The sequence below is a fragment of the Lissotriton helveticus genome, chromosome 7 (genome assembly GCF_964261635.1).
Source record: "Lissotriton helveticus chromosome 7, aLisHel1.1, whole genome shotgun sequence".
NCBI lineage: Eukaryota > Metazoa > Chordata > Amphibia > Caudata > Salamandridae > Lissotriton > Lissotriton helveticus.
In genome coordinates this window covers 1,487,178,773-1,487,250,861 of record NC_136068.1, presented here as the reverse complement: position 1 = coordinate 1,487,250,861, position 72,089 = coordinate 1,487,178,773, and the positions used below count along the sequence as shown (strand labels likewise).

Below are 72,089 nucleotides of genomic sequence, written 5' to 3'. Positions count from 1 at the left end.
TCTATTGCCACATCCTTCATTCAGATGTAAGTCTATTGTCCACCTACATAGACAAGTACCATGTACTTAAACATCCGGTTTCAAACCAGGTCCTTCGATATGTTAAATCCCAATTCATGTTGTTACAATATAAATTCCATTTCATGTTGTTACACTATAGATTGGTGTCATGGATATTATTCTCAGAACTCATGTGTAGTGGATATAATTGTTATAATACTGATATAATTGTATCCTTAGTTATGCACTCGCAATTGACATACTATGTACCTTTAATTGTTCCTGTCACTACGGCGTGCGCTACCTTGCCTCTCCCCCTGACCCGAGCATACGTCCGCCCATCACGCCTGCTTCGCGTCATGCATGCTGTATCTGGCCTGACGTCTGTTTTTGACCCAGCCACTTCCTGTTAGTCTAGGTTACCTCGGTAACCGTGCTACACGCCCCCCACTCTGCCTCCATTGATGGCCGCACTCCGCCCCTAGCCTTCCCGTAGCCAATGTCACCCTGTGTATCATGCCACACGCCTCCTGCCCCGCATCTCGCGGTGACCGGACTCCGCCCCCAGCCCTGCACTTCCTGATTTATATGGAGATACCACACGCGCCTAGTTAGCTCCCGTATTCACTGCCGGCAGCCTACCCTTCAGAAGAGCCCCGCTTGCCTTCTGCCGCCCTGCTTAAATCAGGTAAATTCAGGACTTTTTCTACACGTCTGGTGCTTTAAAAAACCTGAGATCTTTATGTTCTCTCACACCACCGGCGCGATCTTACTCCCAGTACTTTTCCTCCCCGCAGGCGCAGCAAGTCCCGCCCGCTGTTCAAGTCAAAGCATCTATCAGGTAATACCACCACCCGTGGTTTTAGTCTGAGTGACAGGTCGACTCTTGTCGCTTTTTCTTAATTCCTTATCCTTTACTCCCCCGCAGCGATCGATCATTGAGTGACTAATCGGACTTCAAGTACCCTCGCTCGCCCGCCTGGGTATAACTGTAAGTTCCTCCTGTCCATTTCTTGCCCGGCATGCCCTCACTATTCACGTACCAAATCTCCCAAAACCGACTGACGCCGTGATTTACTTCACTGGACACAATTAGATATACCAATCATCTCCTAATGTCTCAACATTAGTCACCCCCTATAAACACTACCGTGACCCCCCCGTTCCGGCCCGCACCCCAACCACACCCTATGCACATTAAACCTTTAATGTAAACCTGATCTCCAAACCGTTCACCACCTCACCCCCTGCCCTGTCCTAACCCTTACCCTCCCCGCTCAAAATTGCCCTTTCTGCCCACAGCACTGTTTCCATCGACAACCCTGTCCTGATAACGATCCCGACTAAAGGGGATCGAAACGCCGTCGACTGTACAGCTTGAATTATACGACGCATATCACGTCTTGTGCTCCTGTATAAATAACTGTGTTTCAAGTGATTATAACTTGTCTTTCGGAGCCACTATTTGATGTAAATACTTCGGTTAATGCGTCGTCAATGCTGTTGTTTTTAGCACTTGCACATTCACTATCACCAAATTGTATAATAGCACCTTGCACCAAGTGTCACTGGGTTGTCACAAGATCCGCTCTGTACAGTGCTGTTTTAAACTGTATTGACATATGAAAGATCTTTTCCCATGCCTCTTGGTAAATTATACCACCTCCTCTAAAAATCAATTGACTCCTTGTTTCTTTCTCCTTTGTAATGCATGTTGCATACATTTTTGAAATTGTCTTTACATAAATCCTGTTGGGAATTGTTCTTGCTTACACGATACACCCATCCCAACGAGGTCTATGGGTTTTCTCCTGTTATTCCTATGCAACTTGGGTTGCTGCACTGTGGAAGGACCTTCCCAAAGGCTGACTGGTCACCTTTCAGGAGTTTATTGCTGTATTTAAATGTTAAAGACTTACGCATAGTGTGAAATATTTGATATAACAGTATTAACATGGGTGAAAATGACAACATAATGTAGTAATGATGTTACAAAATATGCTGCATAATTTACCTTTTCTTGCTGTATAATATTATTAACTCTGCCACATAATTTGGTCATCTCCTCTCAGATAATTTCAGTGGTCCTTGATATAACTAAATGCCACTGCAACCATAAGAATATGCTTCTGCAGTGTTTTCTATATAATAATGGATTAACCACACTTGCCACATAGCACCTGCTTTATCATTTGAGGTACCCAGCAAAGCACGTTTCATTTCTAATCGAAAGGGATCAAAAGTAACCACAATAAAACGTGTGACAGGCAGATGCTCCGTCAATTTCTGTACTTGTGTGTTCAATGCTACTTATTACGGGAAACTTTTGACCAGACAACATTAATGTGCGTTGAAATTACAAATTAGTGGCACATCATGCACCATATGTTTGTTTTCTAACCACAAAGTTTGTCAAAGCACACATATATTTGGTCGTCCGCTGCCACATAATTCCATTGACACTGGCAAAGAGAATGTTTTGTAGCCCGAAGCCATCATGGTCAGAAATAGGCGTGGAGCCCATGGCAAACAGCACAACAGTTAGGGTTCAGTCATGGACTTTAATGCGCAAGGCAGGCTTTTAATGTAAGCAATAACAAAGGTTTCACCAAGGACGTTCTGCAAGACGAGCACCCACTACAGATATGCGTATAGAACGCACCTCAAACCCTCAGGGTGCCCCCCCCCCCACCTCAGCGCAGTATCTGTCAGTAGGAACAAACGGATTGGTAATCAGCTGCTGCTTGAGCACCTCCAAGTCTAAATTGTATTTATAATGTCATTTACATAGCGCTTACTACACCTGACGAGGGATCAGGATAAAAACTAACTCACCAGCACCAGGTGCACAACGCATGTTAGAGCACGTGTTTATTTGTTGGTTGTTCTAGTTTAAAACCCATGACCTGAAAGCACAGAATATGCAAGTAGCAGAAGTTTGATTCGCTACGCCCACATAGCCACTGCATTATTATTTATTTGCAAAACACCTTGCACCAAAATAGTATCTCTGTCATGAGCAAACAAATGTCTCTTGTACGCCATTAAAGTGCACTACAGGGAGTTGAGCGGACGCAGGCCAGCCTGGGACAGACAGATGCCACTGGCGTATCATCTCAAACTGCTCCAAAATGTCTCATCTCCAGAGACGCTATCAAGTGAAGCATCGGACCCCCCCCCCCCCCCGTTACTGCCCTCCACCCCTCAGGTTCTTCTCATCAACGCCTGGGAGTAATGACAGATCGTTTTCCCTAGGAGGCCCGTCACAGCACAGAACGCAGCCTTAATCTCACACTTAGAGATACATCTCGATGGCGACCAGCACATGCCTCACCACCAAATTAATGACCCCGGTAGCTCTGGCGCTGCTCCGTCACCACTTCCAAAATGCTAATAAGGTGACAGGGAACAGAGCTTGAAAAATGAGTGTGATATGGAGAAGTAGTGGGGCAGAGAGAACGGAAGGAAATACGGGCAGATAGTGAAAGAGGCACCTGCAGAGACGCTGTGGTATAATAATAATAAGCAGGAGTGGTAGAGAGTGCAAAGCTTAGAAGTGGAGAGACGGACAATTAGTACATTCTGTGTGAGGCACAAAATTGCGTGATTTTTAATAAAATTTAATAAAAACATTGCAGAATTATCCACAGACACTTTTAAGATGAAATGCGGTTTGCTGTGTCTTCATGACTTTCTGCCATGCGAGCACACCCTTTACAAAACAAGCACGCGAGCGGTGCGCGCCAACAGTTTTGTATTATCGCGCACGATAATTATAGATGGCGGTCGTGCAGGTAACCTCGTGGGTGTAGCAAAGGTGGGACATGCACTCGCCTTCGCCCAATTGTGTGCTGTCTTTCCTAGAAAGACGCACGCAAAGGCCAATAGCCTGTGATGAAAACAAAAAAACACGCACAAGCGTTTGGTCAGATTTTTGAAGCCCCTTACAAAAAGTCTCTCAGAGCAGCACATGCATGCTGGCTCCGCACAAGACCTAAAAAGGACTGTGCATTTTGTAGGGTTTTCGTTTCTTCGCACCTTTTACCAGTTCACACTGTCTGCTGACCACATGTGGGGAAACAGGATTGCAAGGGTAAAAGATCATATTTATTAGAAGAAATAGCCTCAAGGAATAACTATCACTGTATGAGAAAACCGTTTCTAATGTTCCAGTTGCTTTTAACTTTATTGAAGTGAAGAGATGTGCTGATGGGGGTGATGAGAACCAGAAAATAAAGAAGAGATTTAAAAAACGGAAACACTTTTCAATTTAAATGGGCGAAAGGAGGTTAGCTAATAGCAGTAAAGTATTTTTCCATATCAATTTCACATAGTTGCTGCATTGTCTCTGCAGAATCCATTTTTGTTTAAAATATAAAAATCTATTTGAGCCACAACAGATGGATTTCCGAATAAAATCAACTTTCACAAACGTTTGTTATGGCAAAGGGGTCTGTGTACTTTTTCTGCTTAAATTGTGCAAGGATGTTTTTTTTCTTTATTTATTCAAAGCTCGAGTCCCATGCCCACACACAACAAAGTGAGTTTTCAGGAGTGGTGATCACGTGGCCTACTGACTGCAGCTGCCCACCATGAATCAGAGGGAACCCGGTAGGAATGCCTTGGCTCAACACATTGTGAATCCTTTACAAGAAAACAAGTATAATGCACTCTCAATTGTTGAGCAGTGCTTTCCTGCCCTCATTCTGGGATCTCATCACACCATGCAAAGCTGACAGAAATAAAATACGGGTTCTGCTGGTCACCTCTACTCTAATCTTATCAAATATGAACTAAGGAAAAAGCATTAACACTTGATGTCAGAAAGAGATATAAATCTAATCATTCTGACTCAATGGCACAGTGTGAAACCTGAGAGTCACGGGAGGTCAAACAAAGCTACCTTGCTTGCCCAAATCACGTGATCATAGATTAGCTTTGTTTCACCACACAACCTTTTTTGCCAAAATAGTACTATAAATGCACCTTTTGCTTTAATTTTTCCCCAAAATGTAATCAGAGTGAGAACCTCCGTTACTTTAGGAAGGATCACTAATAGAAATTCCGATCAGGTATTACACTTGGTGTTCAGCTTTGCCAGTGGCAGATGTGGGTGGAGCCACTTGAGAAAATGAGTGGAGCTGGGAGAAGTGGATGTGGCCTGCTAAGAAAAATTGTGAGCACCTGGACCTATTATTTTACAAATTAAGCACAGGTTCACCCCCTGTGTCTACGTCCATCCTGAAAAGGTTTGGTCTGCTCAAACTGCACTACGACTGACATTCAACTGCTGATGGGGTTCTAGGCCACGTTGCTCAGGAATCACAACAGGTTGGGCCCTGGGACAACCATATTAAAGGGTCTCAACCACCACAGTTGAATCCAGTAGCTCCTGCTTGCCCCTGTGGGCCTCTGAATGAGGTTCTTACGAATGGCATGAAGTGGTGCGGCACTTAACATTCAGGAGCCTTGGCTACAGGTGTTGCATTGACCATTTCCAATTTACACCAGTGGTACAATAAATCCAGTTTTTATGCACAAAGTCGGCACACATAGACAATGGAAAACAAATGGTTGCGAATAGACCTCGCATGTTCGTAGACCAGATGAAGAATTTATGTAAGGACAGGGATTGGAGGGTTTGCAGGAGCTGAGACAGAGGTCCTTGCTAATTTTATTAGGGCCCAGTTTGAAAAACTGGATAAAAGGCTATAGTTTACTCTCGGAAGGAACCATGTTAGGAACAGAGGAAGAAAGAACTGTGGATTCAGTTTCTAGGATCCCCTTAAGACAGATCTAGCCAAGAGACACGGAAAGTGTCCCTCCCCTAATGCATTATCAATATTTCCCCAAAGAAACTTGCCACCTTTTGCTTTCTAGAATGCCACAGGCATATACGCCACCATGAATTTCTAGGGCACCAGTGTTACCAATTTCAGAAGTAAATACCTTGGGTGGGTTGTGTCTAACAGAGACTCTGAGCTTGCAGTTGGCTCTTCAGAAAGTTGAGGAAGAGGAGAAGGCCGGAGAGCGATAGAGGGAGTACCTAAGACTAGCTCACTGGGAACAAGAGGAGAGGTGACAGAATAGACAGGGGGAATGGGCACGGGAAGAGAAATTGCAAGAAAGGGAAGAAAAGGAGGAGAAACAGAAAATGGGAGGAGAAACCGAAGAAAAGGAAACAAAGCTGGACAGGGAAAAGATAGTCCTTGAGAAAGAGAAACTTAGGATAGTAGCAATTGTAAAAACCTGAGTCGGGTCGGGGACAATCGATATTTGCCCGGCGGTATTGCCTCTGTGACCCTCTAGTTATTTAATCAATGAAGAGGCAGGCGCTGGAGACTGGAAAGCAGGAAACAAGGATTTTATTCTCTCCGGAGGAGAACACAACGAAACGGACAGAAGGTATCGTTCTGAGGTGCTCTAACTGCATCTCTGAGGCCTGGCCTCTTGTACACACATTTATGACTTTATTGTAGATTACACATTCATGTTAAAGCTTTGATGTATGGAAAAGACATTCCCGGAACTTCCCTTTGGGCCCGTTCCCACACACATTTACAGTAGAAGTCCCCACCCTAGTCACAACAGGTGATGAGTATCGCGCAGCTGGATATTCTGCCGATTCACGGAATGTGGGGGGTTTGATCGGATCTCATGGAGTGGGGGCTTTGATCAATCCGGGGATCCTTTGCTGGGGGAAGCTTTCTATTGTACGGGGAGGGGCAAGGAATGGTATCGGCAGAGCTGGGTGTCGGCCTGGGAACGGGGAAGACAAAACGGGCACACGGGGAAAAGGGGGTTTGCATCTAAGGGCCGGAGATCATGAAAGGGAAGCAGGGAGGTGTCGCGCTGGGAACAGGATGAGGGCCTGGGGCAGAGCAGCGCCGAAGAGGGGTTTATGACTCAAGGCAGGTGCAAGCAGGGGGGTTGGTCAGCGTGCGGGCTTAGCGAAGGCGAAGGGCTATGTCAGGGGCCAGCGGCATGCAAAAAGGGTTCGTTCTGATCGGGGCATCTTAAAATGGCGGGTGCGCACGACAAAAAGTGTGGCATCAGGGGAAGAGGCAAGATGGCGCAGATAATGTTCACCAAACCGTACTAATTTTCAACAGTCCTCCCTTTTAACATATTCAAGACATCTTGCTGGTTCATTTTCTATTCGGTTCTACTGTGGTGGGCATGAGAAAGAAAACGGTAGGAACCCTAGATGAAAAGAGTTGTAAACAATACATTTTGTGATTTCTAGTTTTTAGGAGGTGGACCTATTTGATAAACTTTGATAAACTTGTTCAGCAGGAAAGTCATAGAAATGCAATACAAAAACGATTCTGTAGCGAAAGCAGCAAGTACATTTCATAACGTGGACTGGTAGGTTATTACATATATCAGATTCGGATTGGAGCATGATCAATACAATGGCGGCCAGGAGAGAAATGAGGCGCAGCAGAAACGGTGATTGAGGATGTCAAAATGTTCGTAGTTAACGAGTTCTCAGTATTCTTTGTTGTCTTTCGTTGGCGCTGTTGAGCACCGGCGGTGGAGCTACAAGTCCGGCTCTGTTCTAAGTTCTGCGTTGCAGGGCACGACCCTTTCCTCGCGTTTCTGGTCGGAAAGGTCCTTTTCGCCCTGTGTCCTTTGAGGTGATTGTCAGAAAGTTCAGATGGAAGAAGAGCGTACAAAACAGTCCATAGGGTAGATCAGAGGAAAAAGGGGGATGGAGCAAGGCCAAATTAGGAACAAACTAGAGGAACGAGAGACTTCAAATAGGCGGGCGTGTGACCGAATTCAGAGAGCGGGGACTTGTCGACGAGCACTGGACATCGAGCAGGGGCATCAGGTCGACCCTTTCTTCTCATGTTGTCGAAAACAGTGCCTCGTCCTGCAGCTCTTTTCTGTCGTGGTCTCGCCTTGGCTGATGTCGCAGGTGTTCCTTAGTCTGCAGTCAGGCCTCGTGCTCCCACATCCGGTCCTTCTCTCCTCCAACAGCCGTACCCTTAAACAAGTTTGAAAAGACAGTCTTTAGAGAATTTGCAGATGAAGATAAAAAGTCTATTTCTCTCCCAGCTCCAGGCAAAGAATGAAAATGTCCGTTATATTTAATGTTATGAATGACCGGTGACGGGCCTGTTGGATTTACTATGACTTTCCTTTACAATTATTTATTACAGTCACGACAGTTCATCTGATGGCGACCCACCTTCGTGAGACGAACCTGGCAAAGATATGCCGATCTCTAGAGTTTTACATTTACAAAGGGTACTGTGAGTCGTCAACATGGTACTACGCAGGTATTTTGCTGATAGACGAACATGGCTAAACATTTATTTTGCTGAGAGACGAACATGGTTAAACATTTCCTTTCCATCGGTGCATCCTGCTTTTCAACTACTACGGGGTTCATTTCGATGCTTTCTTTACCTTGGACTAGTCTGTTAACCTTGTAAAACATCATTCTGGGTCCTACGTACTTAATTAGGAAGGACAGGGGTTTTATGGGAAACAACCAGGGACATAGGAAACTTGTGGCAAGGGCATAGATCGACCCATCTCTCACAACTGGAAATGAGGGGTAGTTTCATAATTCCAGTTTTTGGGCGGCTGATACAGGGGAGGTAACAGGGGTGATCATTTTTCTGGTTTGGGTATTTCGACGATTTGGGGCGGGGAGGGTCGCGTATTCTGAGGTCCTTGTTTTATACCATATGAGCCGTTGACATGTAGTTCCCTTATTTCGGGCCAGATTAGGGAACCTCTGTCGTCTTACCTGTCCTTTCCCTTACGGCCCAACCTCGGTTCATTGATTTCTAGCGGAAAAGGAGAGGTAATGACACGGTCTCAGGGTGATTGTATTAAAGACAAGTTTTTGTGCAAATACCGACGGTATTTGAAGCCAATTAGGGGGTGTGCTAGGGGTGGCAGTCTGCCAATTTCGGGGCTAATCACTCGGAGGAGTGGAAGTGCAAAAAAAATAGAGGGGGAGAGAGAGAGAGAGAGAGAGAGAGAGAGAGAGAGAGAGTGAGAGAGAGAGAGAGAGTGCAACGGCAGGCTAAATAGTACACGTGCAACAGAGAGGGTGGCAGTGTGTTCAAGAAAGGCTATTTAGTGCATTACACAGCAAAGGGCATTCACGGGTCTGCGTTAGAATTTTGTAATCATGCAGTTTGAGCATTAGACAGGGTAGAGGGGATGTGCCTTGAGAAAAAAAGGGAAGAAGAAAGGAGGTACCATTTCGTCACACTTTCTCGCATTCTCGGTCCTTCGACCAGTTGGGTCAACGTCTCAGTCACACACACACACACATTCCATCATAGTTTCGCATCATACGTGACATGGGTTCATTCGTCCGGTCAGGTTTAAGGGTGATCACTTTTTATCAGGTTGTGCTAATTTTACGGGTTTGTTCGATACGTGAGTAGGTTGCAGGCGTGCTTAGACACCACCTTGCGGCGCTAGTTCGCTTCGTGTATTAGACATGGCAAGGCTTTAGATCTTCGCCACACCTCGGCTGTAATTTCTGATGTAACCTGCAGAGGGAGGAAAAAAAGGGGGGGTGGGGGAGATAGCATTCGCGCACATTCAAATACATGGATTCATAAGTCCTTTACTTACCTCTTACTCGTCTTTCCTCCTCGGGGCGGGGTCCCCGGGGATATGGTTTCTGGAGTCGGGGGGGGTAGTGTATTCATATAGGTCGTGTGCGGGGAAACGTAAAAAGGAAACCAGAGGTGCCTAGTGCGAGGTATCTAGTCAAAGGATGTATCTCACTGTCGGGATCCTAAAATCTCTTTCAACGCTGTGGCGTTCTAAGGTTCTTCGGTTCTTGGGTCAGCTCCGTTCCCTGATACTTTGGAACGTTGTACTTTATAACATTTACATTATTTCATTTCACCCTCCTTTTACATTCCCTCATTTACACCGTTCGTTTTACCCATCCTTGGAAGTCGAGGCCTTCCTCTACGCGAGAGTTCATGGGTCAGTCGCGTACTTTGAAGGCGGAGTGTCGTGTTGTCGATCCGATCCGTCCTCCAGGGCTGGGCAACCATCTTCTTTTAACCTTAAAGAGAGAGAGAGTAGGGTGCACAGAAAAGAACTTTCCCACCGATCCCACATTTTTAAAATAAAACATGCAATACCCGTCCATAGTTTCAAAAACTTTATTTTACAAAATCATTTCAGCATGTGGATTATGAGGGTGCGGTCGTATTTGGCCGGTCGTGGCAATGACTAAAGTGCGTACAGTGGGGGGTGTCGTTTGCAGCAAAAACATCGGAAAGTTTTTACTCATTCATTTGTAAGAAACTAAAACGTCTATTAATTGGCCGGGGGTTCGAGGGCATTTAATTTCATAATTTAGAAGCATAAGCATAATAGTTGTAATCAGATTTCCTATATGCATACCGTACGCGTGCGTCGTAAATGAGGTTTACATCAGTTATAAAAATATAATACATTGTACATTTGTAATCAACATTTGTAACGGGGATCTTTTCATACTGTTCGTCGAGTGAGTTCTCTTTGTCTTTTCTAGCCAAGTGTACAAAGGATCATATAAAATCTCAGAACATCAAGTTTATATTAGTGCGAAGGAACACCACGAGGTGTTCGAAAGTTCCGATTGATACCAGCGCCATTTTGGGCGGGCCGGCTCAGTCCGGAAGCAGCATCAGGGGAAATGTTTCCCATTACTGGCAGTTTGGACCAGAGTCCTTTTCGGCAGTTCTAGAATTCATGCTAACAGAAGGAGTGGCAATGTCATGTTTGTTTCGTTGGCGATCAAGGCAGCCGTCCCTTACCGGAAGCCTGCAGAGGCCGAAGGTTCCGCCGGGGACCTTTGTAGGATCTTCAAGGCTGCGGAGATGCTGTCGGAGATGGGGGCTCGTGCTCCAGGGGGCAAATGTTCAAGTTATATTACTGGACAAAGTTACTCTAGTGGCCGGGGCCCGCCTTCCAGCGGACCCAGACGCCATTTTGAGGCCCTGCAGGGGCCACTCTCGTCGAGTTTGCAAGAGTGGGAGAGATCCTTCGGAGTGAAAGGAAGAGGTCCCTGTTTTGAGAAAGCGGGACGTTCAGCTGGGGTGCAGCTGTGATGCCCTCACCTGGGGGGGCGCGAGGGAGACTCGTTCGCATCGTCTCCTTCTCCCGGTGCACCCCATGCCGCTCCTTTTCATCGCCCTGCATGAAGGTCTCTCCACATCCGGTGTTCCCCAAGTCCTGTGCTCGGTGCTGTGGGAGTATGGCCACCATTGCACGTTCGGTGCTGCGCAAGTACTGGGGTGCCACCATTGTGTGTTCGGTGCTGCGCAAGTACTGGGGTGCCACCATTGTGTGTTCGGTGCTGTGGAAGTATTGGCGCCATCGCCTGACCGGGGGTGTTCGGCGTCGGGCCGGGGGCTGGGAAACCTCCTATCGGTGGAGGTGGGAGAGGCTCGTCCGCGTCGCCTCTCCCTCCCAGCCCAACTTGGACAAATCGTTGTGGAGGTACGTGTAGGACATCCCGCCGTCCAGAGCTGCTGCGGCTGTAACGGAGGAGAAAAGGAAGAGGTGCCTCGTTCTTCTCCGGACATGTGGCGGGACCACTTAAGTCTATCCAGGCCCGTTGCGGCTGGCCAAGGAGACATGTGGCGGGACTACCTACAATTGCCCGGGCTGCGGGCTCCTGCCTCTCCTCCGGCTCCCCCATACGTTAAGATTTCCTGACCAAGAGTTGGCGGCCGGGGCCGCCTTATATGGGTTGCCGTTGGTTGGGCGTAGCCGTAACCCTGCCCTATTTTGGAAGGTTCCAGAATGGGGGGGGCGAATGTTCTGTTTGACTTTCATTTTCTACAGTTTTACCGTTATTATTCCTAGTTTGTTGTGTTAAATTAAAAGTTCAAGTTCATTAATGGTCTACGGATTTTGTTTTACCATTTCTTTCTTTCCAGGTTGCTTTTATGCTAAGTTTCTGCTAACAGAGGTTGAGTAACACGGAAACACGTGACGCAGATTTGTACCTTACATACACACAAACTCAGACGGGGGACAGTACAAGTACGACATACAAAGACTCAAGACGAATATAAAAACAGTTATTGGTCATAATTATCTCTTTCTGTCTGTGAATTTGAAACGAGGCTGGGTTCCCGTCTTGTCGTTGCCCGACCTAGGAGAATTTAAGCATGCCGCTTAAATTGTCCTGGCGAAATCTGTGCCATCGGGCATAATCAAACGTGGTGGTTCTGTCTGGTCTGTCTATGTAAGTCGGGTTTTTCTTTGTCTCGCGCTTTTTCTCGTACTGCCGGTCAGTCGTTCCTGTCGGCCCTTTGCCTTTACTCACGCTCAGTAGAGTCGGGCATTGGGCTTTCCAGTGTCCGACATACCTACAAAAAGCGCATTGGTTTGACCCTAAGTCTGGTCGTCCTTTGCATAGTGTCGGGGGATAAGTTGTGGGTAGCGGTGTCCTGGGGTTGTTCTGTCGGTATATTTCTCTACTAGGTTTGTCCTCGTCTTTTCTCTGTCGTTGCATAGCCTCTCTGCGCCACATACCGAGACTGTCGAGCATAATTGGCGTTGTCTTATTATTTCGAAGGGCTATTTCTAGCGTTTCTATTTTATCAAGGTCAAAGGATCCTGTCAGTGGCCACTGTTTGTCTTGACTCTCTTCGGTATACCTGTGCCACAATTTATTATAGGCTATGGTGACTAATCCATAGCTTATGAACATGTCCTTATTAGGGGTGCCTTCTAGCGGAGCTATATGATCCACTTCTAACACCCGGTCCGGGCTAAACAGGCTATTAATCAGTGGGGAGAAGACAGACATGACGGCTCGTAACGAGGGACTAAAAAGTCAGCACTGCCTATCTTATCACTAGGTGCAAAGACTGGACAGAATATTTCTATTCTGCGTTGTTTGCAGGCATTGAATACCTCATGGAACAAAGATAACAAAAGACCAATAAATAACAATGGGGAGAATGAGTAGGTCCGCAAAAATTTGCGTTACCTACCCTTTTCGCTATCTGCAAAAAGGGTGGTCTCTTCCCTGTTTGCAGACAGGGAATCTCCAGGAAACAATAGTTTGCGAACAACAGTTCAGTTTCAAGTGATTATTGAGTGGGGGAGAGAAAATAAGCACGGCTGCTGCCCTACCTATCCTTCACTGTTTGCAAAGAGAGAGCCCGTTGTTTCTCCGTTTGTAGACAGTGTCTCCAAATAAATAAAGAGCAATACTAATATTTTTTGAACCATCAAACAAACAAGCAATTATTTCGCAACTTGTCGTGGTTACACGACCTTACCCGGACCATGTGGACAGTTTCTTGTCTTCCGAATCCAGCGCCCGATCATCCTCTTTTTCTCGTATTTCTCACGGCACTCCTGATGGTCCCCAGTCAGGACCGTAGATCACTCGAGAGAGGTCTGTTCGGAACTAGTGAAGTTCGGATGATCGGCTGCCAGACGAGGGTCTATTGGGCAAGAGCTCTCCCGATCGTTGCAGTCGTTCACTCTGTCGTCGGGACCTCTCCCACTGGATCCACGAGTCGCTGATGGGCCCCACGCTTGGGACGCCAATTGTAAAAACCTGAGTCGGGTCGGGGACAATCGATATTTGCCCGGCGGTATTGCCTCTGTGACCCTCTAGTTATTTAATCAATGAAGAGGCAGGCGCTGGAGACTGGAAAGCAGGAAACAAGGATTTTATTCTCTCCGGAGGAGAACACAACGAAACGGACAGAAGGTATCGTTCTGAGGTGCTCTAACTGCATCTCTGAGGCCTGGCCTCTTATACACACATTTATGACTTTATTGTAGATTACACATTCATGTTAAAGCTTTGATGTATGGAAAAGACATTCCCGGAACTTCCCTTTGGGCCCGTTCCCACACACATTTACAGTAGAAGTCCCCACCCTAGTCACAACAGGTGATGAGTATCGCGCAGCTGGATATTCCGCCGATTCACGGAATGTGGGGGGTTTGATCGGATCTCATGGAGTGGGGGCTTTGATCAATCCGGGGATCCTTTGCTGGGGGAAGCTTTCTATTGTACGGGGAGGGGCAAGGAATGGTATCGGCAGAGCTGGGTGTCGGCCTGGGAACGGGGAAGACAAAACGGGCACACGGGGAAAAGGGGGTTTGCATCTAAGGGCCGGAGATCATGAAAGGGAAGCAGGGAGGTGTCGCGCTGGGAACAGGATGAGGGCCTGGGGCAGAGCAGCGCCGAAGAGGGGTTTATGACTCAAGGCAGGTGCAAGCAGGGGGGTTGGTCAGCGTGCGGGCTTAGCGAAGGCGAAGGGCTATGTCAGGGGCCAGCGGCATGCAAAAAGGGTTCGTTCTGATCGGGGCATCTTAAAATGGCGGGTGCGCACGACAAAAAGTGTGGCATCAGGGGAAGAGGCAAGATGGCGCAGATAATGTTCACCAAACCGTACTAATTTTCAACACAATGACAATTCCTTCTTGGATATGTAACTCTACATTCAGTTCAGGTCAGATTGAGGCCACGGTTCTAAGAGATATTGTGCATATGTATGTGAAAGGACTGGACATCTTGGAATGCTTTTTAAGCTTTGAGGTCACTTGTAGGGAGGTGTCTAAGCAATAGTTGTAATGGGGCACATGCCATTGGAAGAGACAGCCATCTTTGGAAGGATGCCTGCAGCAGACCAGATGGTCTGCAACGGAATGAACAAGGCTCTGATTACATGGTCGGGCTGATGCCAGCTCAGTACCATCAGAGATTCCAGGACAACAAGAGAGCAGATGCCATTCCATTTGAGACTTGGATTCATGGTGTATTGCATTATTGGTATTAGTTGGCAAGAGGGATGGAGGCTAAGGACTTTAAATCTCTTAACTAGTAGATGGTGATAGGGCTAGAGTGTTCTACCTCACTTTGGCAATACCTGTCTTATCTGACAGAGATGGATCCAGAGAAGCTTGCAATGCTGGCTGACGTGGTTAGCGGACATGTTTCAGGACCAAAACAGCACAGTTCTAAGCCAAAGGGGAGAGGAATTCTCCCCAGACTGGTTCCAAACCAGAGGGTAAGGACCAGGGTAATTCTCATGGGACCCAAGGAGGGCCTATGTGAAATGGAATGGTGTGTCTGGGAAGGAGAATCCTAAAAAAACAGAAGACATGAATGTTTGCCCAAATCCAAGCTAGTGACTTGCTACAAGTGTCGCCAGGTGCGACACTTCAAGAGGGATTGTCAGGTGACAGATTCTGACCCAGCAGCAACGGTGATAGCAAGCATGTTATATGTGGGGAAAGGGAACCGAGAGGGCCTGTTGCGCTTAACACAAATTTATCCTAACACACTGAGGTTTGTGCAGGAAGTTAGTATCAATGAGAAGAAAGTGCATGCCCTGAGGAAAACTGGAGCCTTCCGCACTATAGTTGAGAAGAAGTACCTTAAGTATGAGGAGATGCTCCATGATACCAAGGATACAGGCTCTGCAGCCCGTGGTGAGGGCATGGCTTGGACCACGTCAGCTGTGTTGACCAGAATATAGGCTGCACATCAGTCTCAGAGTGGGACTGGGAACATTCCTGATTTGAAGGATAGTTTGCAGGAAAAGGCAGCCTCACTTCTGCTCCACAGGAAGTGGAGGATGAGGCTCCAGAAGCAGACCAGATATGGAGTCTAGGTCGCTTCCACAACTGTATGGTTTGTTAGCTGCTGGAAGGCCTAACCGGGAAGGTCTACAGAAGGCACAGGAAGAGGGTTCTACGCTTGTAGGACTTCGGAAGGAATTCTAGGAACAGGTCAGCAAAGGAGTGGTCGGGAAACATTATACTGGCTGGGAAGATTGCCTACTTTATAGAGAGGTAGTGAATCCAGAGCCAGGAACTAGCACGAGGCTGGTGGTTCCATCAATGAACAGGAATTTTCTGTTGCCACTGGCCCATGAAGTGTCCTTCGAAGGACACTTTGGCATTAGAAAACCCCAGGATAGATTGGACCCTCGGTTCTACTGCCAGTGATGCTAAGAGAGATAATGAGGTTGTGTAGAACCTGTCCTTCATGCCAGGTGAGTGGTTTATGAGAGGGAGGGCAAAGGAACGGTTAGTGCCTCAACCAGTTGAAGGTGTTGGTGCATTTCAGCAGAAGGCGGTGGGGGAATAGACATACTTGGTCCATTTGAACCCAACCCCTCAACCCCCCACGCACAGTGAGGCAACAAGTATACCTTGGTTTGGTGGATCATGCCACCAGGTACGGGGAAGCTATACCTCGGGGGACAATGCGCATTTTAATTTGTATTGGTATAGAAATACTCCTTTATTTCATAAGAGCAAATATAAGCAAATATTTGACTGGACAATCAGTTATTGCTGCTATTGAAGGTATTTTGAGTTGTGAGCCTGTGTGCACACACCTTTGTCTACCTCCCCCCAAAAAGCCTTAGACTTTCCGACCCGCTTTACCACTGAGAGTTAAGAGTTGAAGAGGTACTTGGCCCAACTGCTCAGGATCCATAGTATGTCTGGCCCCAAGACATCAGGGGTAAAAGGCCTGAACCCCCACAGTTGTGCCCAATAGCTCCCGCTTGCCCTGTGGCCCTCTGAACGGGGTTCTGACACCAAAATAGGTCTTGAGATTTTATTAAGCTCATTCCAACGCCAAGTAACTATATTTCTTGGGGCGCCAGAAAACCGTGCTCCCAGATGGCTATCCTATTATAGGATTGTGAGTGTTATTTACAAATGATTACTTCTCTTGCAAGTAGCACTATGGCTGGCTTCATGGCTTACCTGGGCTGTGTTGGATGTATGAAAGGTCATCATCCTAATGTGTTCTGATGTAATTTTGTATGTGTTGTTTCTTAGTGGTTTTTGAAATTGTGTGTCATGCCATAGCCAGCCAGAGAGCTTACCTGGGCAATGCAGGCTGTAGCGGTTGGTTGATTGCTTTATTTCGATATGCATATATCATAAAAAGCTTTACAGAAAATAAAAAGCATGTCGAAAAAAGAGACTGTACATTTAAATATAAAAGAGATAAAAACACAATTAAGTAGAATAAATTATCTAAAACAGCATTAAATTGATACGGCCAGTCTTTTAAGTCTGTAGCATGAAATGTTCTCAAGTGTGCTTTTGGAGTGTCCTGTGGGAACATTGCACACATTGTAAAACATTACACACTTACCTGAGATGGCTATCATTAACTTATGATGAGCACTGAATGAAACCAGACAATGAAAGGCATCATGCTCATATGTTAGACAATATCTTAATTTTTGCCTCATGATTGGTAAAACATCACAGGCAGCCCAACGCAATAACTTTTCAAATCCAGTAATTTCACCTAAAACAAATATACGAACAGGAAATTGGAAGCACACAAAGTGCTTGGTTCCCACTGTGAGGTTTTAGCACAAACAACCGTTTTCATACTCTACCTCAGCTATAATATTACTTTCGTCAAGGACTGACAACTCAGGTCCTAGCAGCCCGGCTATGCGCACAGCCAATAGTGGTAAATCAGACGTCTAAATAATTAGTGAAAGCAACAACAATCAGACAGCCAGTGAGCGATAATTTCAGGTCTTACCTTTTGATCCCACACACCATCTGATGAACACAGTGATCCCAGATTACCCTACAAGTGAGCTGGATCTGCAGAAACTGACAATTAGCGAAAAGGGATTAGTAAAATGAAGAGTAAGCCAGAATGACGAAGGAATCAAGAAATTAACATGAGAAGATTGGATGTTGCATTTACTTGACTCTTTCAAAGACTCATCTGCTATTCAGCTTTACTTCCGGGCTTGCTTGGCTGAAAACACAGGTTTGCAAAAAATATAAGACCCTTACCGGCTCTCTAACACCCTCCACTTTCTTCTACCGCCAGCCTCAGCCGCTTTAATATTTAATACTGTTGTACACTTCTTACCTAAAAAGATCTAGCAATCAGCCTGTCCCCGTTTGTCCTTCTGTTCCTTCACCCTCTCTCTCTCCCTACAGCTTTAGAATAACAAGCATCTGTTCTCAACATGGCCACCGCATCATGTGTCTGGTTGCACCTCTTTTCTCCATATCAACCACCTTTCAGTCTGCTAGCTATTACAAACCTTTTCAAGCTCCCTCAATGAAGGGATCTTTCCCTCTTTATTCAACACTCCGGTCATTTGCACTCAAAAATCCCATGTCTGAACCACCTTTCTCCCCATCTTCTAAAGTTGAAAGGTAAACTGATCAATGAAGGCAGTAAGAAGGAACTGTGGGAAAGATGCAAACATAGCTTGTTGCAAGGTATTTACAGAAGACGTGGTACCTCACAAGATGACGGATATGAGCTACACTGATATATCAAAACCTGCCCCCTCACTCAAGTCTTACTTTAAAATAATGGAAAAGTGACTGCCCCCAAGACCCCCCCCTACTACCACTACCCCTGCTCTTAAGACCCCTCCCAATACCAATACCACTGCGAGCGCAGATAAGGTAGGCAAGCAGATGGGTAGCCAGGCACCCCCCCCTCGTAACTCCTCATGTATCAGTCGCACTTGAGAATAGGTATTCTCCATTGCTTTCAGAGCCGGAGACAGATTTAGGTGTAGACCCTACGCCTACTTTGGAGGCAAAGGAAGGTTCTCTATCCCAGCCATCACCCCAGGTACTACCAGAGCATAGTCCCCAGCTCACAGCTAGATCTTTTTGTGATAACTCTGCAATAGACTCTCTGGGGGCTCAAGCGACAGAGAAGGGAACCAATCAGTCCCAGCTTGAGCTACTCCTCCAACCCCTACGCGAGGACTTGCTTTCGAAGTTACTTCCCAAATTTGAAATCTCCGAAGGGAACCAGAAGGAGATCAACGAAAAGTGCACCAGTTTGGAGAATAAATTAGACGATATCTGTACTCGGACGGAGGTGTTAGAAGGGAAAGTTGCTACTCTCTCCCGAGTTTCCCAGGCCCACTCTAGGGACATAACAGAGTTAAAAGCACAAAACAAGTCACTGCAAATGGACATGGAACGACTAGAGATCCATGCCAGAAGGAACAATCTAAAATTCCTGAAAATACCCGAGGGAGCAGAAAATGGAGATGTAAAATCCTTGGTGTGTAAAATACTGAGAGAAGGAGTGCTGAAAGGTAAACCAGATATCGATCTTGAGGGGGATATCCAGCGGGCGCATAGGGATCCATTTAGGCAACACCCAGATAGGAAAGCTCAAAGAAAGATACTGGTTAATTTTCACACCTATGCCATAAAAGAGCTGATACTTGGCAGGGCCCTTGTGGAGCCTTCTCTCCAGATAGACCACTAAATATCTCATTCGCTCTGATGTAGGCAGAGTTACAGCACAAAGGCAGTGGGAGTTGGGGTCCCGGATGTCAGACTTGAGAAGTCAGGGAGCCCAGGTGATGATGAAATTTCCAGCAGCATTGAGGGTGGTGTGGAAAAATAAAACACACAATTTCACCTCTCCTCAGGAAGTTGATACTTTCCTAATCAGTATGAAGGAGACTCAACGTTAGAACTTCGTGTTCTGATAGGATCTCACATATTATATATATATATATATATATATTTTTTTTTTGCACCTAGTCCACCTAAGCCCAGATGTAGGTAAATCTGATTTAGCGACTCTAGAATACCGAATTTTACTGATTCAGTATTCTAGATTCGGTAAATCCGATGTAGGTAAAAAAAAAATCGGTAATTTTTACCGAATCTGTATGATTCGGTAATTACAGATTCGGTATTTACGGATTCGGTAATTGCCATTGATTCCTATGGGCCTACCGATTCGGTAAAATTGCCGATTTTGCAAGGGGAACAGGGTGTCACTTTGACACCCTGTTGCACCCCTGATTTTGGCTTGGCTTGTGTGCCATGTGACACACATACATGCCCTTATGTGCATGTACACAGGAATTCGTTATTTACCATGCAATTGTATTACATGGTAAATAACGAATCGGTAATGGCCTGTGGCACTGTTTAAAGTGCCACCTACATCTGGATTTACCGATTCGGTAAATTTACCGAATCTGTAAAATTAAGGCCACCTACATGTCAAATCCCATATACCGGTCGGTATTTGCCGACCTACATCTGGCCCCTAGTCCTTTACTGCTTATCTCCCTGAAGGAAGAAAAAAGGACTGGGTGTGGTAAGCACTATAGGGTATAATAGACTAAATATTGGTATAGTACACAAACGGTAGTCCATATATCTAAGCAATTAAATAAAAGAAGGGGGAAAAGAGAAAAAAAATGGAAATATCTTCGTGTTAGTTGTTTCCTTTTCTTTTCACATGTAGCGGGTAGGGGGCACAATTAGACCCATAGGTTTCCTTATATTTGTCTGATGCAGAGGCAGATCCCAGGCCGGAACCAAGGGTTCCCAACTGGCGACAAGAACGCCAAGGTTCACAAGGGGGGGTTCCTCAAGGGTGGTGGGTGGGAGCAGAGGGGGGAGGGAGTAATAAAGGGAAAAAATATTCCTCATGTAACCATGAAGGCAAAGAAAATCAAGGTGCAACTCCCCCGTAGGAAAAAGATCCGGGATAGTTTTGAGTTCTCTTCAGGATTTCCCTACCCATGACAAGTACAATCAATAAAATAACAAGCATTTACAATGCAACGGTTTCGCCTTTGCAAAAGTTAAAGCTATTGGCATTGTAAATGACAACATTTTATTTATGTGTTGGTTTTGAAAACAGATAAATAAATGGCATTGTTATTTACAATGGCTTGGCTTAATCTCTCGCAAATGCCAACCACACACCCACAGAGAGCCCCTCCACACAGAGCCCCACCTAAACACACACACAGAGGCTCCCCACACACACCCACACAGAGCCTCCCACACATACCCACACAGAGCCCCCCACACACCTACACAGAGCCCCCCCACACACCCACACAGAGCCCCCCCCACACACCCACACAGAGCCCCCACACACCCACACAGAGCCCCCACACACACTGCGAGCCCCGCCTCACCCACCCACACAGAGCCCTGCAGCGCTGCGCAGCCTTTCGGCGAACACCAGGGCTGTAAAGGTGTGTGAAATCTTCAATGCAGAGAGAATAGGGTTCATTGAATAGCCGCCAGCTCTGAGGGGCAGCGTCACGCAAAGAGCGCTGCCGGCGGTATTTAAACTTCTCAGCGGTACTGATAGGTCTGTGAGTAGTATTTAAGTGGCAGTAAAAGGATTCATGCCAACTGTTTGATATAAATTACAATTGTTGTAACGTGATCATCACCAAAAAGTAGTCCAAACACTGAAAAATAGCCGTGAATGGGTACCCCATGTAAATCAAAGTCCGAAACGACCGAGGTCATCAAAAATTCATGAAAACAAGAAGCTAGTAGTAACGTGGGGCAAACTACCAAATATGGCTAGTATTCGACCAAAGGTGTTAAAGAAGAAGCAAGCCAAAAACAACTCACCGTACTAAAGAAGTACATTTGAAATTGTCAGGAGGGTGCTTATCATTAACACGAGGAACAGTGGTATAAATCAGCGATAGAATAATAGTTAGTGGGATTCATGTAACCACCTCAGCACAGCGCATTGATAGATATAGGTGAGGCGTGCGTGTACCTACTTTGCTTACTGAACTTTTCATGCTGGTATCCCTCTCAAAAAACTTAAAATAACAAAAAAGAGAGTATGCATTACACTGTACATATAAAAAAAATGTAAGTACACTTGGATGCGAACAATATTTCCCCATTGATAGCGGGCGGGATAATTATTTGTTCCAGTTTATAAGATAACTTAAAAAGTAGAGCACCAAAAATAAACGAGTAAAAAGACCGATCTGTAAAGAACTGAACTTGAGCAGTCTACTATTGACATGCAGGGATGCTGAAGATTGCACTAAACGTGCTTTGGGGTTTTATGCACGCTCTAAAAAGTACAGAAATAGCACTAGTGGCCGGAGCCGTAAATATAGTTCTGCCCGGGCCGCAGCCGTTCTACTGTCCAAGAATACCACGAAACCTACCTTCAAATGATTCCCTTCTGGGTGTGAAATGTGCTGCAGGTTGGAACGAACGCTGCCCGACACCTTACACAAGAAGTAAAAAAAGTATTCTTTACCCGGCAAAGCAAAAAAATGCAGTCCCTATAAATAACGCTGGCTTGATGCCAGCTCACAGCCACTATATAACTCAAAACGACGTACACTCACTATGAATGTGTAAATATTTAAAACATATTCCACCAAGTATTGATCTGCCAGAGAAGGAAGTCATTTGCAAGTTGGAGCCACCAATTCAGGCAAAGTGTATATCCGACAAATAATTCGTTTTCTTTCCCAAAACCGCCGTGGCATGGTTTCCCCCTCTCGGTCTGAAAGATGTTTGCAACTTCTCTTCAGAATTTAAAAGGATGCGAAGAGCCCTTCCCGTACTGAATATTAAACGTTAACCAGTTTCATAAAAAACACCTTTCTTTTGGTACAGGTTCAGTAAACTTACCTGGGAAGAGGCGGGCGGAAAGGCAGTCTTTCTGTCGGGAAAGAGATGCGGTATCTTATTAACGGTTAAACAAAATTTGAAATGGAAAGCAATGAGGAACACAATTAATGAAATATATAGAGAGAACAATCAGCGCAATGTCCTAAAGTTCAGTATAACCATGACCAGCTGTCAGCGAGTAGGGCACGCGTCAGAGAGGCCAGGGGTCTGAAGCGTGGCTGCCGGTGCACCTGTACCCTCGATCCCTAGCACACTGTGAGCCCGAAGGCCCAGGAAAAGTGCGCAGCCCTGACCCCGGCCAGGCAGGCAAGGCTTCCCAGGGAGAGGCTACTGGGATATACGAGTGGTAGCTTCAGGAGCGAGTCCCACTGCAGGGGCTGCTGGTTGGGTGCGGCGAAGGCGAGACGGGGACGCCGGAGGCAGCAGACTAGCATCGGTCGCATTGGAGGGGGCTCTCTCGCCAAGCAATCTCAAGAAAGAAACACTAGCCATGAAGACTTGCGCATTCACAAGCCTCATAAAACGTGCCTGTTCGGATTGGCTGAAAGCCTGCAGTCTATTGGTTGCTGCTAAAAATGTAAAACGCGCGAGAAGCTTCACAAACACACCCATAAAAGTCAGGTCTCTGATGTGCGGTTTCGGTTTGTATTTCCTGACGTGTACCCTTGACTGTATCATTCGTTGTCGGCCTCAGAAGAGGTGAAATAGCTTTAAGCTTTAGCCTTGCGTTAGTGTGTATTTTTGCTGGGACGTGGTGAGACTAAGGCAGACAATTCAATAGGAAATGAAACAAGTCAGGTCCCGGGCCGTGCTGTGATTGGCTGACGTCACGGGGTGTCCCGGGCCGGCAGCCAATCACAGCGCGGCCCAGGAATGACGTCACGGGGGTGTCCCGGGCCGGCAGCCAATCGCAGCGCGGCCCGGGACAAAGGGGCGGGGCTTAAAAAAAGCACCAGAAACGCCCCCGAATCGCGTTTTCGAGAGAAAGCGCGATTGACAGCCTCTGCCTCCCAATGGCTAGCCTCCATTTATGGAGCTAGCCAATGATAGGCAGAGGCGGGTCATCACCCCAGATAGAAATCAAGAGGTTTTGCTAGCGCATGCGTACTTCGTACGCATGGCTAAGGCAAAACCTAAAAATAGTAAGCTGGAATGTTAATGGGCTAAGGGAAGATAGGAAACTCTCGAGAATCTGCGAATTTCTGAATAAATCAAAGGCTGACATCTGTCTTCTAGAAGAAACCCACCTAGAACCACAAGAGTGCACGGCAGCATTTAGGAACCAAAGGTGGATTCAGGACCTCCTCTGTTCTAATCAGAGAGGAAATACTAGAGGAGTGGCAATCATAATCCGTGCAAATAGCAGGATTAGGGTAGAGAAGTTTGAGACGGATTGTTCAGGCAGATGGCCGACTACATCCCTAGTTGTAGATAGTTCACGGTTGGCATGCGCAGTCTATATGGGCCTAATCTCAATTCCCCAGGGACTCTGTTAAGTCTAAAAACCAGCCTCTTGGATTTGGAAATACCCATTATTATGGGAGGAGATGCAACTTTGGATCGTACTTCTAGGGCCAAGTTTACCCCTCCACGCAAGTCAAAAATTGAGATTAAAAATATCATGAAAGACTTCAATTTACGGGATATTTGAAGGGTTAAAAATGGCAATGGAAGAGATTATTCCTTTTATAGTCGCAGATATAGGCATCACTCGAGAATTGACTTTTCCTCCTAGATCAAGCATTGCTGCCTGCTGTCGACACCGTATCATACATTCCAGCCCTGTTATCAGACCATTCTATGGTGGAATTAACAATCAAGCTTATGCAGGGAGATCAACTAAGAAGATGGCCTCTTGATGGATCAATACTGTTGAAAGAGGAGGTGAAAGTCGATCTAGAGACACAGGTAGCTGAGTACTTGAGGATAAATTGCGGTACCGCAGCTGATCAAACTGTATGGGAGGCCTTTAAGGCCTGTATGAGAGGATTCCTAACTACTCTAACGATTAGGAGAAATAGATCCAGAAAAAAAGCGGAAGAAGATTCTCTTTTTAAAATAAAACAAAAAGAACAGCAGCTACAGAGGGCCTCGTTAGACCAGCAGACTAATCTATCTGTTATACAGAGTGAGCTAGATTCCCTACGGGCTGAATATCAGGCCAATCTTGATAAAATATTTAAAGATAGGTGGGATGCAAGTAAATTGCAAAATTTCTCCTATGGGGAAAAATGTGAACGATTTCTTGCCTGGAAGGCAAGGTCGGACAGGGTCAGAAACCAGATCAAGGGTCTGATCGTGCGTAGCACTGGGGTAATCTCCCATGACAATGTTGTGATCTCTGAGGAGGCTAAACTGTTCATGCAAAATCTCAATACAGAAGAGAATGGCCCTTCAGCTCAAAGAGCAGAAGACTGGCTAAATCAGCTCGAACTACCACAGTTAACAGAGGCATATAGAGCATTTCTGAGTTCAAACATCAAAGAGGGTGAAGTCCATAATCAGATTAAAAAAAATGGCCAAGGGAAAGGCAGCCGGCCCAGATGGGCTCCCGGTAGAGATCTATAAAATAGACTCCGATAAAGTCGTCCCTGCCCTTACGATCTTGTTCAATAAGATACATATGTCAGGTGAGACTATTCCACAAACCTGGTCAGAAGCTACAGTCACTCTGATCTTAAAACCTAATAAGGACCCCCTAACTATCGAGTCCTATAGGCCAATCTCATTGCTAAACACCGACTACAAGATCTTTGCGGGGGTTTTGGCAGCGAGATTGGCTAAAGTTATTAAATCTATAGTCCATAAAGATCAGAGAGGCTTTATTCCGGGCAGACAGCTGAACGAACTAACTTACCAAGCTATTGCTGCCATAGATTTCGCTACTGATAAAAAAACTCCCCTTGACTATTGTAGCTATCGATGCCGCTAAGGCCTTCGATCAAGTAAATTGGCCATAGTTATGGTCGGCATTATATGGCTTTGGAATTCTGGAGAATTTTATAACATCAATTAGATCACTCTATTCCAGCCCCTGGGCAAAAATTCTTATAAACGGGCTCCTTACAGATTGGGTCCATATATCGCGTGGAACTAGGCAGGGGTGCCCCTTTTCCCCGCTTCTGTCCAACTTGTACATTGAACCCTTTGTCTGTCAGCTAAGATCAGACCCTTTAATTAAATCTTTTAACATCGCAGATCTGGCTTTAAAATTTGCCCTATACGCAGATGATCTCTTAATGTTTACCTCTAACCCGGAAGTGGCCATCCCCAGGTTATTCGATCAGGCGGAGCTCTTTGGGGAAATTTCGGGCAATAAAATAAATAAAGAAAAAACTGAGGTTATGCAATGGAACCAGGAGGTAGTGGCCCCGGGTGTAAAGTTGAGTATGAGATACCTTGGAATACATCTGGCTCAGGATATCTCAGAGATATCAAAAATAAATCTAAATAGAGTATATAAGGATGTCTGCGGCCTTCTGCAACGCTGGTCAGGCCTCCGGCTGAACATCTTTGGAAGAGTGAATCTAATTAAAATGATCATTCTACCCAAAATCACTTTTCTTTTCAATTCAATGCCACTAATGTTTAGTCCCTTTGACATAGCCAAAGTACAGGGAAAAATTGGTTCTTTCATCTGGAACACGAAGACACCAAGAATTTCTTGGAAAAAATTGAGGAGAAATCTAAAAACTGGAGGGTTAGCTTTGCCGGACCTACTTATCTATTGTCACTCTTTTCACTTCAAGAACTTTAGACTTTTGGCAGATAAGGCTGATGCATCCTCCTTGGGTCTACGGTTCCAGGTACTACTCCATGGTATCCCAAAAGGGCATGAATACTTTTTGTTTAAGTACGGCGACCCAAGGTTCTATAAGAAGGTGAGGTTAAAGATCTTGGGTGCGGCCTCGAAAAATTGGATGTTTACTAGGAAAAGGCTGGGAATTCCTTACTATGCGTCTCAAGCCCCGATATGGGATTCTCCAAGGGACGCCAGATTGTCTCAATGATCAGCCATCACACCCTCTTAAATTAACAGGAATAACACTTTGGTGTGACTTGCAAAAGGATTCATTGCTTTTGGATTGGGAATCTTTATCTGGACTGACAGGCGGGACTCTTACTAGGTTCAAGTACTATCAGCTGTCAGGTTGGTGGGCAACTATGTCATGGGATTTTAACACATCCAATCTAAAGTTTGATCTAGTAAGCAGAAAGGGCGGATGGAAAAAAGAGCTATCCTTCTGGTACTGGGCCTTGATTCAGGCAGAGGGAGTGACAGAACCCGAACTTCAAAGGCTGTGGGGCAGCGTTATGGGTCTAAGCCCTAATAACCTGAAAGACCCTTGGGTGGACTCTTTCCCTATGCTAAATACCGTGGTTAAGCCAGCCCCCCCCTTAAAAGAAATCATCTTTTTACAATGCACAGAGTGTATATATCACCAAAAAAATTAGTTAAAATCACTAGTCTAGAACATTATTGCCCAAGATGTAAACTGTTGGCCGCGGATGATTTCCACATGTGTGTAGAATGCCCAATGTTAAAAAATTACTGGACCAAAATACAAGATTTTCTGGCTGATGTACTAGGTATACAACTAGTGGTTACCCCGGGGTTGATTCTGTTTGGGTTAGCCATAGACTACCATCTTAATGACATGGCGTCCAAATTAATTTTTTATGTTATCATACTGGCAAGGCGAGAAATATGCAGGGCCTGGAAGGATGAGAATGCCCCCACTTTCTCAGAGTGCCTGAAATACATCACCTACACAAGCGAGTCTGACATGGCCTGTGATAGTACAAGCCATGATAAGATCTGGGCGGCCCTTGTGGCATGGCGGAACAGATGAGGGTATTCCAATGATTTCACCTGGGCACTGTTGGTTCTTTGCCTCCAAACTACCTCATGGTCATCCAGATAGAGGAGAATGGAGTGGATTAAGAAAACAGTAGCTACTGGAGGGGCTTTCCATTTTCTCTCTCGCCTCGGGCCGCACACAACGGAGCCGGAACATCTCGAGTAGAGGAGAGAAGTTGGGATTCTCTACCCAGAATGCCCATATTGGTATATGAGGAAAAAAAAAAAGCTACACTGATTTGGTTTGTGATGAATTTAAGAGAGTTGTGCTATCAGAATGCCTAGCCTTGGTGCAGAGGAAAAAGGGATGAGAGAAAAGGCAGCCTAAGTCATTTGGACACCTTCAGCTTGCATGCCTTCTGCTTATCAAATACCATGAAGGAACCAATCGTTCCCACCAGGTTAAGAGATGTATTCAATAACCCTCACCATTAACCTATCAGTCTGACTGCTGAAAGAGATAAATCTGGGAAGGCTCACTAGAAACTGGACAGTGCACCATGAAAGTTTGCCACTAGAGCAGTGAGATGTCATACCACCAGCCTCAAAGCCTCCTTGCGACTCACAAGGGACATGCCTTTCTCATACTCTGACCAAGTGTTTAATCATCAGCAACTGAATGAGCAGGAAAAATCTGAAAATCAAATCTGTGGCTTAAATGCTAAACCCCTCTAGCACCATATAAATTGACACTTCCTGTCCATGTGGATGGAGGAACCAGAATTGAAGTACCCTGCTCTATGCAGAATAAAGGAATTTCCCAAGGAATACTTTTGGCATGGCTGCTCCACCCCTGCACACTGCCAGGCAGACAGAGGAATGATGGATAGGACTAGTGCATGCCTGTGTAGATCGTGGAAGGTTCCATGTCTGCATGTGTGAGGGGTCACATGTTGTGTTCCCAATCTTGTTTGGAGCGAGGCCCAGGAAACTGTATCTTGGCCAGACAGTGCATCTGCTACGTGTTGCTAAAACCACCATCAAATATGTGACACTTAGTGTTGCCAAGCACTGCTTCCTAATTGATGTGAGACAGTAGAATGCTTTTGAAGAGTGCAGCATTGTTGCTGGAGGCTGCCTGCTGTACCACCAGCAAATGCGCAAGCCCATATGGCCACTTTAAGAAGTACTTCTCACTGAGGGGGGACATTTAATGCTTTTGGAGCTATTGACATGGGGGCATACTACACAAGCATTGGAGCTGCACTGTGAGCGCACCAATATTCCATGTCAGGAGTGACATTCAGTTCATATGTCAGCCATTGCTCTGGGTTAGAATAACATGCATGCAAACTAAAACAGGTGCACCTACTTTAAAGATGACAGAAAAGGAGCAACGCATCAACTCCACATGCAACAAGTTCCGCAATCAATATTATTCCACTATTAATTAATGACATGTACAAGAAAATGCAAGGTGTAGTACCACCAGCATTTTCCATGCATGTAACTCGAGCATTCTTAAACAGCGAACAGTAAAAAAAAATGTTTGTGGTTTATCTCAGAATAATTAGGGTTGATGTATTTGCAACAAAAAGGGCAACTGCATTTTCAGATCACCATTTGGGTCGAGGCAGCAGAAATGTTCTTAAAAACACGCAAAGAGAAGAAGGGAGAGAATGGGAAGGAGAACAGGATGATATTGAAGTGAGGGATGTGTACATCACTGTAACTAATATGTTAGATAAAAGATGTAACCCTTGGTGCGGCTGTTTTGGAGCGGCATAAGGTCTTTAAAAGGCTACACAAGTTCTTCTGGGTGAACTGGTCATTGCACACACGACGGCACTGAGATTTGTGGTAGCAGCAAGTAATTACAGAGTTCAGGGATGAGATGATCATGGATAGGTTTAAGGAAAAGAAAATGTGTAAAAGAAAGATTCAGGAAAGACTACTGTCCACAGAAGAACCCATATTGGAACAGGCAATAGAAATCACTAGGGGAATTGAACATGCTGCTTTGTGTACAAAATAGATTATGGTATCTAGTCTGGATGGTGATCGTTGGAAGGTTAAACAAACATAAAGAAGGGTTATTTAGGCAATTCTAAAGTACAGTAAAGGGATATGAAGAATTCTAGTTTAAAGAGGCCTGGAGGACATGGTTCCGGACACTCTACAATCGCTAGCTAATGGCTAAAATGGACTACGACTTTGCTTGATGGTTTGTATGCATTTATCTCTCTGGGGAAGGGTATAGGTTGTTGAAAATGGTAGTGGTGTATCTGACCCACAACTATCATGAACCACCATTATGGGTCAGAACAAAAGATCGCACCTTGGTAATTAACTGGAGATTAGTGGTTTGTACTCCAAGAGACACCCATTATTGAAGCAGCACTGGCTTCCTCATCTCCAGTGCAGCGGTTCCCAAAAGGTGGTCCGCAGACCCATCGGGGTACGTGGCACATTCCCAGGGGTCCACAGGCAGCAGTTCTAAAAGCACTTCAAAGTTCCTTGTATACCCATCAGTTTTCGGGCAACAATAAAAGTGTCAAGATAACTCAGGTGATTAATGTACCTGCTGGAGAAAGATGGGTGTTTTGACTAGTGGCAGCTTTGACTCATCTATGGTAGCACAGATGGTTAATATTCTTGTTACAAAGATTGTGTACCATGCATTTTAAAGAACAGGTTTTTATGTGTGAGATGGAAAGTGCTTCGACACTCTACACTGGATAAGAGGTGCTATAAAACAAATGAAATACATGGGATAGAAAGACTATGGAGAGATGAGACGTACTGTTGGAGGGCGACAGTGATGGGAATCATTGAACAGCCTCAACAAAGACGATCATATCCTGGTGCACAATATGGTCATAATTGGGTTGTAGAATGCTCAATTTTATCACTTTTTTTGTGAGGGGGGGGCAGGGGGAGGGCCCATCTTTGCATATTGTTCAATATAAAATAATAAAATCTTTAGTAATTCGAGTATTTGTTTGGTGTGTACTTGTTTGTGTATGGTTTGCGAATTACTGTTTTAATGTTTCAAAAGCTTAAATTGCACAAATTGCTTGGGGGTCCCCCAGCTTCCATTAGTGACTCAGTGGGGGTCCTCAGGAGTCAAACGTTTTGGAACCCCTGCTCTAGTGTATTGGCAGCTGGGGTTTCATACAGAACTAGGCACCAATCTGTAATAAAAGTGGTGTCTTGATCAACTGCCAGTGGCTCTCTTGCAGAATAAAAACATTAGATGACCTAATACATAACAACAGTTGGAAAACAATTCATGAACTATGCAGCAAATTCCGACTGATCTTTTGTTCGTAAAGGAAATACAGGTAATTAGAGCACTGTCAGACAGGTAACATCAGCTCTGGCGATCAGCGTCTCCCAATCCCTTTGTGGAAATTACGTTGGTGTATTTCAGCTGGGGGATGGTTTCAGACCTATACAATATGGTGATCAAATCCATACACTCTGCAGCACTGCTCCGGGAAACTAGAGACTGATAGCAAACCTTATTAAATACGGAATACACTGGCGAATGATGGACAGCGATGATTGCTACTCATGAGCAAGAACTGACAGGGGCCTTCTTAAATACGCTTATATCAAGATACATCATCATAACTGGTATTGGTCCTCTTCCACACTATATGGGACACGCCTTTGCACAAATGACCTCTGCTGGAGGTGCAAATCCGCTGACAGTGTACTGTACCATGTGCTGTCCCCAGCTAGTTGATTACTGGAAGTGGCCTGGCATATGCTGCATGCTACTAGCGCCAGGAAGCCTCGGCGTCAGCGCGCTCTATAAATGGCACCTAAGATAAGATAAGATAAGATACTAATGACAATCCATTTCACCCTTCAGCCAAGATGGCCATTATTCACTGATGAGCTGACTCGGATAGTATCACAACCCATTACCAGAGGTGGCTAGCCACAGCCCTATCCATTGTCACGGTTTGTATCCTAAAACAATGGTGTTCATCAAGACTGACCACCCAAGCTTAAGTCAACGGAACCCCCCCCCCCCCGATTTGCACTGAAAGAACACACTGTATATCGACCAGTTACCACTATTTGTGAGTGTATTGGGCCTCTTCAAGGAATTCTGTAATGCATAGCCTCCCTAATTATCACAGCCTGGTTATCCCTATTGCTTATCATCAACCTCTTGGGCTCACACTACTGCTAGCCACACTACTCATTTTGACCCGGATGAATCTTGCAACTTCATGGTGAGGCACGCTGCATACTTTATTTCTGTTGAATCAACAGAAAGATGTATGCAGCGCGCCTCACCATGAAGTGGCAAGATTGCCACGTACAAGACCAAGATGGTTTAGATGTGAGAGCAGATTGCATCAAGAAAATGGCAAGTCCTCTCTGGCTTAGTCACAAATGTGGAAACATGTTCAAAATGTCGTTGTGTGTAAGGCTAACCAGATTAGGAAACCATAAAAAAAATACCCTGGCTGAGGGTAAGGTATGAGATGCCTGGTTCCTACAGGTATTACAGCAAACAAATGATGGACGGAATGCTGACAATGCAAACATTCTCCCCTAGTTAAAAGATCTGGGTTAAATCCATTGTTCTTTTGCCCACTACACCACCCCAGTTTGGACCCAGCCATATGTAAATCAGTCTTGACCCTGTGCCTCATGGGAACAGTCCAGAATGAACTGCCGGGCCAGGTCCTCCCTGGACTGGAAACAAGCATCCTGGGACCAGTTTCAGGGTATGTCACTCTTCTTCAGCAAGGCTAACTTGAATCCAGTGGCACAGTGAGCAAGGTACCCACATCTGGGCATACCCATCCCACGTAGGGCGAAAAGTGTTACAGCAAACAAATGATGGACGGAATGCTGACAATGCAAACATTCTCCCCCAGTCAAAAGATCTGGGTTAAATCCATCGTCCTTTTGCCCACTACCCCACCCCAGTTTGGACCCAGCCATATGCAAATCAGTCTTGACCCTGTGCCTCATGGGAACAGTCCAGACTGAACTGCCAGGCCAGGTCCTCCCTAGACCGGAAACAAGCATCCTGGAACTCGGGTGGATGTATGACATTGTTCTGCATTTTGTCCATGAATTGTTCTTTTTGCATTTGTCACCCAGAGTGGGGTGAGTATGCCCAGACGTGGGTCCCATGCTCTCCATGCCACTGTAGTCAAGCTATCCTGGCGGATGAGGGCTGAAGCCCGAAATCGGTCCTAGGATGCTGGTTTCCAGTCCAGGGAGGACCTGGCCTGGCAGTTCAGGCTGGACTGTTCCCATTGGGCGCAGGGTCAAGACGGATTTGCATATGGCTTGGTCCAAACTGGAATGGCATGGTGAGCAAAAAAACAATGGATTTAGGCCCAGATCTCTGTACTGGGATGAAGGTATGACATTGTTCTGCATTCTGTCCATCAATTGTTCTTTTTGTATGGTTCCTACAGGTATTCATCAAATTCTTCAGCTTGCAACTGGAGGCCACTGTGACATACAAGACATGAAGCAGGTTCACAAGTGTATTTTGAGTGGCAAGTCTCAAAATATATTCCTGTTCCATGAGACCAGTATATGTTCCCAACCAACCTTTAAATAAACTAATATTGGATATTCTAGATCCCTTACAGTCTTGGCTAGGTTGCCAATATATGCGTTTGTGATAACAGAATCTACCTAAAAGAGGTCAGAAGGTAGATTCTTGGAGAAATGGTGGCTGCTTGCTCAAGAAGCATGATTGAGTTTTTGAAGGAGGAGCTTATTAGGGAGCGCTACTCAGAGGAATTAGTGAGGGGCAATGACATGCAATTAGTATAACAAGAAATGGAACTTATTTGGATTCTGTGACTATGTGGCATACCAAAAGTTCAATTTACCGTCATTAGAGTGGTTTAAATGAGTGATGAAGGATCAACTGCAACTGACCTTGGTCAATGCACTAAATTGAAAACAGATGGTGACAGACATGTAGCGGTCAATGTGCACAATGCCTCCTGCCAAATCTTTGAAAACTATAAAGCTTAGCAGCATGTGGCTGGCTGGGTTGTTCAAGGTTGGTGTTTGATATGCGAAGAAAGGTGAAGGTTGAGACTGGGGACATTTTGCGAGTATAAAAAGCGTGGTTGGTGATAGTAAGGTGGAAAGTGGCTGCCAGGACCTAACCAAGTGATTGAAGTAGGAGGTGATGCTGTAGTAATGAGAGATGGAAAGATGTGAAATAAAAGTAAGTAGTTAGCAGTGCTTGCTGAACATGGTGAGATGGTGTGTAAGAAGTTGGGAAAGGAAGGTCAAAGTGTACAGGGCAAAAGTGATCAAACAAATGAAGACCAAAGTGATAAATGATGTTGTTCAAGTAGACAAATATCTAAGCTGTCAGTACTTGATTAAGTCTTGTAGCTCTGCGATTCTTTTTTAGAATTGCTCCCTTACCTTTTTAGTAAATAGTTGATCCTGGGTTGCTATTCCCGAGTGCCAAGTGGAATGGTCCTTACTACATGGGTGATGCTCGATTTCTGAATGCAAGCCTTCAATATTCCTTATCTGACACTTACTTCCTGAAAGGGGCTAACAGAACTACACCATATCTTTTGGAATTTTCAGATGAGAATCAAAACCAGACATCTGTGTTTGGTTAAAGATCACGGCTAGAATATGGCGCTCAGACACGAACACTCTATCGCAGCGTAAATACTCTGACTGGGCACGAAGTATTTCATCTCTGTTCAACGGAAATTAAATCCAGCATGGCACATGCCACAATTAACTTTATTAAATCAGCTATGCCTGATGTTTGACCACCACACAGAACCTCAATGATGTAGTACAGGATTCCTTCGCCAGGATTGTGACCATTTTATTACCAACCTGATAATATACTGTGAAAGCACTTTTTACTTGTGAGCAGATTTCCGTTTGACTCTCGATTATTCTGCATTTGGTGAGCAGTATACTCGCATTTGTCACAGGTCCACACACTATTAAACTTCGTACACCCATGTCCAAGTTCACAGTGAATGATGTTGACACATCTGTGATGAAGTCCTTCGTCTGATCCTTGGAAGAGGGAGAAGATTTTAAGTCTTCATGGGGCAAGAGCACAAAAACCTAAGAGGGGGGATTCTGTACCAAAAACCCAGCCACAGCTAGCTCCCCAAGCCATGGAAATATGGTTCCAGCAGCTGCAGACCATGAGGGCAAAGAAAAGGACAGGCTCCAGGCTACAAGTCCAGGGATGGTGGCAGTGTCCTCGAAGTCTCCTTGCCTGAAATAACATTTAGTGGGCCGCTCTGACTCCAACCAGGGTGTTCAACCCCATGCCTGAGATTTACAGTAATGAAGGACAAGTTTCCCATCGCTGCCAAAGCACTGTAAAAGAAAAAAGAGGATTAGAGACAAAAAGGAGGAGTGGGCGAAGCAAAAGAGGCTGACATCGAGAGATAAGAGAAATTCAGATATTGAAAACAGGTGTTCTAAAAGAAAAGGGAAGAGAAAGGTAAAGTATAAAGCGAGACAAGAGAGACCGCACAAAACACGATTTAGAAATTGAGACAGTTGGCTGTTTGCAGTCAGAACAAAAAACAATCAAAGAAAAGAAAATGTTCAAATCATGAATAATATCAATGTAAAATAGAAAAATTTGAGAGATAAAAGAGGAAGCAGGAGTGACATATGGATATGGATTTACAAGCAGAAAAGGACTGGGAGACCTAGAAATATATGAGCCGGAGAGAAAGAGTAAACAATGAGAGAGAGTGAGCAAAAAAGAGTGACAGTCACTGTGAGTGAGATTAAAATGGATAAGGATCTCGAGGGACATACAGGAAAGGTATCTGCAGGCACAGGAGCAAAAATAGGTGAGAAGATATCACAAGGGGAAGTGTGCAAAAGAAAAGAAGTGGAATAACAAATGCAATTAAAATAGGAGTCACATTAAAGAGATAACAAGAAGGCAAAGATGACAACAAAAAGATAGACTGAAACCAGGAGGCATGTAAAAGAAAACAGATGTACGAAAGAAATAATACTCAAGATATTGACAATGAAATGTGGTCAAGACAGATAAAGTGACATGGTAAGAGAAGCAGAGGAGTTGAAAATCAGATCATAGAGTGAGAGAGAGGACAAGAGAAGTATGAAAACAAACCAAAAGCAAGAAAGAAAGGAGTTTTTTTTTTTTAAACAGGAGACCAGAAGGAAAACAGAATTTCAAGTTGAACAGTGAATGACCTAGCAAGCATTCAATAATCTCAAAATGCCGACATTCCTTACGAAAGAGAAGGGTGATATGCAGCAAAAGGTTACACTGCGTGCTGCGTGGCATTTTTAGGTCTAGCCTACCAAACAACACAAGCTGCTTGTTGGCAAAAAGACCAATTGTCAGCTTACAGTGGCCTTAGAGCGTGACCACAGATTGGCCACTTTCATTGGCCTCCTGCTGAACTGCTAGCAGTGTGGGCTTTCCTTCCTCTTCTTGTGTTTGTCCCTCACCTGGAGCATGGGTGCATTACTTGTCTCCTTCTAATCTTAGATTTGAAGCACACTTTTCTTCTTCTGGATTTAAGCACTGTATGAGAGGGAATGTGTTTTCCAGCTGTCTCCCTTGTGTACTTTTCTTACCTAGTGGCATTCTGTCGCCCATGTGTATGTGGCACTTGCCCTTGTGTATTTCTACAGTGTTGCTCTTTCACCCATGTACTTCTCCGCCACCCATGCCACATTGCTCTCTCTGCCCCATTGCTTCTTTCACCTGCCCTCGCAGTCCATGTTGTTTTCCTCACCCTCCATGTTGCTTGCCAAAACCCACACCCTCTTTGTTGTCTCCTCCACCATTTTCCTTTGTGATGCTTCTTCCCGCCAGCATCTTTGTGCTGCTTGTGTCCATTGTGATGTTTCTCTTCACGCGCTCCCTCAATGTTGTTACCCTCACCTGAACTTCAAAAAACTCAAAACACTTTTGTGTTAATAATTTTTTCATTTATGGAGCAACTTGATAAATGATAAAAACGCTTGCATCATTTTGTAGGTGCTGTGTCACAGGGCTTTTTTATTTGTTGTCTACAGCCATGCTATACAATCTCTGGGAAGCTGGACACATGAGAAAGCCAATAGGCATGACAAGTGGGCTTTGCTGATGCTTGTTACCTACTATTGTTTCAGACTCTGAGCCAACTCTTAGGATCTGTGACCGCAAGCAGGTTGAAAAGTTTAACAAAGTGAAGATCTGGTTAATGTTCACCAGAACACTTCAGCTAATATACCAAAGGATTCCATAGTAACCACGCAGGGTGGAGAAACACATTTAAAAGGGGGAAATCCTCATTTGCCATCCTTTGTGCACAGTTCTTCTAAAATGTCCATATTAGGTTAGTGGGAACCAGTGATACGAGTCGGCTGGCTGCACATGGCATTATTTATATATTGTTGCTTTTGAGTATGGTCTATTAGGATCCTCCGGTATGCTCAATAGCTGCACCCCATTCCTGAGGAGGTCAGGAGTGTCTGTGATAATGCAACATGGTGGCCAATCCAATTCTACATTGTATATGTGATGTACTCATTCCAAAGTAATCTGTAGCAGAGCTGCCCTTTCTAATAAACCATTAAAGTAAAAGCCATGTACTTGACCTTGTAGCTTGCATGACGTGTTGTAGTTTTCGGTTTAAAAGCAGAAATTTCTACATAGTTAGAGCTGGTGGGCCGAGGCATCCACCAAAAAATGGCAGATAATCCACCCACCACGCTTAACAGCGCCAGTGACATCAATGCACTCAATAGAATATACAAGACATTTGTGACTTTTTGGTGGGTATCGTGATTAAGTCTGACTCTAAAAAAGTATGTCCTAATGCCCTCATTATGAATGGCCTGGAAAATGGACCAGGTTTTCGCCACTCTCAGAACTATCAACACCAGGGATAAAATCTGGTCCATTACATAGTGGACCTTGAGGATCGCCTTAGATAAGAGAAATTACCTGGGGAATTGGCAATTCCAGGCCCCATTTCACTGCTATTCTCATTTTTCTGTTTTTTTCACATGTGAAAATAAACAGATCTGCGGAAATGTGAATCTCATAATTCCAATACAGCCGGTAACTGTTTTCACTAGCCACATCAGAATTGAAAGGATATTTGTAATCCGGGCCCTGAACTTTTAAAAGTAGCTTGAAGACAGGCTGGCAGTCCACGTGGCTATGAAAGAGGACTCTAATATACCAGTCGCATGAATAAAGTTTGAGATCTTAGAGGAAATAGAGGACGAGAAACAAGCAGAGTCATCGGCTCTTTTCAGTTATCAAATTCTTTGTGTTTATTTGCATGGATAAAAGATCATTTTGACTCTGAAGGTGTAGTCCACATTCAGACATTGTGTGTATTACTAGTGACATGAGAATTGCACATTACATTACTTTTTCAACTTAGAGGTAACCAGCCACAGAGCTTGGAGTTGGTAATAACATTGGAGCAGCTACCTGAAAGCAATCTCCAGTCCAAACCAAAGGCAATGTGTCTGTACCTATCTATTAGAAGACCATACCTCATAGAGAGTGCCCACTTCCTGGTCCGGAGAGGGAGCGAAAGACTGGTTCACATATATGAACTGCAAGAGAAAGAAACCCATGAGTCAGGAAAGAGATGCTTAGAGCAGACATCAATAGTTACATGGGCACTGAGGCAGGTGAAGTGTTGCCCATCAAGACTACATGAATCTGTGCCTTCTGCAGCACTCACCACTCTACCAAGGCTCACCACCACTGGAATCACAAAAAAAGCAGTGGAATTACAAGCAGAAACTAGATGTCAGAGTCCTTTGGGACACAATTCTTGGTTCTGTCATTAACATCTTAGTTTAAAATACAAAGCAAGGACATGATGGTGCTGATGACATTGCGATTCACTCTACACTAAATGAAGACATTGAATTTGCCTTTAATCAACTGTTGACTCACTTTTTCCACAGGTAAAAATGAAGCTCATTTTATCAATAGACGCAAACATTTGAATGTTTACACAATTTCTTTAAAAAATGTTTATATATATATATTACAAAATAATTTGCTTCTTGGGACTCTTCCTACTCTTTCTTCTCTTTTCCATTCACACGGACACATAGATCATTCTGGCCTAAAAGCATAAAATCATAGAAATTCACCAGTTATGATTATTGATGCATACAAGACACCACAACTCCCAGGGTCCACCCTGTTGTTTTATTAGCTTTTTGTAGTGTGTGAGGCATTGGCAAATAGGTGCTTTCTGCATGGTGGATACTGTGAGCTAATGCATGTGTTGTGTTCATTCAAAACCATAACCAGTGAATTTCAGTGGTTTTACGCATTTGAAACAGACCCATAACTTAGTTTTCACATTTTTTCTGTGAATTAATTTTTTTATGATTAATCTAATTTGCATCCCCTGGTGCTGCGCAACACATCTGGCAATGCACAGTTGGATTTGGTGCAGGGCTTGGCTACCGCCAAGCATTGCACCCAGCCTGCCTTGGGTACCAAACCCATGAGCTGCACAGTCTATGGCTGGCAGGAGTTGGGTAAAGTCCCTAGTTGATAGCTAGGCCCTGTTGCCTATCGCTTTCCTTCCAAGCAAAACCAGACACTCATTTTAGAGTTTGGCTTTGCATATATGTTTTTTTACACTGCCTAAACGTGTGAGTCATGCTCGAAAAGACAGTCAAATCCTACACCTAAAATGGGCACTGGTGAGCTCATCAGTCAGCTCTGACTCACAAGCCATGCGCAGTATTTAGAGCTATTTCCTCTGGAGTGCCTTGAACATTCTACGCGTTGGGATAAACATGTGAGTCAGAGCAGACTCGCAAGCTGCAAGATGGTGGAAGTATAATGTCAAACCCTAATCGAGCCAATCACATATTGAAGTAAAAAATATGATTGGCAAGGTTGCATCGAGAATAAAATGTCAGACATAAACAACAAAAGTGTTAGCCTGTTATTGCCCAGTCTGCAACTTTTACAAAACATTTTTATATCTCAAAAACTATTGAACGGATTTAAACCAAACCAAAAAAAGACTCCGATCTACAGAACCTGAAGATTAGGGTTGTGAATGGAAACTGATCGCACCTCTTTCATCATATGCAATTAAGTGAATGATAGATTCATTTTGTACTTCTGCTGGGTACATTTGCATGCTACTACCCAAAAACCCACTCGAGCACAGACTTTCGTGTTACATGGAAAAACTAGAGACCAATGTACTCCTGCAAATAGTCCATAAACAGTTAAATATACAAATTTGAGTTGAAGTCCTTATGCACCGAAGAAATGTTCCACACTACAGACTCCAATGTTGTTCAGATGATGTTTATATATTTCATTCATTCATTTTAACTTTATTTCGGTTTGTTAATGAACCATAAAAGTACATCGAAAAGAAAAAAAGAAAAACATTGACAATTCAACTAATACACAGTTACATCTCATTTTGGATATTTGCAATAAATCAGTTAGCGTGCGGTTTATAATGTGGCGATAAAAGCACTAAGACAATAAAATACATGAGGTAGCAAAGTTTAAAACACGATAAAAAACTAATTGTTGCTGAGAAAGAGCAGTCTACTTACAATAGTAGGTTACTACAAACGAATCAGTCCGTCTAATTAACCACATCGAAAACAAAAATTTAGCAATAGCAGTAACTATCAGTGCATTAGTATCAGTTTTTAAAATTCTAAAATAATCTATGTAGTTCCTGACTCCTAGATTCACACATAGCTGTATGATCCATTTTTTTCTGATAACAGAATAAGCAGGACAAAACAAAATCACATGGATTAAAGATTCATTTGGGTCATTGCAACCTGGGCAAGGACGAGCTAAACCCAATTTCCATTTATCAGTATAAGAATGAAGGGGTAGTGTACCATATCTGAACTGTAAAAACAGTTTTTTTGCTAAGACAGGTTCTATAATGTCTAATTCTTTCTCAAAACTATAGACATTCTTGGAATCCAAAAAGCTGTCAGTGAGACTAGAAGGTCTGGCTGATCGAAGGACCTCTTCTAAGTTATAATATTTTATAGACTCAGCCAGGGTTCTCTTGGAGATGGATTTGCATGTGTCCTCCGGGTTGGTCCAGAGATTCTCCATGCCGATCCTAGACGCCTGCCCCCTTATAAAGGATAACCATTTTATCCTCCCTATACCCGGGCGTGCCATCACAATCTTTAGTTCTTCTCTATAGCACTCAAGCTCCGGGACACTCCACAATCTACGCCAATAGAGAAGCGGCGTGAGGCAATTACTTCTGCAATAGGCCTCAGATTTATATCCAACCTTAGTGGAACTAGGGGAGTATTAGTTGGTAAGGAGAGCAGCTGTCTAATAAATTTATTCTCTGTTATACTAATCTCGTTCGCTGAGCAGTGACCCCAGAGTTCCGCCCCGTAGAGGGTGGATGATCTGGTTTGAACCTTATATATTTCTAGGGGTACACTGACTAGCTTATGGACACAAGATTTCTGCACTTTAAGAATACCCCCCATAGACTGAGAAAGGGTTAAATTGGCCTTAGTCATTTGGGTTTCCCAACTCATTTTGTCGTTTAAGGTCAGGCCTAGATAAGTGAAATTATTTACCCTTTCCAGGGCTCGTCCATCCATTGTCGGGCGAGGGCAATTGGTTGCAGTGCCATTAAACACCATGTACTTTGTTTTGTCTATGTTGATTACCAGATTCCTGTCCCTACAGAATTTGGTAAATTGATCTAACACCCGCTGCATCCCCATAGATGTTTTTGAGAGCAGCAGGGTGTTATCTGCAAACATGAGTGCAGGGAATTTACCACCAGCTAAGTTTGGGGCGTCACTGTTTTGTACGCCAATTAAGTCATCAACAAGGCCATTTAAAAAAAGGGAAAATAGCGTAGGGGCCAGTACGCATCCCTGCCTAACTCCCTTCTCAATAGGAAAATCTCTAGTTAGCTGGCCGTTTTTGCCATAACGAACCTTTGCATAGGTTCCTTCGTGGAGTCTTTTGAATTGGAGACATAAATAGGGTGGAATCCCCATTGATGTTAATATGCTCCAAAATTGGTTTCTGTCCACCATGTCAAATGCGGATTTGAGGTCCACAAATGTCAGGTAGAGGCTCCCCCCTTCCATCACCACATGCTTCCAGTAGAGAACCTGGAGCCGTAGTAATTGGTCAATGGTCGATGTTTTAGCACGGAACCCTGCTTGCAGGTGGGAGAGGATGTTATTCTCGCTAATCCAGTCTTGCAAGCGTTGCAAAAGCAGTTTGGCATAGATGTTTTGGGTAACGTCAATAAGACTGATTGGTCTGTAATTTGACGGGGCCAACGGAGATCCCTTTTTATAAATCGGAATAATTTCGGCCCCCAGCCAAGTACTTGGCAGCTCTTGGCCGTCAAGAATAGCATTAAATATGACGGTCAAGTAGGGGACCCAAATCTTTGGCTCATCTCTGAAAAGATCACCAGGGATCTTATCCAGCCCAGGGGCCTTATTACATTTTAACCCTTGGACTGCGAGTGTAACTTCCGACATAGTAAAGGGGGGGGAAGGGCATTCTAGGCCCGGTCTCAAAGGCGTTATAGGTAATGCATTATAGGGGGAGCAGTGCTGGAGTAAAGATCACCAAAGTATGCACACCAGGCTTCCTCTGCAATATTAGGATCGATCTTTACCTTCCCTTCTGGCTTCCCAGTGTGGACCAGATTCCAAAAGGTTCGGGCATCTTTCGCTATTAATGCCTTTTTGATGGCCTTCCATTTCTCTGATTCCCATTCAGATTTTGCGTGAAAAAGGAGATTCTTATAGGCGTTCCTTGCAGCCATAATGGTTGCTCTGTGGCCTGATTTGATGGCGGAAATTAGAGTAATCTTCGCCTTCCTACAGGACTGGTTGTACCAGGGATTTGTGCCACATGCCTGTCAGTTAGTCTGTTTTGCCGGTTTAGAAAAACTAACCGCTAGGGTCAGCATTAGTTCTTTATGTAAAGTTAAGAATTTAACATCTTTATCAGGATTGTGGGCGTTTTCATACAATATATTAAGGCGCTCAAACTGGGGAATAACACTTTTGTACAGTGATGCCAGATTGTCTGGCAATGACTTAATAGTAGACCATCGAATTTTTTTACCACCCTGGGTAATCCTAATGGCACTAGAGACCAAATCAACTTCTTGGTGCTCCCCGTCGTGGTTAGGCACATCCAGTTCTGCTACCAAGGGGTTGTGGTCACTTTCCACACGATCGAATACGTGGAAACATCGAATCAAATGCCATAGGGACATACTAACCAAAAGATAATCTATTGTTGACGAATGACCCATTCCATTGTAAGTACTCCTTCCTGGGCTGTCCCCCGGGAAGCGGCCATTGCAGGCTCTAAGAGAGAATGTGTATGTCAATGAGGTGAGCTGCATGGCCATGGGAGTCCAGATTTTGACTTGGTAAACATTTGGGGGTGGAATCCGGCAAGCGTCATCCTCATCTGTTGTTAACTGTGAGACTCCCCCAAGTGGTTCATAGTGGCAATTAAAATCCCCCCCCATTATCACCTTGGTATCAGTTGAGAGGCTGTTTAATAGTGCAGTCAAGGACTCTAAAGTATGAGAAACCGTACTCCCCAAAACCGGACGTAGGTAGATGTTAATAATCGCTATTTTGGGTGTGTTTCTGCGGGTTAGGAGAATACATAAGATGTCACAAGAATTGGTGTTGATTCTTTTAACCGAAAACCCAAGATGGGCACCAACCCATATGGTCAGTCCACCAGATGGTCTGCCTCTAGGGCCTTTGGTTGCAGGCTCGGCATAAGTTACAAAACCCACTCTATGCTGGATGGTCCTAGCCCAAGTCTCTTGAAATATACAGATACCATGGTTATCCACGTAGTGACACCACTCCATGTTATCTAGCTTTACAACCAAACCCGCCACATTCCATGATAACAATAGATTTTTATTATTGGAACACTGTTGTTCAACTGGCTGGTTTGGGGGTATAACAATTTCCACGATAGGATCACCCACTTCGGGACTAGTCTGTTCCTTAGAGATCTCATGGTTGGTTACGGTGCAGTTGTCATCATCTATGCTAGAGGGGGAGCTACCACATTGGGGGGATGTAATAGAGTACCTTGTCCCACTCTGAGTGTCCTCCTCTACTAGCCCCCCACCACCAACACTAAAGTTTTTAGCAAGGGGGGCGGCCATAGCCGGGAGTCAGTCACAGCCATCAAGGCCGGAAATGGCTCCATATCTGTTCGAGGTTTCCAGTGGAGTAAAAGGAATCAGGTGATCCATGTTTCTATTCCCCTGGAAAAACTCTGGCCCCACAGGGGGCTGGCTGCGGCCACTAGCAGGAACTATATTCCACACTGGATTATTCCTAGGAGGGGGAGGCCTTTGAAGGTGACACATATAGCTATTAGTTGGAGGCAAATGAGTGTTCCTAATGCCATTATGGTCTGGAACCCCCCCAGAGAAGAGAGCTGGAGTCACATACGACCTTGGGTAAAAGTAAGTTAGGTCGTGTGGGACTATAGCGGTATTCAAATTCCTAGGGGACCCTGTTAGTATAGCCCTAACAGCTTCTGGGTTTCTAAAGTTAATAACAACTATGTCACCCTCAATGTTTTTTTCCCTGGTACCTAGCCAGGGCAGGCGTCTAACGTGGACTATCTCCCCATCGATGTAGTATGGGAGTGGTCTATTTTGACCTAACCAATGTAGGATCTTATTCTTAAGTTGAGGATGGCCCTCCTTTCTACCTGCTTCTAGTGGGGGGACACCAGTGAGTACAACTACGAATGGTAGCGACTCTGGAGGTAATTCTACATTGGGTCCGTGTGGGATACCATTAGTGGGCTTAACAAACCTCCCCCTACTCGAATACTTGGTCTTAGTACTAGAATTAGCGTCGCCCGTCTGGGCTTCTCTTGGAGCCTGAGCCATGATTTTTGTTGTTATTTGTGCAGGAGCCTGGGCCTGTTGCGAGACCAAGTTTTTCTGCTGATTGTTATTTGAAGACTTACTGTTTACAGTAATTGTCTTAGCAGTAGTCATTGGAGGGTCTACAGTGCCCTGTTTATTACTGGCAAGGGGTTTAGCGACTCTATTATTGCCACTATTGGGATCATTTGGGGCCAGCGTAATAGGAGCAGAAGCTATTGGAGTCTGTGGTGAAATAGTCGACACAGGAGTAGGCATTAAGGAGGTCATAGGAGCACTTAGTTTGCCATTGTACAGAGCCTCCAAGTTGCCTAGTCGGTGCTCCACCCTTTTTAGGATATCCAATATCGGGAGCATAAAGGACCTAAGCAACTGCTCAACTGTGTTCCGCTCAATATCAGTAGGGGGAATAGTCGCTAAACTTGGGATAGAAACAGCCTCATCTTGCCTCCCTCTTGTATTACCAGGTTGTATGTTGTTAAGGTCTGGGATTGATACTGCTGTGGGCACTGAATCAGTCAGTACCGAAGTTTTGGGTGCAATTACACCAAGGATCTTAAGTTTGGATGTCTTGCCAAATTCAGTGTGACTGAGCTTGCCCCTTTGGGGAGCTCCTAACCCACTCCTCTTTTTAGTGGGCGGAGGGCCAAGGGTTTTAGAAGTGGTAGGTGGTCTACCTAGCCTGTTCGGCTGCTCCTTCGGTACAGAAGAAGGTATATTGGCCACGTTTGGTGAGGGACTAGGAACACATGGAGGCAAAACATTAGGTGAGGGAACAATTAATAGGGAGCCCATAGGCGGTGAAGTACATCTAAGGAGTAGTGGGAATTCATCCAGTGACAATGGATCATCAAGGGGTGTATCAGTAATAATGTCCGACATAATAGGTGGGGATGCCAGATCAATTAATGGTCTATTTTTCATGGACTCGATAGAACGACGTCGTTCAATCCTGCGTTCGGATAGTGAATCGTCCTTATCCAGATCCACAGCAGCCCTAGTAAAATAATTGTCAAGTGTCCTTTTGGTGGACCCCACTATGCTGGAGTTCTCAGAGCTAGCCGCCATGAGTAAGGGCCTACCTTACAGTCCGAGTTCAAAAAATGTTAGTGGGGTAGCCCGTCCCGTCCTCGGACGTCCCCGGACGGCCACAGACGGTCCCGCCCATGTCATTTTAGCTAGATCCCATTTGAAAAGGTGGCTCGAATGGCTTGACCTGTTGAGTGTGTTGTAATCAGCATTTAGTCAAGTTAATTTTGTTGCCAGAATACTGTGAAAAATCATAAATTATCATTATTACAGGGGGCATAGAGGCAGAAGTTGGGGCTGCTGTCATCAACATAATACCTGCATATAAGAGCAGCCTAGGATTACCTGCTGACATAAAAAGACATTTGATTTCTTCAGAGCGATGAATGGTGATGGTAAGGCCTCTAGCACCAACAGAAAGAGCTGGGCTGACAATGGACACCACCATCTTATGCCTTTCCTAATCACAGTTTTCTCAGGCAGTATACTATTAAAGTTTATTATAGCAGTAGAAGCTTGGTACAACCATTTTGCCAGAGCAATAATGTTCAGCACTAGATCTATTCTTGACATTGAGTCATAATAATTGGATGTAAAATTAGAATGAAAATTACCAAAACCCAGAGCACGAGTCGGGGGTACATGCGGGTGGACGGCGTCCACCTACTATTTTCACAGGGTTGACGCCGTCCACCCTGCCAAGAAGTTGGGCCCCATTGAAACATATGCTGAATTCGTCCCGATGTAATGTGCAAACAGCGGGACACTTTCAGCAGCGCCTGCACGTTGTGGTCTGCTTTCGATCCGCAACAACATGCAAGCGGGATGGGGGCTTTCTCAGTTCAGACTCCTGCCGGGCCCATAACAAAGGCCGAATATGAGGGGTCATCAGGCCTCCTTTTGTTGGAGTCTCCTAGCTGGTAGCAGTCGGGAGCCTCACACCTTGTTGGCACTTCACAAAAAACTTAAAGAGAGGCAGCTTTTCACTTAGTTCAGTACCTGTTTACAAGATATGCATTCTCTGTAAGAATGTCAGATGTGTTGGTATTTCTCTGCAATTATACAAAATAGATGTAATTTATATAGTGCTTACTACCCCTGAGGAGGCGTTGAAATAGTTTAAGTATCACTATTTTTTCTTTTGAAGAACTATGGGTAGAGAAAGTTTACGCAGACAAAAGGAATAATTGTGTTTTGAGTAACTTACAAAAGTGTGAATCTTCTGCCTAAATCAGGAGGGCTTCCCTATATACTCGAAATATGCTCCAATGTACTCATGATAGATCTATTAAACATATATGTGAGGGCTTAAGATCTGATGTCACTTCTTATGATGCCACTTCCTGTGGTCACATGCCGTGATGTCACACGCTGATACACCACCTGCATTCTGATTAAATAGGTTAGTCCCCCTACTTCTTTTTTTAGGACTTGTGCCCTGCCAAAACCTGTAAATAAATGCAAATATGCATCCAATCTAGCGTGCTGTTTTGATATAGCGTAGTCTGTGCCATTTGGCAGTGTGAGTCTGAGATTTCCTGACAATCAAGGTAATTTTAAATCTGTGGGATAAATACGCTGCCTGCTTTCTACTGTACTCAACAATGCTCTGATCATGATATATTAGCACTTTCTCCGAACGTGATGTCGATTTATGAATCGTTTCGAGCTCTTCTTTGTCCACTACCTCGGTAAGTTCATTAAACAAGGTCAAGGGAGCCTTTGAATGTTTCCCCTAAGTGTATCTTCTTAACATTCATTTCTTTATTCCTATTTTATTGATGTACTATTTGAAACAGAAACATAGCCCCACAAAACACCTAATATGGACTTTTCCTTGCTATTTTGCCAGCTTATATTTTAATCCATAAGGATTGTATTAATAAAAGAGGCCATGGCCTGGCTGTAATATTTAACCCCTTCCACGCTCATGACGAGCTGGGCTCGTCATGAGGTAGCCTCCTCGCACGCTCATGACGAGCCCAGCTCGTCACGTAACATGCGTTTTAAAAAATCTCAGCGTGCGAGCGGAATTCCGCCCGCACGCATGCGGTTAAGAAGTCTGTCTCATCTCCATCTGTGATGATAATTTTTCAGCTGAATCACTTCTGTTTACTATTTCTTTTTATCCCACTTTTTCATTTTCTACACACTTTTCTATCAACTTACATGCCCACCACCAATGTTGTGTCCTTATTAGTAGGCTTTGTGATCCCTTATATATTGAATATGCAACAGGTAAATCTGGCTACACATAAGGCTGGACACCTTTTGGATCCTATTTGTATTTCTGGTCAGTTCACTTGGCCATCCCAATTAACGATTACAGCTCCTCTCTTAACATACTTTGGTTAGTCATTTCAAATAGACCCCACAGTTAGTTAGGTCCTGGCTAAAGCTACTAAGAATTTTTCACTAGCTCTTTTACTAGCTTGTTCTAGTGGTGAAATGAGTCTGTCAGATGGTGAAGTTACAGCAAAAGAATATCAGGACTGGAATATAGTCACACTGGATATTACTCCACTGAAACGGTCCCAGTCTAGACGCTCTTCTCCTTTTGTTCCCTGATTTCCCTTGCAGTGGCTATCTGCAGCCTGGCATCATGACTACAAAACAGTCATATGCACGGCGGCACTGAAGTAATATTTAAAAAAATAGGTTAAACATACTTGCATTATCAAATATATTACATCAGCCAAGAATTCCTCACATGAGATTTTTTCTGTTGTTCACAGTGTTTGTAATCCTTCTTATATCAGGGTCACTATCACTCCATTTCAATTGCTACGTGATGCGCTGTTGTCCTTTTTTGATAAGACTAGTAAAATCGTTACTCAATTTACTTCTTTTAAGCCAGTCTACCAGTCTCCCTTACCGTAATGGATATGAGCCATGGTAAGGTGTTAGTAATAGAATGGTCTTCTGTATCAGTAGATAGGACTAAACAACTTTTCAGGGACTTTACCGACTGCTATAGCCCTCAGTGGAGTGCTATACGGCTATAGTGTTTAATTCTAGCAGACGCAAACAGGAAGTAAATTATACTTTACAAAAATCACCATCTAATTGGTCAAAGGGTAATTAGGGATTAGAAACCCACACAGTCTAACTCTCATCGTCAATAGAGCTACTAGGCAACATCTCCTGGAAAAAGAGGTGGGTGGCAGATGAGTGACAGTAAGACAGAAAATGGTGGCTTGCCCAAGGCCACCTTAAGTTTGAGATCCCACTGCTGCATTTTTTTTGTCTTTGGGAAGCGGTCTCTTGAATCAAAGGGCAGGACAGGGCTACAATTGCCTAAAGTATACAAAAAATGATGCAATGATTGAATTCATCTCAGTCACTAGTAATTTCTCGGGCCTAATCCCAGTCCATTGTTATTTTGCACACCGTGTTAATTCAAACTCAAAAAGCCTTGGGCATTAGCTAGCATCAAGTAACATGCTCCTGATATTTCTGTTTCCGCAATACAGCCACCATATCTAGCAGAGCTCTTGTGTCAAGTCAATTTGATTGTAGATGGGCATCAGAGAAAAGCATGTACTCACACCACAAGGGAAGAGAGAGAAACAAAAAAGTGTAAAATGACACGACTGAGAAGACATAAGACTTGGGTGGCTTACCAGCTGTTCAGATGGCTCTAGTTTGAGGAACTTCTTGATGAAATCCATGAGCCACTGGATACGCCGTGAAGGCTCTATCGTCCACTTCTTGGTCTTCATGATTGGTGTGTCACCCACAGCTTTCAACAATACGCTGACTGGAAAAAAACAGAGAGAACATCCATGAAAATGTAGGCCCAGGAAATAGACAGAACAATAAAAATTGCATGTTAAACCTGTGTCTTCCATCAAGACGTGAAAAGAAACTGCCCTAGCAGCAGCCGCCCCCAGGATGTGAAATGCTTGAGCACAAGAACTAGAGTTCACTACTGGATGCTTTCTATGTAGGGATAAAAATATGGCAAATCTAACCCCATATTTTCTATATATTGGTCCGTATTCTCTGGCTGGTTCTAAAAGAAAACAAGTTAGTACGTCAGTGGATTAGTCATCCGAATCTATAAAAGGGAAAAACGCGAATGAATGAGTTTCATTTACAGGTGCTCAATTTCCCATGTTCTTTCATCACGGGTGATTTACCTGCCCATGCTATTGAACTAAGTTTGATCCTGGATTTTACTACCATACCTTTCTGCATCGGATACATTCCCCTTCTGGCACTTTTAACCAATTATGAAGATTTATTGCAACCTGCCTGTATTTTCGGAGTAATTCTTTTTTCTGGAATCCACTTGTCTTCTAGTTGTATGAACATTTCCATTCACGTATCACACATTGATGCCTGTGAGTTCCTTACCAATAAGGACCCACCGTTACTTTTCTCTGATATATTGTCCAGAGGGTGGTCTCACGGATTGATTCTTTTGGGAGACCAAACTCCGACAACTCTTGCACATCAGCCCTTGAAATATGTATTCAGTACGGCAGAACTCTTAATGCAAAAGCGTTATAATTGGGTTAACCGGCAATTACCCGACTCAAGGTCCCATTGATGAACTGTAGTGTCATAACAATTGCCGTGACCGTGTTGGTGTGTGTTTTCTATTGTGACCCTCATATTACCTGCATAAAGGCTGGTACATGGATGCTATTTAGTATTGAAAAAAAAATCTGGAAAAATACATAAAAATTTTTGTGTAAATTAATATTGAAACAGATTTTCTTGATTTATTAAAATGATTGTTTTTCTATAACTGACTCAGTATGTTATTCTGTTTAGTCATCATTTCTACACAGTATGCAATTTCTTAATGATTAGACTATTGATGACTAAGCAACTCATTTTAAAGACTTAATTACGTCAAGCAAACCAATCAAGACCACCTTTAATTATATTGCTCTCACATAGTACTGCAGTGCCCTTCAATTTAGATAATAGGAACACAATACGTCTGCACAATCCCAATCAAGTTTAGATACTGCTGTCACACAATGTTGCTTAATTATACCACAGCAACATCAAAGAAACACAACACTTAGGGGCTCATTACGATCAAACGATTGCATGTATGTATGTATGTATGTGTCTTGTAAAGCGCACTGCTGCCCTGAGGCGTCGTGGCGCTGTAGACCGCTGGGGAACCCGTCCTGGCTATCCCTGTGAGATGGTCCCTACTGGGTATCTCCAAGGTGAAACCAGGCATCCCCAGCGAATGTGGGGGGCCGTTGTAGAGATGAGGCAAGCTAATGCCCAGAGTTGCCGAGTGTGATCCCTGGTTAGAGTAGGCACCGAGGCGAGAATTATCGAGTCCGCTGACCCTGGTCCACGACCCTGCCGCGTCGGGAATTGAACCCTAGTCCCGGGCTGTTCTCTACTTCCGGGTCTGCCGCCTCTAACCAGTGAGCCACACCACTCCACACCATTGCCTGTGGCGGAAGCGTGGCGGGCAGTCTTTGCGCCCGCTATGCTTGCGGAACAATTCCCTCCACCATCGGAATGTGGCAGGGGGAAATTGCAATCAGATGGCGGCGGGCCCGCCACCCCACGGCTGGCAATAGCGGGCCTTCCGCCAGCCTAATGAGCCCCTTAGTTCTGAAGAAAGTACTGTATTTGCAAAAAACACATATTTCAACAGTACACAGGGAAATGGGCAATACATAGTTTGCTAGTCATAACATATTCAACAAAAATGGTAAGCAACAGGTGACCTGGAAGTCTGGCACACTTTCTCCTGCATCCACTGACAATTACTGCCTATCGTCTCAAAGGACCGGATTGGGCTGCAATTGTATAAAGTATACAAAAAGGGATGGGAATGCTTGAAATAATCTTAGCCACTAGTAATTACCCGGGCCGCATCCCAGTCCATTGTTATTTTGCACACCATGTAACCTAAGTTTGAACCTAGCGTGCGTAAAGCAGTCTTGGCCCTGCTCCAATTGGAACAGTCCAGCCTGAACTGCCAGGCCATGTCCTCCCTGAACCGGAGCACTAACAACCCAGGACCACGTTCGCCCTAGTTAGGGCTCATCAGCCAGGTATAGCCTGGTTCCAGAGACACAGTATGCATGCACGAGACCCACATCTGGGCTTTCCCATCCCACTAAGAGCAACAAACTAAAGTATACAAAAAGTGATGGATGGAATGCTTGAATTAATCGTAGCCACAACATCGATCAACTTGTTGTTTTTGCAAATGTCAGCAATTTCATCTGTGGCTCAGCCGACTGGTTGTCTCTCTACCAAACCTGGGTAGCAAGAGGTGCAGAAATGTAAGGTTGCTGCTGCAACTCGAACACCTGCTTTAGCATTGGCAGGTCAGGCCTTTTGTGCAGGCAGCAGCATTCAGCTAAGGAGCAATACGGCAACAGAATTTGGGAACTGTAGGACCCAGAAGCGCAGCATAGACTGGTCTAAGGAAAATTCACACTTTCTGACAGTATGGATAGGTAGTGGCAAGAGTGGAGAGAGAGATAGATGGGGAGGGAGGTATAGTACAAAAAGAAAAACAACTCGCCTCCAATTACATGCACTATATAAAGAGACAAATACAAATGTTAATAAAACAGAAAGAAAAAAATATAGAATTAATCAAATGTTTGTCTTTACTTATACATTCATAATCATATTCAATATTTTAGAACGCAGTAAATTATCCATGATGCTTTAAAAAGAGAACTGTCTCATCCTAACAGACTAAAACTTATCATACTCACAGACTTCATACACACATACCACTTATATCTAACACATCACTCAAAGACTCATTAAAACTGCCTTATACCCTGCCTCAATGACATAGAACTAACCAGGCTCCCCAAAAAACTGAGGCATAAGCTTTTCTGATTTTTGGCATCGTAAATCTTGCTCGCTTGCGGGATTGATTACTACCCTGTTTCATTTTGCAGCCAGAGGAGTATTGTATCCACATTTCAGTTTCTGAGAAGGTGAATATTTGATGCCAATATAGTGTTGTTAGCAGTCTGTGGGAAGTCTTCTGGCCAATACGATGATATTGATTCGGACCATTCTGCATCCACCTGGTTCTGTGAAGGAGCATCGTTGGACTTTCCCAGTTAGAACAGAGAACCAGTGGGCTCTGGCTCCCTTTTCTCCCCTGTGTTTTTATATTATTTTGGAACTTCTATATTGTGAACTGAAAGTATGTGGTCAGCTGGCCACTTTACACCGAAACATGCATCGGTACCTGCGCTACTGCTTCTCTGACAAGGCAATGGTACACCATGTACTCTGACGACATAGATAACTACGTCATAAAGTGTATGAATAACCACACTATAAATTGTACGAGTATATGCCCTACAGAGACCTGTAAATGTGTGTCAGGCCATTAATTTGTTAGAATGTATAATAATTAAACAATTAATTTTTTAGGAGGCATTGTATCTGGAGACAATGTATTTCCTTGGATCCTGGTTGGTTCTATGCCATTGGGGCACGGAACAAGACAGTTTTAATGAGTCTTTGGATAATGTGTTGGGTATGAGTGGTATGTATGAAGTTTGTAAGTATGATGAATTTTAGTCTGCAGGGGCGAGATGGTTCTCTTTTGCTAAAGCATCATAGATAAGTTACTATATTCTAAAATATTGATTATAAACTTATAATGACATACATGTGATGCATTCTGTATAAAAACCTTTCTGTGCTATCAACATTTGTATTTGAATCTTTCTAGAAAGCATGTAATTGGAGGGGTATTGCTTTCTTGTCTTTGTACTTTAGTCGTTGTCCCGCCCCACCGTAAGTTTACTTGGGGAACTCTTTGCATTGTTTGAGAGAACGGGGTGGGGCAAAAGGCAGTTCTAGTGAGAGGTAGGGAAAAGGGCAGCACAGCACGAGGCAAGTTCCCTCGTTCATTGAAGAACAGGTATACAGTTTAGGATGCACCCAAAAAATAATAAATACACACAAACATGTCTCCTTATTCTCAGCTCTCGTAGGTGGACATGGCACAAATAACATGAATATCAAGTGTGCAGAGAATTCTTGGTTTCGCTGTGACAGCAAATCCCAGGCTCTTAGGCAAGTGTAAACTGATGCTGCTTGTTGTACAAAGCTAGCACTCCTAATAGGCAACTGCACTCTTCCTTCCAGCTCTAAGCACGTTGTCCCAGGGGATAGAAAAACAAGCATTGACATAGCCTTTGGGACCTTATAAGTGTTTAGTTATGCTGCACAATATCCTTGGTGCAACAACATTAAGCGTTGCATGACTAAACACTTATAAGGTCCCAAAGGCGACACCTATTGGCTATGCCAATGTTTGTTTCTTGTTTCTTTTGGCGGGGGTGATGTATTTGAGTTTATTACAGACATTAGGTAGGGGAATATTTGTTTTTCAACACCATGCAACATCAAAACAAAAACAGTATCTTTTAGATTAACACAGGACCTCACTTATGAGAAATGGCAGGGGGTCACAAAGATTATTAACAGGAAATCAGATGTTACTTCCACAAAAAAAAGAGTGAAGCATGCCGTAAGTAACTGTATTCATATTAAACATTACTAACTCTTTGTGCAAACATGAGCCCTTTTATCTTTCTAACCTCAGAGCCTTACCAGCTGGTAATAAATATACACACACATTTGCTGAAGATCCAAAGTGATGTTAACTGACTGCACTTTACATAAGAAAAATGAACGTTTACTCCATAAAATGACGTTTAAAAATGTGAACTTTCTCAATTTAAATGTGTTCTGGAATCCTTCAAACTGGATGATTCCTCTAATATTTCTAAATATCTAATAACATCCATGCTGCATAACGTTTGCTGTTTACGCAACAGTGAATGTCTTTGCAGGTCCAACCACGCTTCAGAGGGCTGTCCCGATAAACAGGACACACAGGAATGGGGGTCCCAAAACCTCGGCCACTGGCCTGCACCCTGTTCAGAAGAAACAGAAACCACTGGAGGAGGGCCCCAGACTATGTGCGCCCCTGCAATTTGGGCATCAGATCTGGCCTTCTGATGAAGTCCCATGGCTCACGTGTCTGCATTACTGACAGCACCATTTCAGGGCAATCTGCCAGAGTTCAGCTATCTTTTTTCAATTTAGGTACATTTTTTGTGAAAGTATACATTGTAAAATAAAGTAAGAACAGCAAGTGTAAACATTAAAACAGCAGTATCCATGTCATTAATGATGCAGGATGCTGTGAAGAGCCTTGATGTGAAATGACAGCTGGAACTACAGTGGGCTCATGGACAAGAAGGCACATACGGCTTTATATTGATCCAAACATAACAGAAGTTGCCAGATTATTTAAACGTGAAAGATTAAAGAGAAACCCTAGCAAGCACCTAGAGAATGAGGTAAAAAAGACATGCAGCTGTTAAGATAGACGGGTGACATGCAGCTGTTAAGATAGACGGGTGTCTATGCCAGCTGCCAAATAAGCAGACTCTAATACAGCTAAAAGACAAACATTTAAAGACACATGAGAGCAGAGAGAGAGGGGGTGGAGGAGCATGGTTCAGGCGCTGTAAGGCTTAATAAGCCATTACAAAATCCAGATGGCTCCTGTGCACGTTCACGCTGCGCGTAACCGCACGCTGGTGGACAGGAAAAGACAGCTTTTGGTAGCACTTTGAAAAGCCAGTTACTAAAAGTCAAGTAAGAGCGCATGCGCTGCTCTAGGCTCGACCTAAACAGTGACACTAGACAGTTCATTGTCTTTGTTTTTACCTCCACTTGGCATATTATAAAAGCGGAAAGCTTCAACCTGTACCCCCATCTTAGAGGCAATCAGTGACTATTCTAGGAAGAGCACAAGTCTCCATTCTCTTCAGGTGGAATAAGGAAAGGATAACAAGGATTTTTTTCTGGAGTGGATAGAAGGCCCGGACAAGTGTGCCTCTTTTTCTAATGGGGAACATCACTTACAACGCAACTTTTACCACGCAGTGCTTTTACATCGTAGCTTTTACAACGCAAACCATTACAACGCATTGCGCTGGGGGGCGCTCTAGGATAGGGAATATATTTAATTTACTATCCAACACCTTCCCTACTATCCACGGGGACTGGAGTTGGAATAGTAAATTAAATAAATCACTATCCAGCGCCCCAAAGCACTATGCGTTGTAATGGTATGCGTTGTAAAACTCGCGTTGTAAAAGCATGCGATGTAAAAGCATGCGTTGTAATGTCGTACATCCCTTTCTAATCACTGCAAGCACCACCTGGAGGCGAATAGCGGTAAACATAGAATGCACTTATGACCGTGCAGATAGAGACACCATGTGGTGGACCAAATATGTCCCAGAGCCCAGAACAAGTGTTAGAGCCAAACATCATCACTAATTAAGAACAGCCTAAAAGTAAAGCTTCAATTCATAGGAAACAAGCACTGGCAAAGCCAATAGGTTTCACCTATGAGAGCCATCGATTTTGACAATATTTTGTAGCCATTCTGTATGGAGGCGTGGATGCTTTGCAATGTGGCTAAAACTAATTTTAACAAGCATTAGAAATGCAATCGGGCTCGGATTTATTTGAGTTTGAGCTAATGGCATTGTAAATGCCAATGTCTTTTTGCCATGTGTTATGGAGTGTGTGCATGTGGTGTGTAGTGGAAGTATCTTGGTTGAATTGTAATTTTACCAATGGTGGCATGCTGTGCTTTATATGAATATGTTTAAAAGTAAAGTGTACCATACTGCGATTGATTGGTGGAAAAGTGCACTGCCGGCTGGAGGTGTGTGTGCCTGGTGGAAGGGTGCACTGACAGCTGGTGGGTGTGTGCTTGGTAAAAGCGTGCACAGATGGATGATGGTTGTTGGTGTTTGTGCATGGTGAAAGCATTCATTGACGGCTGGGGGTGTGTTGTTGTGTGTGTTGTTTTCTGTGTGCTGGTGAGTGTGTGGTGGTGAGTCTGTGGGGGTGAGCCTGGGGAGTGAGTGTGGTGGTGAGTGTGTTGTGTTGAGTGGTGACAAGTGTGTGGTGTTGAGAGACTGAGGTGTGTGGTTTGTGTGTGCGTTATGTGTGTGTGGTGTATGTGTGTGTGGTGTTTTCTGCACACTCACACACTGCCCCTACACATTCACACACTGCTCACCCGCACACTCCCAATGTCACCCTGCATAGTCACACACTGTTTACCCTGCACACTCATTCTGCACACTCACACAATGTGCACCCTGACACACTGTCTCTGCAGTCACTCTGCACTCACTGTCACTCTGCACTCACTGTCACTCTGCACTCACTGTCACTCTGCACTCACTGTCACTCTGCACTCACTGTCACTCTGCACTCACTGTCACTCTGCACTCACTGTCACTCTGCACTCACTGTCACTCTGCACTCACTGTCACTCTGCACTCACTCTGCACTCACTGTCACTCTGCACTCACTCTGCACTCACTGTCACTCTGCACTCACTCTGCACTCACTGTCACTCTGCACTCACTCTGCACTCACTGTCACTCTGCACTCACTCTGCACTCACTCTGCACTCACTCTGCACTCGCTGTCACTCTGCACTCGCTGTCACTCTGCACTCGCTGTCACTCTGCACTCGCTGTCACTCTGCACTCGCTGTCACTCTGCACTCGCTGTCACTCTGCACTCGCTGTCACTCTGCACTCGCTGTCACTCTGCACTCGCTGTCACTCTGCACTCGCTGTCACTCTGCACTCGCACTCACTCTGCACTCACTCTGCACTCACTCTGCACTCACTCTGCACTCACTCTGCACTCACTCTGCACTCACTCTGCACTCACTCTGCACTCACTCTGCACTCACTCTGCACTCACTCTGCACTCACTGTCACTCTGCTGTCACTGTCACTCTGCTGTCACTGTCACTCTGCTGTCACTCTGCACTCATTGTCACTCTGCACTCACTGTCACTCTGCACTCGCTGTCACTCTGCACTCGCTGTCACTCTGCACTCGCTGTCACTTTGCACTCGCTGTCACTCTGCATTCGCTGTCACTCTGCATTCGCTGTCACTCTGCATTCGCTGTCACTCTGCATTCGCTGTCACTCTGCATTCGCTGTCACTCTGCATTCGCTGTCACTCTGCACTCACTCTGCACTCACTCTGCACTCACTCTGCACTCACTCTGCACTCACTGTCACTCTGCACTCACTGTCACTCTGCACTCACTGTCACTCTGCACTCACTGTCACTCTGCACTCACTGTCACTCTGCACTCACTGTCACTCTGCACTCACTGTCACTCTGCACTCAGTCTGCACTCACTGTCACTCTGCACTCAGTCTGCACTCACTGCCACTCTGCACTCAGTCTGCACTCACTGCCACTCTGCACTCAGTCTGCACTCACTGCCACTCTGCACTCTCAAACTGCACTCTCAAACTGCACTCTCAAACTGCACTCTCAAACTGCACTCTCAAACTGCACTCTCAAACTGCACTCTCCACTCTCAATCTGCACTCTGCACTCTCAAACTGCACTCTCAAACTGCAATCTGCACTCTGCACTCTGCACTCTCATTCTGCACTATCAATCTGCACTCTCAATCTGCACTCTCAAGTCTCATACTGCACTCTCAAACTGCACTCTCGAAATGCACTCTCAACTCTCAAACTGCACTCTCAAACTGCACTCTCAAACTGCACTCTCAAACTGCACTCTCAAACTGCACTCTCAAACTGCACTCTCAAACTGCACTCTCAAACTGCAATCTGCACTCTGCACTCTCATTCTGCACTCTCAATCTGCAATCTGCACTCTGCACTCTCATTCTGCACTCTCAATCTGCACTATCAATCTGCACTCTCAAGTCTCAAACTGCACTCTCAAACTGCACTCTCAAACTGCACTCTCAAACTGCTCTCAAACTGCACTCTCAAACTGCACTCTCAAACTGCACTCACTGTCACTCTGCACTCACTGTCACTCTGCACTCACTGTCACTCTGCACTCACTGTCACTCTGCACTCACTGTCACTCTGCACTCACTGTCACTCTGCACTCACTCTGCACTCACTGTCACTCTGCACTCACTCTGCACTCACTGTCACTCTGCACTCACTCTGCACTCACTGTCACTCTGCACTCACTCTGCACTCACTCTGCACTCACTCTGCTGTCACTCTGCTGTCACTCTGCTGTCACTCTGCTGTCACTCTGCTGTCACTCTGCACTCGCTGTCACTCTGCACTCGCTGTCACTCTGCACTCGCTGTCACTCTGCACTCGCTGTCACTCTGCACTCGCACTCACTCTGCACTCACTCTGCACTCGCACTCACTCTGCACTCACTCTGCACTCACTCTGCACTCACTCTGCACTCACTCTGCACTCACTCTGCACTCACTCTGCACTCACTCTGCACTCACTCTGCACTCACTCTGCACTCACTCTGCACTCACTGTCACTCTGCTGTCACTGTCACTCTGCTGTCACTCTGCACTCGCTGTCACTCTGCACTCGCTGTCACTCTGCACTCGCTGTCACTCTGCACTCGCTGTCACTCTGCACTCGCTGTCACTCTGCACTCGCTGTCACTCTGCACTCGCTGTCACTCTGCACTCGCTGTCACTCTGCATTCGCTGTCACTCTGCATTCGCTGTCACTCTGCATTCGCTGTCACTCTGCACTCACTCTGCACTCACTCTGCACTCACTCTGCACTCACTCTGCACTCACTGTCACTCTGCACTCACTGTCACTCTGCACTCACTGTCACTCTGCACTCACTGTCACTCTGCACTCACTGTCACTCTGCACTCACTGTCACTCTGCACTCAGTCTGCACTCACTGTCACTCTGCACTCAGTCTGCACTCACTGTCACTCTGCACTCAGTCTGCACTCACTGTCACTCTGCACTCAGTCTGCACTCACTGCCACTCTGCACTCAGTCTGCACTCACTGCCACTCTGCACTCTCAAACTGCACTCTCAAACTGCACTCTCAAACTGCACTCTCAAACTGCACTCTCAAACTGCACTCTCAAACTGCACTCTCAAACTGCACTCTCCACTCTCAATCTGCACTCTGCACTCTCAAACTGCACTCTCAAACTGCAATCTGCACTCTGCACTCTCATTCTGCACTATCAATCTGCACTCTCAATCTGCACTCTCAAGTCTCATACTGCACTCTCAAACTGCACTCTCAAACTGCACTCTCAAACTGCACTCTCAAACTGCACTCTCAAACTGCAATCTGCACTCTGCACTCTCATTCTGCACTCTCAATCTGCACTCTCAATCTGCACTATCAATCTGCACTCTCAAGTCTCAAACTGCACTCTCAAACTGCACTCTCAAACTGCACTCTCAAACTGCACTCTCAAACTGCACTCTCAAACTGCACTCTCAAACTGCACTCTCAAACTGCACTCTCAAACTGCACTCTCAAACTGCACTCTCAAACTGCACTCTCAAACTGCACTCTCAATATGCACTCTCCACTCTCAAACTGCACTCTGCACTCTCAAACTGCACTCTCAAACTGCACTCTCAAACTGCACTCTCAAACTGCACTCTCAAACTGCACTCTCAAACTGCACTCTCAAACTGCACTCTGCTCTCTCAAACTGCACTCTGCTCTTGCACTCTCAAACTGCACTCTCAAACTGCACTCTCAAACTGCACTCTCAAACTGCACTCTCAAACTGCACTCTCAAACTGCACTCTCAAACTGCACTCTCAATCTGCACTCTCAATCTGCACTCTCAATCTGCACTCTCAATCTGCACTCTCAATCTGCACTCTCAATCTGCACTCTCAATCTGCACTCTCAACTCTCATACTGCACTCTCAATCTGCACTCTCAATCTGCACTCTCAACTCTCAAACTGCACTCTCAAACTGCACTCTCAAACTGCACTCTCAAACTGCACTCTCAAACTGCACTCTCAAACTGCACTCTCAAACTGCACTCTCAAACTGCACTCTCCACTCTCAATCTGCACTCTGCACTCTCAAACTGCACTCTGATTCTGCACTCTGATTCTGCACTCTGATTCTGCACTCTGATTCTGCACTCTGATTCTGCACTCTGCACTGCCCGTAGTCCCATCACACGCAGGCGGCTATGCCCGAAAACAAATGGAAGCGCACTAGCTGGTAAAACAGTCCTGAGGGTTAATGCTCCTGCTGCTGAGGTATGGGTGTAGCCTGCAGGTCTCAGGGAAGAATCCAATGGACAAACCTAGGTGAGCGACTGTACATTCTCTAAGCTCCGTGTTTAATTTGCAGATCACACCCTCGTATCCGGGTAAGATAGCTCAGTTGGTTAATGTTGCTGCAATCTTTGTATATTCACGAGGCAACAGGGTTGAACGTGTACAAGTTAAAGATCCATGCGAATGGGGCCTCTTATTAGTGACGTGTCGGGCTGTAAAGGATGCCATTGGTTCTCGACGGAGGTCACAGAGGGTGAATGTACCAGTGACCGCGATCTACGACATTAAAGGTGAAGCCCCTCAGGCTCGGTCTCATGACTGGAACAGAGACGCCCCCTTTCGATTCCCCATTCGTCTCAGACAGCTGACCCTACGCCCCCGCCCCCATAACAAGCGCCTCTCTTGTGGTGCGGTGCCCCCGATAGCGTCTGGGATCAGCATTGTTAAGCGCTGCAGCCACAAACACAAAACGGGGGAGAGCCGATCATACAATCTGTTTATTGCTGGCATCAGTGGAGTGGGGAGTCCCCCGAGGGGGTTTGGGGGGGGGGGGGCTTTGATGGTCTGTGCTGTAAACAAGGCATTGCCTTTACAAACTACAGCCATATATTATTACCCCAAACATGTGACACCAAGCGAGTTTACGGGGCCAACATTTCAGAAAGAGCGGGCGCTTTGAAGCAGGCGCTTTCCATTGGAGCGCTACTGTGAGGCTTCGGGCCGGCCGCGCGGTCAGTCTTGGAGATGCCAGAGACCATTAACGAGCCTCTCCCAGCCAAGTGGGCTTCCGGTACCCATGTCAACATAATAGGAGGATTAAGTGTTAGGGTGGTAAGATGACTTAGGGTGCCTTGGGTTTGAGTTAGAGCAGGCGGCCTCCATCTTCCATTCCATTCTGGTCAATGCCGATAATCACGGAGTCCGAATTGGTAGGGAATTCCAAATAGTATTTATATCGATGCAAATCTAAACGCCAGGGCACCAGACACCATATAAAAACAAGTAAACATTAGTCTTGCACAAGCAGGATTATTTATAACAACGAACCTACATCCATGTTTTTCAACACACTCACCCATGGAATAGTAAACAACTGCATTTCCTTTATGGGTCCAGCAAAACGCAGTTTATTACAAGTTCAGCAACATCGCTTAACAGGATATTTTAGGCAACCCCCCCCCCCCCCAGTTGTCCTGTTTCGCCGATACAGATGAGGGAGGGGGCCTGTCTCAGCGCCGGATGAGTGAGGCTGATGAAGCCCTTTCCCGGCCTGGCATGCAGCAGCTGCGCGCTGAGCGCTGCTGAATGGTGAACGCGCCCGGCCATCTGGATTCACTTACGGAGGCACCCTGACAGCTCCTAATTAAAATTAATGTACTTCTTTGCGCGAGCACGAACGAAAAATGCCCAAGATGGCGGAACAAAACTACATTTACCCTATCACTTCAAGCCTATTAAAACGACAACACAACGAAGACGAATCACTGGCCAGATGACAGAACACAGTAAGGAATGTGTGGAATTTGTCTCGCCAAAGCCCTAGGAGATACTTTTTTTTCTCTTCTTTAACATTAGGATCTCGAAACTCCTCCCACTTACGTGGGCGGAGGCCTCGCCCTAAAAAGCACTATGATCCAGCCAGTGCATCGGTGCTGCATGCATCATAGTCCTTTTTTTTTATGACTATTGATAGCCACGCTGCTATACAGCATGACTACAAAGACTACAAATCATTGTCAAAGTCCGTAATGTCCAAGCTGTACAGCATGAACAAATGGCAACGCCAATAGTCTCAAAGGCTAGAACTACTGGGTTTGCCAATGCTTGTTAGGTCCCAGCACAACACCCCTGTGATTCTGAGCAGAACTGTAATCTCCCCATGCACGAGAAAGAAAAAGGGTATAACTTTAGGCAAAAAAACCCTATCAAATAAAGCAAGCAATTGCGCCCATGTCCAGGTCTTGGGGATAATACATTTGGAAGAAGATAATATCTATTCGCACAATAAACATTAATTTCCTAGGAGAAAAGGGCTTCTTTGAAGTGTGTGTGTGGCATTGTAAAAATAGCGACAAATGGCAAGAGGTTCAACAAGGATAACAGGGAAGAACAAATATAAGTATACCCCAATTACAGCACGATCAGCGGAAGGACAGCAATCGAGCTGAAGCAATCAGAACTTAGTCCATGCTACAGTCGAAAGAAGAGGAAGTGAATCCAGCACGTGCTAAGGCAGCAAATAGGAGTGAGAAAGAAGCAAACAAATGTTAAGCAATAGGCTGGCTCCAAGCCCTCTGTTGTATACAGTAGTTTTGCAAGTGAGAAAGCATGCAGAACAGGCCCTGTTACAGGCAGGACCTAAAAAGGCATTCTCGAGACCTTTGTTATTGGAGGTAAAGCAGCATGCTGGAACTGCCTGCCTTAGAATTTATGGCATTTGGTCCAGAAATGAATCGAATTAGTGCCTGATACATGTGTGTGTTTAAAAAAGTACACATTTCTTCCACTTAAAACATTATAAACCTTTAGTTCTTTGCAGAAATGTGAACTTACTATACCCTAAAGGAAATTATTCTGAAAATAAATCACATGGAAGTTATTTCCTTACACAGCCTTCTCTGCTAAAGAATCAAAATAAAACAAACTTACTTTATGGGTATAGATGGCTTTTGGTTTCTAATTAAAAAAGCAGGTTCCTGCGGGCATCTAATCTGAAGTGCATCCTCACCAAATATGAGGAGTCGGACCTAGGCAACAGCAAAGGAAACAGTCTTAAAACGATACCAATAAGATATCAGTGAAAGCATTAGATGGGGATTTTTCCCCTTTTAACCCAATGGAACCTAGCGAATAGAGGATCAAGCCACAACACCTGGGTCCACTAGTTCTTCTGAAAGAACTAAGAGCTAGAAGTAAAGCCATTTTCAAGACTAGCAACTACAAATATTTATTATAGGATTAAAAAATGGGTAAAAACCAACAGTATCACAACGAAATTCAGAATCCAGGGAAGAGAACAGAGAAACTGAGAGATAAGCCTACCCTAATTGATAAGAGGAAAAAAGACTCCAGGCATTTCATGACATCCTGCACTGTAGAGAGTCAGCATACTCAGAGTTTGCAGAGACATATGCAATATTGAAGAATAAGCATCTTAGAATTAGTACTCTATAAATAAAATCTGTTTCTCTTCAACCCTGCAGCATCCTAGTTAAAGATGTGTTTCTTCTCCACAATATTTCCAAGCATTTACTAAATGTCAAACTGTAGCCATGTCAGTGCCTGACTCACAAAGCAGAACAATGTACCTAAATTTAATAAGACAAACCAGAAGCCGGAAAATGGACTTTGGACGCAAGACCTACTACAGACAACTAAATCTGAAGTCATTTCATCTTAGCACCTTATGAAATACCACTAAGCGGGATTGGTGCAATGACAATGCATCTTGTTTACAAGTCCATTCTAAAATAGAAAACCAGAAAATGTACATTTATTTTTCTTAACTAGAGTTTAGAAAATTAGGATGGAATCCACAACTTTACATTTTATATAATTAATGAGAGTCTCCTTCCTGCTCTCCAACTCGGTAGGCACTGACATTTTTCAGCCCTTCCAGATAAAATACACCATACTTGTGATTCCATTGCTAGGCTCTTCGTGGCATCGGTGTTACTTATTTGTTATCTGCCTATTTAGGTTTCAATTTGTAAGCTCTCTCTCTAATAGACTGCTATAAAACCGGTCTACCAATTATCATAAAACACATAACTAGCGCAGTTTTCAGATGCTCAGTTCTTTTTAGCCGATATTTCATTATTTGTGGAGGTCGACCTTGTCCTTCTGATAATCAACCTGTCTACATGCATCAACCAGTAATTTGTAGGCGTCTGTCCTACATGTCCAAGGTTCCATTTCTATTTATTATTTCAAATAATTCCTATGTTTACATACCCAACCCTTTCCCTCATCTCTCCATGTTCCTTATTTCTGCAAAGTGCTGAGTCACTCTAAGTAGTTTGCAATATAGGTCTAGTCAATCTTCTACGTTCGTGTATGTTACCAATTAATTGTCCAAGTCTACGAAACCTGTACATTTATTTCATGAATGTCAGTATAATTTGTTCGGTCATTTTTTTTTTTTAGGGAATCTTTTTAGACACGTTTAGTATGAATGTAAGCTCGTCAGTCATTCCTCTATTTAAAGGAAATTTAGGGTGGCAGATATATCGTGTTAATCATCTCGCCAGTCATTCTAATTATGTACAATCTGCCTATTTATTATTTATAGTTATCTATAGTTGCTGTTCCGTACACATAGGATAGTGTAGTTATCCAGCGAGTTAACTGCTCTGACTGAGAATCCCACTGGTGTTACGCGCACTATTTCAACAGCACATTAGCATCCCCAGAGGTGCTATTTTAGTTCTAACCAAATATCTTAAACCTAAAAATAACTAAATCTGTAGTGGGAGCACTCCAAACTCCATAAACTAACAAACGGGCCCCGTGCTGATAAAATAAAGGCGCACAGCTTCAATGCTAAAAGATAAAGCTTGGTGGATGTGAAGTGGGCGCTGTGTTGATTTAAAAAGAAAAAAAAGGCACATGGCCTCCTGAAGTGTCTGTCCGGCCTGATGACGCCTGATCTAGGAAAATGCTGCTGCTGTGAATGGCAGCCATGCCAGTAACCAGAGCCCTATCTGGCTGTAGTAAAGACAGTGCTGCGCTGGAGCAGGAACAGTTAACCGCAGCGGAACTCGGAGCGAGTGAAAGAAAGAAAAATTCCACAAAAACAATACATAAAGACGAAAGTTTAAAGATACCGGTAGTTAGTCACTGCTCCGTGGAGGGATTCAAATGATAACAAGGAGAGACAAAGAAGGATTAACCTCTAGCAAGCAACCATTTTGGATGGACAATCGAAGTGATGAATAAAAAGGCAATTTGCGGACTGTAAACCCATAGAGCGAATACAGCATGTCTCGAATACACGGCGCATACGCTGCCTAGGCTGTACCTAAAAAGACTCCGCTTGCTCGGAAAGTTCTTCCCGAGCAGCTCAAAGATTAAATGAAATAAAGGACTCCCTTTGGTGCAGAGCCAGAGGGTCCTTTGTACACCTCCCCAGTGCCGGCCAGTGGGCGACAGACACACTGGGGAGGTTGTGCGGGTTTCATCCATCTACCAACACCTGCATTGGAGGGGTTAATGAGGTGTCACAAATGCCTAGACAGTTTTAACAAGTGTGAAAATGTCTAAATAATGATGTAGTACTATTACAGAATGTGCCTCATTACGCTGCATAATTTGCCTTTTCTTGCTGCACTATTTACTCAACACGGATTCATAATTTGGCCCTCCGCTGCTGCATAATTTCAGTGGCCCTGGGTATAGTTAAAGTAACATTTTCAGGATGGTTGATAGATTTTTGAAGCAATGATCAATAAACTTCACCTCACGTGCTATAACTATGCAGATGACATGCAAATACTCCTTCAACTGGAATGCCCCAAAGACATTGGAAAATCCCCAATTTTCAGTTTTCTCAGAGCCGTGGATCAGTGGATGACTTGGAGCCATCTCAAATTGAAAGCTCCAAAAACTGAAATACTCACATGTGGCGATTGGAAACATTACGACCCGCTTGCCGCCTGGCCTGATAACTAGGATCACCGCCTGAAGTATCGAAAGGGGTAAGAAATCTCAGAAAGACCATAGACTCCAAGCTGTCGATGAATGCCCAAGTGAACAAACAAGCAAGATCAAGCTTTGTCACTATAAAAATGCTGCGACAAATTTTCCCTCATTTGGGATTTCCACACATGGTCCAAGCTACCATCTCCCTTGTTCTGTCCAAACTTGATTACGCTAATAGCCTCTACCACGGATCACCTTTAACAACCATGAGAAGACTACAACGGATTCAGAACTCGGCTGCCAAACTACTCTTGCATATCAAACAGCGAGACCACCTCTCACCAGCCTTGAAAGCCCTGCATTCATTACCGGTTGCCAGAAGATTAACGTTCAAGCTACTTTGTATCACCCACAAAGCAATACATGGAATGGGACCACTCTTTATCAGGAATAAAATCACTTAACACATTCAACAAAGAAACCTACGCTCTAAAGGGGCATCTCGCCTCAAAATCCCAAGATACAAGAAAAAAACCAAGGATGGCACATCCTTCTCTGTTCAAGCAGCCAAACTAAGGAACTCTTTACCCCCCAACATAAGATCCACCAACATCCACCTATCTTCAGAAAACTACTCAGGAATTGGCTCTTCCCCACATAAGCACCATACGCAAACAGAAATTTACAGCATATTCCTCTGTATATAAGCATTTATTTTCACTATAGATAGGTACCCCTCTGTGTATTTCTTTGTATAAACATGTAGAATTATGTTGTTGAAAAAAAAATAATCATCTTTGGTCTACATCTACTTACTTCCATTGTGCATCTATGTACCTTCCATGTACTTAGATCTGTGTGTCTGTTACTTTTCTCCTGAAAAAGCATATCCAATGCACTACCATATTTCTCATCCTGTACCTCTATCAATATCTTTAATCTACACATACTTACCTCCTTTATGCATCTATATACTTTCGATGTACTTATGGATCTAAATATTTATCCCTGTCTTATAATTTAGCATTTCAAATGCTCTACCCTATTTCTCAGCCTATACTTCTCTCAATATATCCTCTAGCCCAACCTTCTGACTCATCTCAAACTTCTTTGTACTAATCTTTCCAGTGCACTACCCTATATATCTATCAATATATCCTCTACAGCTCTCTCATTTATCCTAAACCTCATACCACTACTATGAACCCAAAAATAACCCTTTCTAGACTCTCTTACTCTACCCCTCCTTGCATCATCTGACACTTTTTTTACTATACCGATCCCCCAAAACAAACCTTTCTAAACTCTTCTCTCTGACTCTTCCCCTCAAAAAACCCTTTTTACTCATCCAAAAGCATCCTTCTACTGCTATGACCTAAAAAAAAACAACAACAAAATATTTAGCTCTTCTGTCCCTCCACTATCCTTTTCAATCAAAATAACACACTAACATGTTCACTTCTCAATTTCCATATTCCACTACACTAATTCACCACTAGTCCTTTATGGGTTCCAGAGTAGCGTGCTACTCACCAATAAAGCATTTCAACACCCCATTAGGGTTACCAGTGCTATATAAATGCAAACCTTTTTCCCTTTTCTATCCCTCCCCAACTCTTCTCAATCCAAATAACTGACTAACATATCCACCACTCAAATTACTTTCATGTTTCGCCATACTAATTCAACAGTAATCCTTTTGGGTTACATAGTAGTGTGCTACGCGCCAATAAAGTGCTTCAAAACCCCATCAAGAGGTAGCAAGAGCTACATAAATACAAACCTCTTTCCATCTTCTATTCTGCAACCTACCCTTCTCTATCCAAATAACTGAATAACATATCCACCACTCAGATTACTTCATATTTCACTGTACTAATTTTCAACACTAATTCTTTATGAGTTCCGGAGTAGCGTCCTGCTTGCCAGAAAAGCACTTCAACACCCATCAGGGGTAACAGGTGCTTCATGAATGCACACCTTTCTACCCTTTTATCCCTTCGCTATCCTTCTCACTCTAAATAACTGACTACTATCAAGCACTTAAATTACTTTTTATATTTCACCATACTAATTCAGCACTAATCCGTTATGGGTTTCCGGAGTAGCGTGCTTTAACACCTCATCAAGGGTAACAAGCGCTATATAAATACAAACCTTTTTTTTCTCTTCTATCCTTCCGAATCCAAATAACTGACTAACCTATCCACCACTTAAAATTTACTTGCATGTTTCACTATACTAACTCAACACTAATCCTCTGTGGGTCCAGTAGTGGCATGCCACTCGCCGAAAAAGCGCTTTGACGCCTCGTCTGGGGTAGTAAGCGCTAAACAAATGCAATTACAGTACAGTACAGTACCTGTGGGTAATAACTACTTGTCCTGTCAGACTTCTGTGTTGTAGGTCTAGTTGTTCTCCCCTGCTCTCCTTGCTTATTGGTCACTACAAATAAGTCACCTTTAGAATATTGTAATTGTATTTAAGTGATGTCATCGGTATGTTAAACGAGACCTCTCAGTGACTCTGCGCAGTCACCCCCACTCCCTTCCCCCAAGCTTGTTTACTTACAAATAAATAAATAAATAAATATATATATATATATATATATATATATATATATATATATATATATATATATATATATATATATGAGTAAATACTTCGCGACTTCCATTCTTCATACCTTATGGTCATCACTACAATTGGCGACGGGGATGGGATTGAGAATTTCGAGACGAGCTTGTGGAAGAATTTATTCGGGCAGCTTATTCTTAACTTCAAGGCAAGTGTCTATTTTCATTCTTTTGAAAAGGATATTATGGCCAATCATTATTTTCGTTTTAAATTTTTCGGAGCACCTGTTATTTGACAGTGATATTTCTTCATACGAGACGTTCGGCGTAAAGTAAGGGACACCGGAAATCCATATGAAGTTTCAAGTCTTCTCAAGAATAATTTCAGGCAAGTTACGCATATTTTTTTCATTACAAAGGATGTCGGCGAATATATAAATATTCCTACATGTATATCTTTCAGCGCATGTGACTGGAAAGTTGTGAGAAGAATCGTTGCAATTGCCGTTGACAGTTGCTCAACATCCAACTGTCAAAATTCAGCTGTTGCAAGACGTCATCACGGCTGTCACTTGCAGCGCCTTCAGCTGTGGTGTATAGATCGCGACGTATTACATCACGACGTTTCCTGCGTGAGTACGTGACGCCATTTTGGATTTCGCTTCACTTCACACTTACTGACAGCCGCTTACTTCATAGTCAAATTCAAACCAAAGCCCAATCTCCCAATTGTTTTCTATTGAAGGGAATCCTCGCATCATTGTTTCTGACAATGGAAAACAACTCACGTCTAACAAAATGACTGACTTTTTGAATCTTCATGGAATTTGCCAAGATAAGACTCCACTATACTCACCAAAATCTAATGGTCAAATTGAAAGAGTAAACCGTTTCCTCAAAGACGGTATCCAATTAGCTTTGGCTTCACAGTTACCGGTGAAAAGCTTTATTGAAGAAAGAGTTTTTGCGTACAATACCACCCCAAACAGCATAACAGGTTTCTCCCCTTTCTTTTTGATGAGAGGGAGAAGATGGACAATGAAATTGATCCTAAATGTATTGTTTCAGATAGCAACTTGCCAACCACCATCACTATCAATGATGATCAGTTACAGGTTAGGAAGAAAATTGTAGATTGCCAGTTAAAGTCCAAACAGTATCATGATAAAGTGCATAGGGCTGTTAACAAGGAATTCCTCAAGGGGGATTGGGCTTTGGTCTTGAAACCTGTCGGTCATCTTAAAGGAGAGTCAAAATACTGTGATCCTGAAGAAGTCATTGATGTTACTGATAGTGCCGTTTGCCTCAAATATGCTGGAATGGCGCAATAAGAGTGATGCTATAAATATTAAGAAAGACCAAGTTGATTTATGGTTCTCAGGGAAAAGATGTAAGGCTAGATTTGATAATGAATTTTCTTGCCTTGATACTTACTCGGGTGAAGATGTATCTAACACTTCCTTACAGATTGTAAATAGAAGTAATTCATCGTTGAACAATACTTGTAATGACAGTACCAGAATAAATTGCAGTAATACATTACACAACACAAGTGAAACTTGTGTGATACATCTGTTGATGTCAAGCATGGAGATTTGCAGTTTGTTCCTGTTCAGGCATCCTCCCCGCCCTCCATTGATACTTATGTTCCTGCAACATGCCATGGAGGTTGGGAGGGCACCGGCACCAGGTCTGGCAGAATAGCTAAGTTACCCAGTGCACTAAAAGTATATGAATTGATGTAATGTTTTACAGTGAGATGTTGTAGGTCTAGTTGTTCTCCCCTGCTCTCCTTGCTTATTGGTCACTACAAATACGTCACCTTTAGAATGTTGCAATTGTATTTATTTAAGTGATGTCATCGGTATGTTAAGCGAGACCTCTCAATGGCTCTGCGCAGTCACCCCCACTCCCTTCCCACAAGCTCGTTTACTTACAAATAAATATATATATGAGTAAATACTTCGTGACTTCCATTCTTCATACCTTATGGTCATCACTACATTCTGGTTCTATAAAACAATTCTCCTTGTTGTCATATCGTATTGAGCACCAATCGCAGCTTCATGTCCTATATCTCAGTAGTTCATATTAGCCTATCGACCTTTCTTCATTAATAAATACTGTAGGAATGCTTAATAGTGATGAATAGTATTTCCAAAAACCGTTCTAGTCCTTTAATACTCACGGTCCGTGTCACACGTATATTGTGTCGTCCTATTTCCACGCTTCTTAGTACATTTCGATATTCTGCATTACCCACCAACTAGTTTAATAACATGAGCATCCACTCGAATTGGCTACGGATGTTGCCAATCTAGAAACTAAGCCCCGCCTTCCCTTTAGTGAACTAGGAAGTAGGGCTCTTTTCACTGCTGTGTCTGCGCGATCATCATCTAACAGCCTTACTTTTCTTCTTAGTCTCACTGACGGGTTCCTCGGTGTTGGGCGAGAGAGCAGCGCTTGGCGGAGGCTCCGTTGTCGCCTCGGGAGCGTCAGCTAGTACCTCTCCAGGTGAAAGTTCCAGGATCTTCGTTGCTTCCGCCATCATGGCATCTGGCAAAGAGTAGAAGGGAACTATCGTCCCTGAGGCAGCTGCCAGCAACCAAGATGGCGAAAAACGTGTTTCCGTTTCTAGCGTCAAAAATGATGACTACAGTTACGCCCGCCCATTTTTTCTTTTTTTTCAGCCTTACGTACTACTAGCCGAGGTGTCATAAGAACAGCCTTAGCCGATACTCGATAGTAAACCGGAATAGATTTTTTCAATAAGTAAAGAATCCGCTAGCGATCCAAAAATAGTATTGGAGCAGTGTCCATGGGATGAATGTGTACATTCTGATTTCCATGGAGGGGCCGGGTCAAGAGTGCTCACTTTTTTGGGAAATTCTCAAGTTGTGAAATTTTTTATATGAGGACTAATTCTATATCAGGACCAGAGGCTCCGATTACACTTCATATCTATACTGCATCAAAAACATAGCAGTCAATTACAATACAATAAACTTAAAAACTAACTTTTCCATGAACTCTCACTCCGTGACACCATCTCGTGATCCAATCAGTCCAGATATCCCTATGTATTGAAAAGGCTATCTTCACTTCCTCTTTCTTTGCTGCTATGCAGCCAGTTAAGTGCCTTGTGGTTTCTTATTACTTACGTTGTTCGCGATGAATGAGTGAATCCATCTTTGGCAGCCGCCTTGTGATGCATTATTGTGATTTTCAGTGTTAAATTACATTTGATGTACAATTATCATCATTATTGGTGTTTAATCTTCGCATGGTATTGCAACTGGTGCTGCTTTTCGCAGTCATCTTTCTTGAGATATTGAAATCGTTTCATTTGAAATATGCTTTATCCCAAGTCAAACAGGATTACTTTAGAAGCCAGGACAGAACCCTGAAAGTGCAGGCACCATAAAGGCAGGCAGTTGTAGATCGGAATCAGGACAGGTAAAGCCAAATTGGATCAGGACATGACTGCCAAGGGCTAAAACCAGCACCCGCAGTTAAA

The 72,089-nt window shown here is 44.2% G+C and overlaps 1 protein-coding gene across 1 annotated transcript; it reads right to left on the bottom strand.

Moving 5' to 3' along the window:
- Positions 1-33,970: 33,970 nt before the first annotated feature.
- On the bottom strand, positions 33,971-71,183 carry ATG12 (autophagy related 12). Its single transcript, XM_078654918.1, has 4 exons — positions 70,982-71,183; positions 48,843-48,979; positions 37,775-37,837; positions 33,971-34,603 (listed from the first exon to the last, which is right to left on the bottom strand). The coding sequence occupies exons 1-4, from the start codon at positions 71,121-71,123 to the stop codon at positions 34,544-34,546; spliced, it is 402 nt and encodes a 133-aa protein (XP_078511044.1). The 5' UTR covers positions 71,124-71,183; the 3' UTR covers positions 33,971-34,543.
- Between the last annotated feature and the right edge of the window lie 906 nt (positions 71,184-72,089).

Coding starts and splice junctions, on each gene's coding strand:
- ATG12 (XM_078654918.1), bottom strand. CDS start 71,123: ATGATGGCGGAAGCAACGAAGATCCTGGAACTTTCACCTGGAGAGGTA. Junction 48,980..70,981: donor CAGTGAGACTAAGAAGAAAA/GTAAGGCTGTTA, acceptor GTTTTTTTCCAG/TCAGCGTATTGTTGAAAGCT. Junction 37,838..48,842: donor TAGAGCCATCTGAACAGCTG/GTAAGCCACCCA, acceptor TTTCTCTTGCAG/TTCATATATGTGAACCAGTC.